Raw genomic sequence first — 72,089 nt, 5'->3', positions numbered from 1 at the left:
ACAACACACAACTGGATTGGATTAATAAGGAACCCATACGATGGAGCCACCAGTACCTCAAGACCTGTTTTCCCCCCAAACAGATGATAGCCGGAGTGGAATTACCCGCGGAGTACAAAACTTCCCTCCCAACGGTCTACTGGGACCTGGCGGACATTTTCGATAAGGCGCGTTCTGAGGTGCTACCCCCACATAGAGACTTTGACTGTCCTATTGACCTTCTTCCCGGTGCCACCCTACCCAAGAGCCGTTCCTACCCTCTCTCCATACCCGAGACCCAAGCTATGGCCGAGTATATCCAGGATAACTTGAAGAAGGGATTCATCCGGAATTCGTCATCTCCAGCGGGAGCCGGATTCTTCTTTGTCAAGAAAAACGATGGCTCCCTGCTCCCTTGTATTGATTACATAGGTCTCAACAAAATTACGATCAAGAATCGTTATCCCCTACCACTCATATTCGAGCTCTTCGACCGTCAACAGGGGGCAACAATTTTTTCCAAACTTGATCTCCGCGGAGCCTATAATCTTATCTGCATCCGCCAGGGCGATGAGTGGAAAACCGCCTTCAACACCCGGGACGGGCATTATGAATACCTAGTCATGCCTTTCGGCCTGTGCAATGCTCCGGCGGTCTTCCAGGAGTTTGTCATTGAGATCTTCCGCGATCTCCTCAACAGCTTCATCATCGTGTATCTTGATGATATCCTCATTTTTTCTAAGTCCCTCCCTGACCACATTCAGCACACCAAATTAGTCCTGTCCCACCTTCGAGAGAACCATCTCTACGCTAAGCTGGAGAAATGTTCTTTTCATCTTTCTTCCATTCCCTTTCTAGGATACATCATTTCTAGCACAGGCTTCTCTATGGATCCAACCAAACTCAAAGCGGTCTTAGAATGGCCACAACCCACATCCCTGAAAGCCATACAGCGGTTCTTGGGATTTGCGAACTACTATCGTAAATTCATCAAGAATTTTTCATCTACCGTGGCTCCCATCACTGCTCTTACCAAGAAGGGAGCTAACACAGCAGCTTGGTCTCCTGCAGCTCTCCAAGCTTTCAACTCCCTCAAAAAGTATTTCGCTTCCGCTCCTATTTTGCGTCATCCTGACCCCAGGCTTCCCTTTACCCTGGAGGTAGATGCATCCGATGTCGGTGCTGGCGCCATCCTCTCTCAGAGACAGTCCCCACAGGCCAAACTTCACCCCTGCGGGTTCTTTTAAAAAAAAAATTCTTCAGCAGAACGGAACTATGACGTCGGAAACAGAGAACTCCTGGCTATTAAACTCGCCCTTCAGGAATGGAGACATCTTCTGGAGGGAACGGAGACCCCCATTTCAATCCTCACTGATCATAAAAATCTACTTTATATTGAGAGTGCACGTCGGCTTGGGGCACGTCAGGCTCGATGGTCCCTTTTCTTTTCGAGATTCAATTACCTCATATCTTACATTCCCGGCTCTAAAAACAAAAGGTGGATGCACTCTCACGACAATTCCTGTTCGAGGACAACTCCGAGGTTACCTCCGAAACAATCTTACCCTGCAAATATATAATCTCGGCCAACTCCTTCGATATCCTGGATCAGGTCATGGCAGCACAGTCTAACCTCCCGAGAAGCCTTAAGGTGCCGGTCGGCCGTCTGTATGCAGCTCCATGCTTCCTGAAGAAGATTCTTGAGTGGGGTCATTCCTCTAGGTCAGCCGGTCACCCAGGCATCAGCAGAACTTCTGACCTTATTGGTCGTACCTTTTGGTGGCCGACCATGTTGCAGGACATTTCAGAGTACGTAAGAATCTGTCCAATCTGCGCCCAGGTTAAGACCATTCGTAAAAAGCCGTACGGTCTTCTACAATACCTCCGATGCTTCATCGCGGACAGCCAGGACAATTGGGTAGATTTGCTTCCATTAGCAGAGTTCTCCCATAATTCTTTAAAGAACAGCTCCACGCTGAAATCCCCTTTTTTCATTAATTATGGTTTCCACCCGGGTCAGCTTCCCGTCACCCCAGTTCCTTCCGGAGTCCCAGCGGCGGATGACCGAATCAAGGACCTACAAGAATCCTGGAAAAAGATCCAAGAGGCTCTGGGAAAGGCAACCCACAGACAAAAGGCACAGGCGGATCTTCACCGCCGACAGGCACCAGTCTTCAAGTCAGGAGATAAGATCTGGCTCTCCTCCAAGAACATTAGATTGAAGACTCCTAGCCACAAACTGGCCCCCAGGTACTTGGGCCCATTTTCAGTGGTGGAACAGATTATCCTGTGGCATATCGTCTGGAACTTCCTCCATCCATGAGAATACCCTCCGTGTTCCACGTGTCGCTGCTAAAACCTGTGTCCCAGAGCTCACGGTTCCACAAGACACCAGTTGGCCCTAAGCCAGTCATAGTTCAGGGGCAGGAGGAGTTTGAATTTCAGTCTATTCTGGATTCCAGGAAAACGAGGGGTTCGGTGCAGTACCTGGTTCACTGGAAGGGCTTTGGTCCGGAGGAAAGATCTTGGGTACCCTACCACCAAATACATGCTCCCAGACTGCTGAGACTCTTCCATTCTAAATTTCCCCAGAAGCCATATTGGCGTCGTCCTGAGGCCGCTCCTCAAGGGGGGGGGGGGTACTGTAAGGTCCCGGGGAACACCTCTCTCGAAGAGCGTTCCCCCCGCGACTCTACTTACCCGGCACGCTCCGGCTCCACTGCCTCACCGCCACGAGCAGGATCCTCCTTCCTCCTCCCTGATCCCCGCGGTTGTTACAGGACGCGCGCATGCGCGCGCACGACCACAGACTTGTACGCCCTCCCACAGGAGGATCTCCCGCCCCCCAGCTCAGGCCGCACATACCTCTCCCGCGCGGCGCACACGCCTGATGCGCGCACACCGCCCACAAGCCTCGCGTCAAGCTATCAGCTAGGGCATTCTTCTTTCACCAATCCCTGCCTTCCTTGGGGCCGCTCCTCTGTCACTCCCCCTCTTCCTATTGGTCCTTCTTCCTATTTATACCCTGCTCAGCCATTCCTTCTTTGGGTGAGCATACTTTGTGTGACCTGTGTTACCCACGGTCGTGCCTGCCTTAGTTCTTGTGTCTTTATCTTCCCTAGTGATCTCCTGTGTACCGAACGGCTTGGCTGTGGACCCGCTCTGGACTTTGACCCTTGGCTTGCCCTCTGACCTCCCGCACTCTCCAACCCTCCACCTCGGCTTATGGATTCCGACCTACCTCCCGGCTCTGGACCCCAGGCTCTCGGTACCGACTATTCTTCTGGAACCTCCCAATACATCCGGCGAGTATCTGAATTTTCACCTTTTACTCCCGTGCAGTTCCGGACGCCTACATCCACTTTCCAGGCGTGTCCCCGCAGCTGTGGGTGCAGGTGTCCGTTGTCCGTGGTGAGCACAGCGTAACACCCATCTTGGTGACTCGGCGGTTGCTGCGGTTCTACGGTTCCTGCACGTCTGGTGGTGCCGGGTAACATGTTAACCTAAGTGCACGATATGCCTACTTTTGTCTTCACTGATGTACGCAGATATCATACCTTTTAATATATATTAATTGATTTGAACTTACTTCACCATTTGCGTCTGCGCTTGTTTTCTTTTGTTTCAGTTCTAGGAGTGATTTTTCACTTCTATATCCACAGCTGCAGACCTTATACCTTCCAAGGTTGTGTTATATTTATATCACTTAGGTGTATATGGATTATATTCCCTTATTGCAATAGAGGGTTTCTTTGCGCACTTAAAATCTGTTTTTTGATAATTCATAACATAACTGGGGCTCTGATGGGAGACTCTTGCCTTAGCTAGGTACAGGGCGCCTGTTTCACGTCCGCTCCATGTCCAGAAACTTCACGGTACCTTCCTCCGGGAAGATACTATGCTATAGCCGCTAACTGCGAGCAAGGCAAAAGCTGGAACTTCGCCACAAACTCAAAACTTGGTCTCAGCTAGGCAGGCTTCTCCGGCAACTCCATGCCGAGTGCTTTGCTATTCAGAGCAAAGCACTTTTAAAAAACCTGCCAGAGCCTCACCGACACAAGCCTGAGATCGTTTGGTTCTCTGATTGGCCAGTCACCTTACATAGACCCAGCTGTTCTATGTTCACCTGAAACAGGGGCTGGTGACCAATCAGAGAATGGATCATAGCTGTATCAGCCAATCAGAGCTGGGGGCTCGACCGGCTGTACGCATCAGAGGAGGGGGTGTGTTAGGATGCTCGCAAGCATCCTAATTCGAACTGGCCAATGGGAATCATGCCTAGCAGCAATGGATTCCCAATGCTAGCCCCATTCTGCCCACTGGGTAGGCTCCACCAAGTCTGGGTAAACAAAGAGTCTCCTCCGCGGGGAGACCTTGTTTCCAGATCCGGTACTCCGTCCTTCCCCGCTCACCAAACGTTCTAACACCTCTTAACTTCCCTTCTCCTCTTTGATCCCCGATCTCTATGCAAACATCCCTGCTACTATTCAGATTACCAGGACTGTCTGTATAGAGATGAACACACATTTTAAAATTTAACATTTTTACTGTAATCTGGGTTTGGGACTGCAACTGTTACAATAAACATTGCGGGCTGGGAATATAATATTCTAAGGGGAAGATATAAGGGCAACAATATGCAGACGTCCTTGTACATATGTTGTAATCATATTTCCACCCAAATATCCACCCTTAAACTCCCGCTCCCGAAATCCCAGGTTTCTTGCAGTACAGGAAAGGTTTATGGTGCTTCTAAGCTACCGGTGACCCATGGTTTAAAGGGATAATCAGTCAGGCTTCACCTTTATTATGAAGACTGGCTACCCCTACTATCCCAGTGTGTGTGTATCTATATCTATTCTATTTGAAGTCCTGATGAATTGATGGTTCTCACACAGGTAGTGCAACGGGTTGTGCTGGGGGTAATCTGTCCTGAGGGGTGGTTATGGGGACGTTGTATTTTGCATTCTCCCAATGCATTTATTATACGTATATACAGTACCGCGGTGCTTGGGAAGAGGGACTTCTGACATTCACAGGTACAAATAGTCTGGGCCCTGGTTGCTAAGCACATCCCTGGCCTGCACCAAGATGTTGAGCCCGGTTAGCCAGTGGGATTCTCAATTGTACTGTCGTGGTTTAAAGTCAGTTGCTCAGTAATCATTCATCATCATCACTTGACTAAATCAATCAAACCCTTCATTACTTTTGCTGTCAGTATCATTCACATCCCATAACCAATTTCCAACTGGAACTCCACAATACTACTGATGTATTTCATGTCCACTTACAGTTACCAGCTGATAGCTTCCTGGAATAGAAAAATCAGTAACCTTTGCAGAGTACAGTATGTTAAAAATGCGTTGTCATTTTCTTCCTCACTGATACTCGGTTTCAATTCAGTTGCTAAATGACTGTATCTGTAAAACCGCAGTTTTATTGCTCTTAAGCTATTCATTTATTTTATTTTCATTATCTACTGTATGTCTTGAGCTCCGGAATCAAAATTGTAGTTATTATATGTAATCAAATTGACACATAAGCTAATGACAGATAAAACTAAATTATGTGTAGATACACTTACGGGTCTATGGACATTAAATGCTAAAGTGCCAAACAATTGTAACAGATGTTTTTATAGGAAAGACTCTAAGGAGTCTATGGGGCATATGTATCAAGGCAAAAGAGGAGCAATTTGGGGGCAAACACCTTGCTCCACATGTTTCAGAAACGCTTTACATTTCAGTGGAATTTTCCCCCCTGATATATAAAGTACTAGCTGATATACCCGGCGTTGGCCGTGATGTAATGTTCTGTCTCCCCCATCCTCCCACTCAACTCCCTTCCCCCCTCTTCACAGCTGTTCAGAGCTGCGCCCCCCTCCCGCCACTGATCACAGCTCCGATTCCCCCCCCCCCATTCAATGCTTTGTCCCCCCCCTGTTCACAGCTCCGTGCCCCCCCCGTGTGTTTGGCAGCTGAGCTGACTGAGGGGGGAAGTGTGTGTCAGTCAGTCAGTGAGTGTGTGTCAGTCAGTCAGTGAGTGTGTGTCAGTCAGTCAGTGAGTGTGTGTCAGTCAGTGAGTGTGTGTCAGTCAGTGAGTGTGTGTCAGTCAGTGTGTGTCAGTCAGTCAATCAGTGTGTGTCAGTCAGTGAGTGTGTGTAAGTCAGTCAGTGAGTGTGTGTCAGTCAGTGAGTGTGTGTGTCAGTCAGTCAGTGAGTGTGTGTGTCAGTCAGTGAGTGTGTGTGTCAGTCAGTTAGTCAGTGTGTGTCAGTCAGTCAGTCAGTGTGTTTCAGTCAGTATGAATTTATGTGTGGGCTTCCCCCCCTTCTCTTCTGACTCCCTCCCCACCCCCCTTTTCCTGACTCCCTCTCCCCCCCTCTCTCCTGACTTCCTCCCCCCCCCCTGCTGACTGGCGGTGGCGCGCTAGTGTCGGCGGCGAGTGGACAGGTGAGGCGCTGCTGGGGGGGGGGTGGTGTTCTCAGAGGCGGCTGCAGTGGTGTTGTCCTTCCCCCTCCCCCCCGCATCTGTGTCAGCAGCGGGTGGGGAGGAGGTGAGGCGCTGCTGAGAGTGGGTGGGGCGTGGTGGGGCAGAGGCGGGTGTCGTCATCGGTTTGGTTCTCCCTCCCCCGCGCGGAGCTGTGTCGGTGGCGGGTGGGGAGGTGAGGCGCTGCTGAGAGAGGATGGGGGGTGGTGGGGCAGAGGCGGGTGTCCTCGGCGGCAGTGGTTCCCCCTCCCCGCACGGAGCTGTGTCGGAGGCGACACTACTTGCATGCTGCTGCTGGCCGGGGCTCGGGTGAGCCTGGTGGATTCCCAGGGGGGATGTCAGCTCGGGGGGTGATGGGGGGGAGCCAGCGGGTAGGTGAGCTGGGTGAAGAGGAGTGTGTGTGTGTGTGTGTGTCAGTTGGGTGAGGCCGAGGGGGAAGGTGAGCTGTGGGTGAGGAGAAGAAGAGAGTGGCAGTTGGGTGACGTCATAGAGCCACCAATCTGATTGACCAGAGGCTGAGGACCAATCAGATTCACCACATCTAGCACCAACCTCACAAAATTCAATTTTACATATATAGATGGTGATATTTTTTGCTTCTGAAGCCCACTACTTTTGTCTCGATAAAAAAATCCTGTAACCCCTCTTATTTCTAGGCCCCAGACTGTTGCTGAGGTGGGGACCTGAGTCCTTTATTTCTAAATCATATACCAGACGTGGCTTGAGGTCAGACAACGGGAAACAACTACAATGCGTTTGTGATATAATCGATTTTATATAGTCAATATAGATACTTGGAAACCTAGTGAACCTTAACAAAGGATCACTACATTCATATTGGAGCATATTAACATAACATTACCGATAAACCTTGTGCGGGTGTATGTCAGTGTCAGTGAGGATACGATCACCTAATCCTGGGTATATAGATCTACGTGATGGTTCCAAACACTGGTGGAGCTCTTTAATGCAACAAAGTGTAACAGGCCTGCACTTCTCAAAATACTTCGGTACCACTTTTAATTGCAATCATGCGGCTTCCCGATGCTAATCGGCTGGGCCTCCATGCACGATATACTGCTTTCCCTCCAGTCAATGTCCACTCTCTTTTGGCGGGACACAGACTGGCCCTGGGTCACACATACAGTACTCGATCAAACCTGGAGGCATTCAGGCTCATGTAGATCTAACTGCACAGGCCCTGCGAACCCCTCTTAAAGGTTCCTCTCTTCTAAATCCTGCCTCTTCCACAGCCGTAGTTATTGCTTATGTCCATCATAAGTCACATGTCCAGGCACACTGGAGAGGAACCTGATGGGGACAGTGAGAGTGTGTTGCTTGGATCACACAGGGGTTACATCCCTATTTATTAAGGCAAAAGTGGTGATTTACAGCTGGGAGCATTTGGATCTACAGGATGTGGGTTACATACAAAAGTCTCCCAGCTGCAAAGCCAGGACAAAAATGGAGCCCAAAAAAACCGCCCCACAAATTTATCAAAGCAAAAAAATCCATTGGTTTGTCTGGGATTTTTTCTTTGATAAATCTGAAGCAGTTTATTTGCTCCAGATTAGCCATAGTTACATCTTGGAAACTTTTCTCCCCCCTCCCCCCCCCCCGAGGGTTATTTATCATAGTCTACTTCAGGGGTGCGCAAACTGGGTGGTGTACCCCCCAGGGGGCGGGAGATTTTTCTGGGGGGGCGTGGGCAGTTGCAGAGGCCCCGCGCTCTTCCCCAGGGCGTTTAAATTAAATGCCGGGGTATCGCGTGAGGCCCCTGCAACACTCCACTTACCGGGATTCAGCCGGCTGTGTGACGCGTCGCCATGGCATGACGTCAAATAACCCCACAGCGTCATTGGACTCAAATACAAGGTGAGGGGGGGAGGGGGTGGGGGGCACGAGAGCTGAGGCAAGGAAGACAGGGGGTGCAGCAGTAAAAGTTTGGGCTCCCCTGGTCTATTGAATCAAAACTGGGGTAAAATCAGTACAAAAGTACTACTCTTAAAACTCATTGATTTCAAATGCAGTGTTTTTACTAAATAAATGTGGCACTTGCCCCCCTCTTCAAGCTAGGAAAGGGGGTAGTTAGTAAAAACAACAGCACAGCGCTTCAAAAAACCTTCATGCTGTGTGTAAATGAAACAGTTGCACAATGTTGCAATAATGCCTTCGTCTTAAGGCTGGCAAATGTCAGTATACACAGTAGGTGGAAACATATGAATCCCAGTGAGTCCCATGTGTATTGATGAGCCTTTGAGACATTTGCTTGTTTTGATGATATGTCCGTGTGTGACTGATTTATGTGGTGAAACCACTAAGTCGTTAAAAACATGCAGTCATCATCTTCAATGGGTTTATATCATCTCTTCTAGAATAAACATTAGTATACCAGTGAGAAAGGGATGGGGTACTCACGGGAGATCCTTGTTTGTATAGCTGCTGTCGACGTGCTCTAGCCAGTGTTCGGTCCAGGGTTGAAGAAAAGAAAAATGGTGGTGCACAGTTGGAGATAATACACAGAGGGCTGGTAAGTAGGCTCTATGAAAAGTTTATTGGCACATGTACAGTAATACAAGGTAAAACACACTCTTATGCATTTCGCACCGGATGGCGCTTTATCAAAGAGTAGAGGACTCCTGAAGTGACAGGAGGAGGAGGTGGAACCATTCCTGAGTATACCCAATCGTGGGTAAGACCTGGTGCCCTCCTCCTGGCTGTACTTAGGAGGGATTTCTGCCCAAATTCAAGACTGCCTCTCCCCTCTTGAGAGTGTCTGAGCATTGGGCCTTCTTTGTTCCTCTTCCCCTTGGGGGAGAGTGAGTGTGGACCTTTCCTCTGGCTCTGCTAGAGGGGAAGGGAAGAGCAGGGACAGCTGCGGGGGCCCATGACCCGTAGTGGATCCCACAGCTGAATAGATCACCAGAGACTGCATAGGGCAGAGGCCTGCTGTAACTGCGTTGTACTGAACAGAATAAAGACATTCCTGTTTCATATACCTCCTGTCTGGTGTGTGATCTTACTGGGGAAGGAAAGGGAGTATGTCTACCATAGGAGATCGCCTCCATACTTCTGGAGCCTGTGGCAGATGGAGGCGCTGCACTGCTAGAAAATCTGGGGCAATCTCCCAGTAATGCTGCAACATTTCTGTGACATTTCTGCAAACAGACTAATGGCCCATCAGATTAACACAGCGGGGGTCCATGGCAGTCTCATTCAGTTTGAATGGGACTGCCAGGGACCCCCGCTGTGTTAATCCGATGAGCCATTAGTCTGTCTGCAGAAATGTCACAGAAATGTTGCAGCATTACTGGGGTATTGTCCCAAATTTTCCCAGGCAAGTGTTCGAATACTCGTGGCTGCATCAGTATGTGCCATATATGCACCGTACCCGATTTCTACTGGAATCAGGTGATGTGGTGGATTATTGGTGGGAGGAAGGAGAGTTCTTACCCGAGGAGACAGAAGAAGCCATGAGACACAGGGAGTACGAAATTAGGATTGGGATAGTGCAGCCCAAAGGGGTAATCCTAATGTACTGCGAACCAACCGTACAGGAGCCTTTTATACTGGGTCCTACCAGGTCAGGCTGAAGGTCGCAGACTAACCAAAATCAGTCGAGCAGAAAGAAATGTAGTGCAGCGCTACAGGCAATCCCAGAGATTAGAGTACCTGTATGTACCAGAGCCTATCATGCGGGAAATCGATGAGAATTGCGAAAAGTGGTTTAATGACGTGATTAGGGCCTACATTCCTGCTCATACAGGAGTACATTCTATCATGTAGAACAAAGGGCTGCCTACCTAGTGGGAGAGTGGAAGGTTGGGAGATCCATCTACATGGACCGCGTAAAATACGTATCCAAACGACACCCTAGGAGGGTGTTTTCTGTAACTGTGCCTGACAGTACTGGGGCACTAGTCAGCAAACCAGGCCTTGAGCATTACTTTTGAGTAATAGGTTCTCCATGTTGGGAGGGACCTGGGTTAAAATAATGGAATGCTGAGAGTAATAATTTAGGTACTGTGTATGCAGCTAGTATGTATTATTTATCTGTTATGACTGTCACACTACTGTTACCTATTAAAGTCTCCTGTTCTGTTTAGGATATGCATTTGAAGGATGGTACCTACAAATTTCGGTCCCAGTGAGGACATGGGAGTTTCCACCAGAGGGAGAGTGTAGTCAGGACTGGTTCTTGGCTACCAGTCTGCCCTCACTGGCAGTAAGCCCTGGTAAGAACAGGCCTGCCAGTACTTATCATGGGTTTTCCCCACTCCCTGCAGTACCCTTGAGTGACAGGGGGAGGAGGTGGGACTATACCTGAGTATACTCAATCGTGGGTCAGACCTGGTGCCCTCCTCCTACTGTAACTGCTTCTCTGCTTCAGGATCCTCCTTATGGACCCTGAGTTCACTTCAGTGCATGTTTGGTTCCATTTCGGGGTGCTATTTGCATGCGGCCACACCGGCTGGTCATACTCTGCATACTCTGGCCCCCCAAAGGCTTGAGGCCCTTAGGGCTAATTGTCACCCCCTGATGGGGTGAGGTAGAACCACCTCGCTCACTATGGAGTAGGCTACATCCTGGAATCTCGCAAACTCAATTTGGGAAGGAACATCTTATATACCTGGGGGGCGGAGAGGTTAGTGACCCTGCCCCAAAACTGGGCAGGTCTGAGGGCGGAACAGGCAGCACCCCACGGTGCTGACACCTATAACCACCCCCCCCAGGCATGATGCCTTCAACGGTCACTAGCCTGCACCTGGCTCTGGCTACATTCGGATACAATTAGTAGTGTGCTGCGGGACTCTCATGCTGACTCACGAGGAAGGATTTAACCCTAACACTGCCTGCACTTACCAGGACTTATGTGCCAGGGCCGGGAAACCCTTAGCCAGGGGCAATAGGCTACATGTATAAACTGTACTGAGTGTAAAAATGGGTTTGTGCACAATGTAAAGCATAAGAGAGAGTGGTCGGGGGAGACGATTAGGCTGAAAAGCGGAGCACAGCCAGAGTGGCACAAGCCTAGGAGGGGGATATCCTACCGCCTAGGGGAAGCCATTGCAGAGACCACGCTGGTAGACGCTGCTTTCATTGGCCCATTTTTATTTCCCTCCAAAGGCCTTTAACTCTCTCCGCCCCGCCCCAGCCCTTATTGGCCAATGCAGACGAGCATCCATGCTGTGATTGGTCGCGGGCCCTTCTGCTATGATTTCCTACGACAGAGGGAAATCTATGTAAGGGGACCCGATCAGCGCTCCAGGGATGATTCTGATCCTGATCCTAATGTGGAGGTTAACTAAGCGGTGTGCTCCCAGGCTGAAAATTAAACTAGGAGCCAAACGGAGCGGGAGATTCAAAAGGGCTTTTGTGCTACGCGACTGTGTCTTGCTGGAGAAGTGGAGAGCAGGACTTTAAAGCGGCAGATTTGAGAGGGCTCTGACGAGAATTGCACCAGAGAGGTCTGGAATGTCCCTACCCCTGCGGAGTGTGGAGCAAACCCAGGGTAAGGCTTCAATGTGGTGCTCAGCACCTAGCAGCTAAGATTCCCTCCGTATGCCCCTCTTTCAGGGAATTTAGCTCTGATTGTGTTTTTGTGTTGTGCTTGCTGGCTCCGGCTGGAAAAAAAATTCTTTATTGAACTGCTTTGTCGTGTCTGGTGCCTTGATGCCGGAGTTAAGTTCTGGGCTTCCGTGACAGACTCTTTTTTTTTTTACTTTCTTAAATTGGATTCCATTTCATAATTTTACAATTTAAAAAATAATAATGTTTATTAAAAAAAAAAAAAACGTTTCCATGTGTGAAACATTTTCTCTTTGAAGAGTGAAGAGACAACGCAGGTCTCAGACCACAATACACGAATGCAAACCACAGTGATTCAAAACAATGGTTCAATTTCATAAGTCATGTTTCTCAGAAAGCATTTATACCTCATCTCTTCTACAGCCGACATCATATCGGTGATAAGTCGTACAAACAGGACTAGGGCAAGAATGAGTCTCTTCTCTGTGTTACTTATTCATTTTGTCTTAATCATTCATGGAAGTAAGTACAAATGACATTTGAATTGTTTGGTGCCATTTAGCTTTATTTTGTACATAACATTATTTTTTTATGACAATGCTTCAATGTAAATTTGAATTAAAACATAAAGAGCATGATTGATAAAATATTGCATGTTGAATGGACATCTATCATTGATGGAGGGGCTTGGATATATTATTGATGGAGGGGCTTGGATATATTATTGATGGAGGGGCTTGGATATATTATTGATGGAGGGGCTTGGATATATTATTGATGGAGGGGCTTGGATATATTATTGATGGAGGCGCTTGGATATATTATTGATGGAGGGGCTTGGATATATTATTGATGGAGGGGCTTGGATATATTATTGATGGAGGGGCTTGGATATATTATTGATGGAGGGGCTTGGATATATTATTGATGGAGGGGCTTGGATATATTATTGATGGAGGGGCTTGGATATATTATTGATGGAGGCGCTTGGATATATTATTGATGGAGGGGCTTGGATATATTATTGATGGAGGGGCTTGGATATATTATTGATGGCGGGGCTTGGATATATTATTGATGGAGGGGCTTGGATATATTATTGATAGAGGGGCTTGGATATATTATTGATGGAGGGGCTTGGATATATCATTGATGGAGGGGCTTGGATATATTATTGATGGCGGGGCTTGGATATATTATTGATGGAGGGGCTTGGATATATTATTGATAGAGGGGCTTGGATATATTATTGATGGAGGGGCTTGGATATATTATTGATGGAGGGGCTTGGATATATTATTGATGGAGGGGCTTGGATATATTATTGATGGAGGCGCTTGGATATATTATTGATGGAGGGGCTTGGATATATTATTGATGGAGGCGCTTGGATATATTATTGATGGAGGGGCTTGGATATATTATTGATGGAGGGGCTTGGATATATTATTGATGGAGGGGCTTGGATATATTATTGATGGAGGGGCTTGGATATATTATTGATGGAGGCGCTTGGATATATTATTGATGGAGGGGCTTGGATATATTATTGATGGAGGGGCTTGGATATATTATTGATGGAGGGGCTTGGATATATTATTGATGGAGGGGCTTGGATATATTATTGATGGAGGGGCTTGGATATATTATTGATGGAGGGGCTTGGATATATTATTGATGGAGGCGCTTGGATATATTATTGATGGAGGGGCTTGGATATATTATTGATGGAGGGGCTTGGATATATTATTGATGGCGGGGCTTGGATATATTATTGATGGAGGGGCTTGGATATATTATTGATAGAGGGGCTTGGATATATTATTGATGGAGGGGCTTGGATATATCATTGATGGAGGGGCTTGGATATATTATTGATGGCGGGGCTTGGATATATTATTGATGGAGGGGCTTGGATATATTATTGATAGAGGGGCTTGGATATATTATTGATGGAGGGGCTTGGATATATTATTGATGGAGGGGCTTGGATATATTATTGATGGAGGGGCTTGGATATATTATTGATGGAGGGGCTTGGATATATTATTGATGGAGGGGCTTGGATATATTATTGATGGAGGGGCTTGGATATATTATTGATGGAGGGGCTTGGATATATTATTGATGGAGGGGCTTGGATATATTATTGATGGAGTGGCTTGGATATATTATTGATGGAGGGGCTTGGATATATTATTGATGGAGGGGCTTGTATATATTATTGATGGAGGGGCTTGGATATATTATTGATGGAGGGGCTTGAATATATTATTGATGGAGGGGCTTGGATATATTATTGATGGAGGGGCTTGGATATATTATTGATGGAGGGGCTTGGATATATTATTGATGGAGGGGCTTGGATATATTATTGATGGAGGGGCTTGGATATATTATTGATAGAGGGGCTTGGATATATTATTGATGGAGGGGCTTGGATATATTATTGATGGAGGGGCTTGGATATATTATTGATGGAGGGGCTTGGATATATTATTGATGGAGGGGCTTGGATATATTATTGATGGAGGGGCTTGTATATATTATTGATGGAGGGGCTTGGATATATTATTGATGGAGGGGCTTGGATATATTATTGATGGAGGGGCTTGGATATATTATTGATGGAGGGGCTTGGATATATTATTGATGGAGGGGCTTGGATATATTATTGATAGAGGGGCTTGGATATATTATTGATGGAGGGGCTTGGATATATTATTGATGGAGGGGCTTGGATATATTATTGATGGAGGGGCTTGGATATATTATTGATGGAGGCGCTTGGATATATTATTGATGGAGGGGCTTGGATGTTTAAAGAAATGTTTTGATTGTAGTCGTCAAATGTGTTTCAATCTCTAGATGTCGCTGTGGAAATTATTGGAGGGAAAGATGCTGTTCCTCATTCGAGACCATACATGGCCCTATTAGATCAACATACATCCATATGTGGAGGAGCATTGATTAAAGAAAACTGGGTGTTAACAGCAGCTCATTGTAAAGTGTAAGTACCTTTTTTTTGTCATACTGTACATTTACAGTAGAGTTTTCAAATATAATTATTTATAGACCAGTGTCTACCCTTATTTACCAAAGATGTTCTTTAGTACTAAGGAACAAAATTCATTAGATTTACCACAAAAAAAAAATCTTTCGGAGAAACCTTTAAACCGTGTGTGCTTTCCACTAGTGTCAAATTGAAGCAAAAGTTGACTAGTCCTCCTCAGTATATTGAAATATCTACTGTACGAGGAGATTGTACTGTACAAATGAATGGAAAGGGAGTCTTGCATTGCCTATGGCATTATCTGCATTGTTTTTTGTGCTTCAACTTCTCATGAACAGCATATTTTAGATTATTGTTTTATTATTTACTTATAGTACTCAGAAAATCAGAGTGAACGTAGAAGCATAAACTCTATCCTAAATTAACATGAGGGCAAAATGGGAATGCTGCAAATCATTTCACAATATTACAAAGTATTAATAGATACAACAATTGAATTTGGGTCATTTTGCCATATACTGTAGTATATCTCAACCTGCTAATACAGTTTGAATAACCACAAAAATAAGGGAAACAGAATAATGATGGAGCATGTAGCAGTTTAGTTCTATATACAGTACAGTATGCCTTTTTGTTTTCTTAAATGAGGTCCCAGTAAAGTTAGATCAGTTTATATATTAACACTGGGTAGCCCGTGTTAATAATGTGACATCTTCCCATTACATGTTTTTAAATGTTCTGGATTTTTTTTTTACTCCTTGCTTGGTCTTTACCCACTGAAACCCCCTCTTTTTTTTTTTTAGAGCAGAACAAACGTTTTAAAAAATTTAGTGATTTCTTAACAACAGGTATAATATCCTATATCTAATCTTTACTTAACCCATTCAGTCATTAGTTTTCTTTAATGTGTCATTTTTTTCCATTTGGGGATTATGTTATATCAGTGTACACATAAAGACGCTTTTTACCAAGTTGATTACATTTTTGTCAAATAATTATAGAAATGACACCCAGAATTGTGTTAGTTGTGACTTAATGGCCAAAAACATTTCCACAATTGTGTAAGTTATGACACAACAGGCAAAAACACATTTCCAAACAAACTGTTTTATTACATTACATAATTCTCCATTAGTACAAATGAATATTTTTTAAACAATTTCTGTCGAGAGAGAGAAACAGAGAGACAGACAGAGAGACAGACAGAGAGACAGACAGACAGAGAGACAGACAGACAGAGAGACAGACAGACAGAGAGACAGACCGACAGACAGACAGAGACAGAGAGACAGACAGAGAGACAGACAGACAGAGAGAGACAGAGACAGACAGACAGAGAGACAGAGAGACAGAGAGACAGAGAGACAGAATACCGACACAGTACACAGCGCTTCCAATGTTACTAATACAGAACTGGATAAGCGCAAGATAAGTGCAGGCAGTAAATATATAGATAGCAGTCAAACAATATATGTGTGCCTTGAAAATGCCTAATAATAGATAGTGGGTATCAAGCTGGGATTGCCACCAATCACCAGGATGCCAATTTGTAGAGATAATATACACAACCCACACTTTATAAGGGCAGGGGTCAGGACTGACTGCTAAGGGTTAAACACAATCAAATATCATGAACACGATATGCACTATCACAGAACTTAATGTTATACACAGACCTATTGAGGAGTATGAACTAGTGTCAATACAAAGGACATATTAACATTAGGAATAGTCATCATACTGTAGTATACAGATCTAGCAGCCAGGACCACTTCAATAAGAGTCCTAGGTTACGATACAGCCAAAAAGGGCTACAATGCATTCTGAGCCTGATCAACAGTCCAGAGGGAAATATTTCCAATGTGAAAGCAGCGTTCATAGAAAACATGCCAGACTGAGTTCGTCATTTAATCTAAAGCGCGCTCTAGTTTTAAGATGAAAAATCCAGCGAGCTTTCCTTTGTAGTAACAACATATCATGGTCTCCACCTCTATTAGAGCGTAACACTATGTCAATTGGCATGAACTGAAATTATGACATCTGATGTCCAAATTCCACGAAATATCTGGCCACTGGTTATTGCTTAAGATCAGGATGCAACAATGTACCATGTAAGGTTAATTTGATGGATGACCTGTGTTGAGCTATCCACTCTTTTAGTTTCCTTTTTGTCTTATCAATGTATATTAGATCACAGGGACATCACAAAAGGTACGCCACAAAACAACAATCACAGGCCAGTCTTTGTTTGATTTCAATCCTGGCTCTAGTGTGTGGGTGGTTAATGATGAACCTACAATGTGATATTTACAATTCACACATCCAGGGCACTTGAAAGCCCCTTTCTTAGATGTTAACCAATTTCCACCTGTATATACATTCACTGAGTCAAGGTCCGTTTTCACCAGGTAATCTCAGAGGTTCTTTCCTCTTATATAACAAAATGTAAGCTTGAATGGGACACTGGTACCAATAGTAGGGTCCGAGCTAATAATGTGCCAGTGTCTCGGAATAATCTTTTTAAAGTCACAGGAGACACTGGATTAAGTACTACTGACAAAGGCATTGTCTAGTTCATCATTGGGGTTAGTAGCCATCTTAAGCAGATCTCCAAGTGGCTGCATGAGGGCTTTGTATATAGCACCATCCACTTCACTTTTAGGGTAATCCCTTTCAAGGAATCTATTTTCAATAGCAGTTGAGGCTGGTTCAAGAACTTGAAGGTCACTAGTAATCCTTGCCACCCTGATCAATTGGGAGTGGGGCAGACTTTTTTTTAAAGGCGTTGGGTGAAAACTGGTAGCTAAGAGGAGTGTGTTCCTAATATTCTTTTCAGAGACACGGAACAACTGGCATTTGAGTCGGACAATCCCCCTGACATATACATTATAACGACTTGCTTAAACTAAAAAGAAAAAGAGTTTACCTGTATTTGCACGGTTTGGCTCCTTCTAGATACCACAAAAAGAAACTAGTTTTTAATTAAAATGTAAATAGAATTTACATTGTTAAGAAGTTTTGTTTTTTGTAGTGACCAGAAAACGGAGGTTATCCTTGGTGCTCATCAATGGCAAAAGGCAGAAAAAGAACAACAGAAATGTAATATTAGCAGAATAGTTCAACACCCAGACTTTAACTATATGAAAAAGACCAACGACATCAAACTTGTAAAGGTAAAGATGCATTCGTAAATTAAGTATTGCAAAATGGTAATGTTTACTTAAAGATTGGAGTACTATGCAGTTAACATCAAATAGCATTGGATTTTTCTCTATTACACCATACTGTACCAATAGATGCACGCTCCAGAGGAGAGACCAATACAGTGAGTAGCGCCATGGATTATCCTCCTGTTCTCTTGCTTATATCCACATGAAGAGGATTTTTCGCTAAAGTGTAGGGGCAGTGTGTTCCAGGACATATGAGGAGAACCAGTCAGTTACTGCCATAAAGGCGGTCACTGGCTGCATTATCCCCTGTTACAGATATACATATACCCCAACATAAGAGCTGTGAACATTTAAGGACTTCTTTTTATCTCATTAGTACTCTCACACTTTTAGGTCTCTCCTAATAAACTCATTACAGCTTTATTTACATGCTGTTTTCTGCCCAACTACTGGGAAGAAGTGGTTAAGAACTTTGTTCTATTTTCTCTCTCACACTGAAAGGGTCCTATGTTTTCTTTTCCAATTTTGTTGTTGTTATTATGGTAATTAAATAACTTTTTAGGGTTGATCTTACTTTCTATTGCAATCATTTTCATTTTTTGCTAATTTGATTGCCCTTTTGCAACTTTTGTTACATTCCTTATAATTCTGGTAAAATGTCTTCGTGAACTCAAGGGCATTCCCCAAAAAGGGGACTGTAACAGCATGATACAGCATGATACAGCATGATACAGCATGACACAGCATGACACAGCATGACACAGCATGATACAGCATGATACAGCATGACACAGCATGATACAGCATGACACAGCATGACACCGCATGACACAGCATGACACAGCATGACACCGCATGATACCGCATGATACAGTGCCTGTGCCAAGCCGTATATTGTATGTATCGAAATTAAAATGGAGCATATATCTGGGACGAAAAACGCACAGTATGTACAGCATCAAAGAAAATATAATAATTTCAAATCTATGGGGCTTTTTATTTTACATCTGGGGCAATGCTAGTGCCCCATAATTGTCCTTAAGCCTTAACGCTTTAATTCTTTAACACTTCATCATCAAGCTCATAATGAATATGCAATAATATTTTACTTAGATGCCAAGTGTAAGTGGGTCACGGTAATAATACAGTAGACCGTTCACATTATTTAAATATACCACTAAGTGCAATTAAACACACTATGCTGCTATAGAGATAGCTGAAGATTTTTCTTTTCTGTCGGTACAGTAAATATGTTTTCCCGTTTTGCAGCTGGGTAGCCTTGCAAAGTTAAACAAATTTGTGAAACTTCTTCCACTACCAACCTCTGATAAAGATATTCGAGCTGGCAGAATGTGCAGCACTGCAGGGTGGGGAGTCACCGCACCAGACAGCGAGACGGACTCACAGGTTCTCCGGGAAGCAAATCTCACCATTGTAGACAGAAACACCTGCAAAGAAATATATGCAATGAAAACCCAAGTGAAAGCGCAAATAACCAACAGCATGCTATGCGCGGGGTCAAGACCAAACCGCAAGGACGATGCATGTCAGGTAAGAGTTACAAGGACCTTTAAAAGAACTGCTGCATGTATTTACAGATATGTTTCACTTATTTATTAAAAAAGAAAACTACTGTTACACGTAATAATGAGTATTATGGGCGCTACAATGCCAACCACTATAAAGGAAAGGGGACTGTGAGTCATTATTTCTGTTGATTGAAGAGTTGGAAAATAATATAGCAAAGCAATGGGGAAAGCCAGCAAAATGCTAGATTGCATTGGGAGAGGCATTAACAGCAAAAAGAGAGATGTACAGTACAGTAGTGTATACACTTTATAGATCATTAGTAAGACCTCTCTCTGAGTACTGTGACATAAATAAACTGGAGACTGTGCAAAAAGAGCTACTAAAATGGTGCATGATTTCCATCTTAAAACCGGATAGGAAATATTAAACATGTACAGTTTAGAGGAGACTAGGAATATGATTGAAATGTTCAAATATAATAAATGTTTCAATAAGGTAAAGGTAGAAAGCATATTTCAGGCGAAAAGTAGGTTTACAACCAGTGGCAGACTTATGTTTCTGCCACCTGCAGTCTGGGGGGCGGCCCTCCTCCTCGGCATACGATGTCGCATTGTCATGGTAACTGATGTGACCCGGCATGTGACCCCACGTTGTTATGACGGCAGGAGAAGGCCTGCTATGGAAAAGTTAAGACACACACACTCACACAAACAAAAAATGTCCACTCTAGGCTATTGCCAAATCAGCCAAAAGGGAAATCCGCCACTGGCTAGAGCAAGAGGTCATACTATTATACCAAGCCTTAAGAGGGGTAGGCTTATTAGGCCCGTAATATAGTGTGCGGTAGTGCACGCGCGGCGCTTATAATTTGCTGTGTCCTGGCGTGCTATACTTCAGTTGCGCGCACGCACGGCAGTGAGCGGTGGCGCGGCAGATCACAGCAAATACGCGACATTTATATTTTCGTGCTGCTGCTGCGCCACGTGACTCTGACAAGTCAATCACAGCGTGGCTGGGATAGGTCCGGAGAGGAGGGGAGGGTGTTCCCGGGGGCAGGAGGTGCAGGTCAAGTTTTATACATTTATACATTTCAGCAGCATCAATAAAATCTGCCAGGGTAGAGCTGCTGCAAACCACTCAGCATGACAGATCTACTTTACATTGAATAAAACAGATTGCCACATCTTGCAGCTGACACAAACATTAACCCCGTTGCTGCGGCAGCAGCCGTGAATGTGCTGTAAATGCCTTGTAGACATGCAGAGAAAACTGTGCAGGTTGTGTTTGTGTGTGAAGCCGGGTGTGACATCATTGCCACGCCCACCTGTCACTCACAGAGCAGTACAGACCGTACACACAAAAAATGTGCTTCACATGCACGCGCATTAGCACACGCGTGAACGCGCCAACTATAAACTACTTGTTTTATAGTTGGCACGGACGTGCGCGAATGCTCGTGCGCGTGAAGCGCACTTTTTGTATAGACTTCAGTGCTCTGAGCGATAGACGGGCGTGGCTATGACGCACACGGGTAGGCGTGGCCATGACGTCACACCCTGATTGGAGACACTGGAGGGAGAAATAGCGGCGAAACCGGTAACCATCTCATAAAGACGTATTCATGCAAAATGCTGGCTATTATGTCCAATACTGAATAAACTAGCAGCATCTCTTGGCTGGGAATACTGACCAAATGTTACTGAAAATATCACCGCTCTGACAACAAAAACGAAATTGTGAAAAGGACGTTTTTTCCAGAAATATTTATATAGACGTTATCTAGCAGTACTGCTTTCAATGTTGCTTGTGTGTGGCACATTTTTCTACACCCAAACAGAATGAGGTACTTCAAATAAAGTGAAAAAACACAGCGCACAATGCTCATCGTGAAGAGTGAAACATTAATGTATATTAATAGTAATTCAAGGTTCTGCGTACAGTACATCAGATAAAAAGCAAACAGGCATGACATGTATCATGAGTTACCGCACACTGGAAACACAGATCAGGAAGTTAATATCAGGATCACTTCTCATCAGTGGCAGGATGGTCCAGTCCTCACAGTCATGAAAAAAGACAGTCTCATAACACAGCACGTATAGTCCTCCGTGCAGGTAAAGGTAGAGCCAAGCAGTTCGGTGCAGACTGCCAAACTATATATTACAGCACAAAAAATTGCAGGGATGGGAAGGAGGGGAGGGGAAGGGGACAGAGGAGAGCTCCCGCATCAGCAGAGGTATAATGAATAATATAGAGCAAGTAAATAAGGCCATATACTGGTGCAAAAGGGGATGAGGATAAATGTAAACAGACAAACAAAAGATTCCCCCTTGAATGCACTCAGATAGATCAGTAGATGTGATATATGCATTAAAAAACCTTTAATCACATATAAATTTATAAAATAATGTTGTAAAGAGGGACATGGTAAAAACAGTCCATTAGGGATTGGCCCTGGACTGTTTTTACCATGTCCGTCTTTACAACATTATTTTATAAGTTTATATGTGATTAAAGGTTTTTTAATGCATTAATCATATCACATCTACTGATCTATCTGACTGCATTCAAGGGGGAATCTTTTGTTTGTCTGTTTATATTTTACAGCACTTAGATGTCAAGTCCCACAGTGGTATTCAGCACACAAACCACTTCTTACTCAGCGTGCAGCCCCGCAGGAGAACCAGGCCACGTGACACGGGAGAGTCCGCCAATGATGACGTCACTCGGGCTGGTAGGAACACGGAGTCTCACAAAGGCATACAGCACACACGTAACCTTCTGCTCCTTGCACATCCCCGCAGGAGGACCAGGATACGTGACACGTGGATGGAAGGGAAGTAAACATAATTATGCCCCTTTACAAAGCATTAGTAAGACCACATCTTGAATATGGAGTACAATTTTGGGCACTAATCCTAAGAAAAGACATTATGGAACAAGAGAGAGTGCAGAGAAGAACCACCAAATTAATAAAGGGGATGAACAATCTAACTTATGAGGAGAGGCTAGCTAAATTAGATTTATTTACATTAGAAAAGAGGCATCTAAGACGGAATCTGATAACTATATACAAATATATTCGGGGACAATACAAGGAGCTTTCAAAAGAACTATTCATCCCACGGGCAGCACAAAGGACTCGGGCCATCCTTTAAGGTTGGTGGAAAGGAGATTTCACCAGCAACAAAGGAAAGGGTTCTTTACAGTAAGGGCAGTTAAAATGTGGAATTCATTACCCATGGAGACTGTGATGGCAGATACAATAGATTTGTTCAAAAAAAGGTTGACATCTTTTTAGAAAGGAAAGGTATACAGGGATATACCAAATAAGTATACATGGGAAGGATGTTGATCCAGGGATTAATTCGATTTCCAATTTTTGGAGTCAGGAAGTAATTTATTTTCCCCCTTATGAGATATCATTGGATGATATGACTCTTGGGTTTTTTGTTTGCCTTCCTCTGGATCAATAAGTAAGTATAGATAAAGGATAAAGTATTTGTTGTCTAAATTTAGCATAGATTGAACTTGATGGACGTACGTCTTCTTTCAACCTCATCTACTATGTAACTATGTAACTATGTAATCTTGAATTACTATTAATATACATTAATGTTTCACTCTTCACGATGAGTGTTGTGCGCAGTGTTTTTTCCCTTTTCTCCAGTGCGTAGGAGTGCTGAGCCACCCCCCTTGACGGCTGCAGACGCTCCTTATGTTGTGTGGGTTGAGGTTGTATTTATCTCTATACTCACCTTATTACACTTATATGTGTGAGGGCATTCTAGTATATTGAGTGCTCCTTTTCACTTGTGTGAATTAATTTTAGTAGCACACTATTTTTTCATTCATCTTATTCACTTCAAATAAAGTCACTGCAAAGTCTTGGCCTGGAGTGCTTACTTTTAAAATATGAAAAGCTTTTCTGCAAAAGACAAAAAATTCACACACACACACATACCCTGATTGGGCAATAGAGTGTGACGTCAAGCGGCAGCAGCATAAAAGGACTCTATTCAGAGTCTTCCCCCCGATCTGCCGGCTCAACGCTCACTGTCGTGCGCACACCCCGCCGAACTATATAAAGTCAGGCTTTAACACAGCCAATAATAAGTGCTGTGCGGGCATATTAGGAGGTATGTGAAGAAGTACAGTACTACTTCATGGAAAGGGCGTTGGATTCCTGGAATAGGCTTACAACAGAGAAAAATGGAGCATAATACACCAAGGTAAAAATATGCTTGAATAGATATAAGATTACTTATGTATGAAATCACAAATAAAGGGTTTTTGTAAGTTCTGATTTCACGTCCCAAGTTTTTACCATCTACTAGGGATGTACCAAGTACCCGGAAATTACACGGTACCTGGCATACCCGGCAATATTTTAAGTACCCGGAAATTACCCGGACCCAGCACCAGCGGGCTGCAACCCGGTACCGTGTAATTTACATTCTCCTCTGCTCCCTCGATCCTGCTTTTAGAGAACGGCAGGATCAGAGCAGCAGAAAACTTACCTGTAGCTGGCAGCAGAGGATGAGGAGGATCACGGCAACATCCTGGTGGCGGTGGGAGCACAGCAGACATCCTTCAGACAGTGGCATCATTCTTCAGCTGGTGGGAGCAGCAGAAGACGTCCTTCAATGCTAGTGCCGGTGAGAGCAGAGGAACATGTGACCTGAGCAGGAACGTTACTATTGAACAGCCGGAGAGGAGTGCGTCTTCTGACTTACGGTGCAGCTCCTCTCCTGCTGTCCAATAGTAACGTCCTGCTCCGGTCACATGCTCCTCTGCTCCCACCGGCACCGTCTAACAGATTAGACGATACCTGTCAGTGATCCTTAGAATTAAATGATCTTTGTATGAAAAACTACAGCTGCGTTTATAGTACTGGCTACAGCGACGGCGATGCTCTCCGTGACATCACACATCGTCGTCACTGTAGCAAAAGTTGCACACTGGTTTGCGATGTCGCTGGCGGCAAGGGGCTATGTGATTGGCTGCTGCCTGTCACGTTGTGCGGCTTTCTCTGTAAATCTCAAATTCTTTTGACTACAGTGATTTTGGTAGCGGTGACGTCGCCCTCGCGCCCACAAAGGCCGGTCGGTACTGACTATATTGAGTTGCTTTGCGGCTGCAAGCCGTTGCTGTCGCTGTAGCTAGTACTATAAATGCATAAGGGGAAGGAGAGGCTCAGTGAGTAAAGACACTAACTCCGGAAACAGCTAAGTTTGAATCAGGGGAACCTGGTTCAATTCCCGGTGTTAGCTCCTTGTGATCTTGGGAAAGTCACCTTATCTCCCTGTGCCTCAGGCACAAAAACATACGTTTTAAGCAAATGGGAAGGGACTGTGTCTGTAAATATTCCTATGCGCTGCGTATTGCGTACTGTAATTGTGAAGCACTTTGAGTGCCATTGGGAGAAAAGTACTATATGAAACAACGTTATTATAATGATCTCTTTGGCCTGGATAAATGTTTCTCTAAGCTAAATTTGTTCATTGTGGAAAACTACTTTTAAAGATGAATAATATTCTTTGTCAGCAATGATTTCTTGCAGAAAACAGAGATATACTCTTAGCACTGCTATTCATTTAAAAGATTTTCATCTCCTGGTAGCCAGAAAAGCCATTATGATCAAATGGTTGGATTCACAAGCACCTAACATAGAACTTATAAAATCCCTCTTGGTCAAACTGATCACAATAGACAGAATATCTACCGAACAAGTAAGAGATAATCAGTATGACAAATTTGATCGAAAATGGGAGATGATTATAAACTCTCTTCCCCAGCTAGAACAGAATAAATTCAGATGACACCCGAGATAAGATGGTAAACTAAACCGGACGGAAAACCGGATAAAGGAAATAGAAAATAAAGAGAACCTCCTGCATCACAACATAGCATAACAACATGACAGAACAGAGCAAAAACGAAGAGCCTAGTCTAAACACATCAGATAACTAAAAGAAAGAATGGGAGTCACGAGCAAGCTATGGTACAAGGTTTTGAGTTAAATGGTCGAGATATTAGATCAAGACCAGTTATAAGTTCGAAAAAATAAAATAAAAATGGGTATTGCAAATATGTATTGAATTATGTAACTGTAACGGGTATTCCACCCCACCCAATCGCATATAGTGTGGGTGCGGAGAACATACAGTGTTACCAGTTGTGGTGCGTTACCTGTTTGGCTCAGAGGAGGGCTGAGCCTCCGCCACGGGGAACCCGGGACAATTATATTAGGAATAGGAGTAACCTTGTACTCAGTGCAGCGCCTCCACCTGCGATGGTTCCTAGCAGAGCAGGAATTGTTCCTCGCAGGACATCTTACAATAACCACACACACGGTATGTGTGATAACCAAATATCTTTACTTATAACAACCTACAACACTTATACAGTCACACCGAATAACGGGTGTCCCTCTCTATAGGCGACACTAACTACGGCGTCGCACAGGATGCTAAATCAACACCAGGTGATCCCACCCCGTGTCCATAGGATCCCCACCCAATGTCCCGCACTCTTGCAGAGAGAGGATATGGGTGACTGCGCAGTCACTATTAAGCTAAGGCCCGTTGGTGCACTTGTGGATTTAATAGTACCTGCCCGAGCACTCCCGTGATCGGATCTCCAACAGGCTTCGCAAAGGATCTGACGCTCCTACACGATATCCAGGATCCACCGCATGATGATCTGTCGGGGGCGATCCCACCCTGAAGATAGTCCAGCTCGCTTTAATGACAGAGACTTGAGCCCACGTCTCTCAGCAGGAAGCGCAGTGTCCGCAGTTTCCCTAACTAACAACTAGCTAATGGGGCAGGGTCCCTAACCTAGGGCCTGTCCCTACAACACTCAGCTACGGTGACTCAGGGCTATCTGGGCCTAGGGGACTGCTGGCCTAGTGCAGGGAGTCACTGACTCCTACACCCTACCACTTTCCCCCAGCTGCTCCGGTCACCAACTAACTGCGTAGTCCCTAACCCACACAATGTATCTCTGGCTCCTGCACAGTCATTCTCCAGCCCTATTGGCTCCCTGGGGTCATGTGGCTCTGCCCCTATGCACCCTGGGGGCTGACAGTCCTGCAATGCTCATGCGCGACCTCTCTGTGTCCTCCCACGCTATGAGAGTTCCTGCACATGCGCAACAGTGCTAGCAATGGCAGTGCCCTGTTCCGCGAGCCGCCAGGACCCACACGACGCGACCGCGGCCCTAGCAACCCAGCCACATCAATGCAGAGACGCGCTATGCTCGCGCCCGTACCGACAGGGGACCTGGCTACATAATATTATACAATAACCTATGTACATGTAAATACATTATGCTACAGTACAATGTAGTATTTTGAAATTTATCTTTAAACACCCTAATAAAAAGATACTTAAAAAAAAAAAAGATTTTCATGAATGTCCTTACATCAATACAACTTATGAAAATAAACTATGGTATTCTTAACGGATAAAAAGAACACTGTCATAATATCCTGATCTTACAAAAAATGACATATGTGCCACGTCTAGTAGACAATTTAGAAGGAGGCATGAATGTAACACAATATTTCTTTTACTGCAGGGGGATTCCGGTGGACCATTAATTTGTGGCAAAAGATACAGCGGAATTGTGTCATTTGGTGACGGATGTGGCGAGGCACCTGGAGTTTATACGCGACTAACGAAGATGTACCTTAAATGGATAAAGAAAACAATTGGTTGTATTTAAAGCAGTGATCCATGCTGCTTTCCCCCCCCCCCCCCTTTCTTTTAATATTATTTGAAACAGAGCGATCTTCTGAAGCTGATTTGTTCTACTATAGGAACCTTCCAGTTCCAGTGATATGAAGAGGTCATTTCCCTGAACAAAAATACTTGCCCAGAAAATAAAATATGGCAACCGAGACCATTATCACTTTGCCGTCCAATCTGTCACCTTATTGGAGAAAGAATCACAGTTTTGAATTAAATCACTTTTCTACTGTCAAATTATAATACCTAACGAACAATAATATTCCTAAAGCTAAATGTAGTGTGGTTGAGTTTTGGGGACCCCTGGTTAAGATAATGTAAAAAATAAATATTAATTGAATACATAGGGCATATGAATTAAGTGCCGGTACACAATATCACACCATTCCAGCATTAACTATCATTGAGTTAATGGGAGTTAACCCCTGGAACGGGTGCGATAAGGGGTAGTGGCACTCGATACATGAACCCCATAAAGGTCTATTGTCACTAAACTTTAACAATCAATGTTCAGTACTATTGATCTATCTTCCATTCCAAGTTATTATATTTTTGTGTTTAAATAAGCTCAAATTTATCTCGACAAGTAGGGAAAGGTATTTTCTGCTCCTGTTGTTTCCCCCCCGCTTATTTTCATTTGGATCGTGACGTACTGTAGGGAAAAGTGCCACTATTTATTTTTAAATAAATAAATATTTATCACTGACCAGTGCTCCGTTTTGCTTTTTCTAATCCTATACAATTTATATATTTGTATTTCTTGTCATATGTTAATGTTTGTGTAGCAGTATTTCTCCCACCCTCTGGGAGATTTCCCCTGCTACCAGGTGTGAAAGTTCTGCTAAGTACCTGTTGGCTCACAGAAGGCCTGAGATTCCGCTGATGTTGTTGGGGAAACAGGACAGGCACTAGAGGTGACAGCTGGTTCTTTCTCACTCTGGTGTCAGACCCTCCATCTGCCGCAGGCTCCAGAAGTTCTGGAAGCAGCCCCAGCGGAAGAACTATCTCCCCTTCCCCCAGACAGACTGCACGTCCAGGTAGAAGTATATTTTCACAAACAGGAACTCTTTATTCACTGCAGCATACGACATACAGCATACACTGGATACACCACACACACCAGGCCTCCAGCCTCCGGATGGTTCCTGGACTCGCACCCCCAGCCATGGACAGTCCTAGCTCTTCTCTGACTCCCTATTAGAGTCAGAGGTATCAGTCCCATTCCCCTAGGGGAGGGGATAAAAGGTGGCCAGAGCCCTGTGCACACTCTTCTAGGATGTCTCTCTCAAGGTAGAGACAGATTGCAACAATTTGGTAATGCAGCCACTTAAGTATCGAGGGGGAAGGTCCAAGGTCTGAGCCCTTATTGGGCAGAACACAGGTCTTAACCCGCCTCTTCCACTGTCACTCAAGGGAGCTGCTTGCTGGTGGGAAAACCTTGGATTGGGCCTAACACTGCCCGCAGTGACACCAGAATTTACATGTCTGGCCGGGTAGATTAGTAGCCAAGTCAGGCATGGCTACACTTGTTTAGTCATTTAATATACCTCGGAGGAAACAGAGGAAATGGAGGATCCGAAGAGCAAAAAGAAAGGAAGGAGATCTAATCGTAGATAATGTCTGCGATTTACCCTCCCTAACATTAGAAAATGATTCAATTAAATTATAATCAAAGGGCTTGCTTTTTTCCCCCTCAAATGCTCCGTGCCCATTTGAATTGTTTATTGATTTAGAAACGTTTATGCAGAAATTAACCCTCACTAGGCACTTTATTAAAAATGATTGACAAAGAAGAGGGTGGGCGCTCTTACAGTAATCACAATACTAACTAAGTGCAAAACAGTGCAACAAGTGAATAAATAGGGATTAAAGTTTGTGAATAAAGTGACACTTAGTGTGCAAAGGTGTGACCACAAAAGTGTACAAATAAATGCAGATCAAAAACCCTTCGTGGATGGTCCTTGGAGTCCACTTGGTAGAATTTGTTTCTCAAAAAGTAGGGGAGTGCAGGTAGTTCCCCACTGTGATGCAGTGGTCTGTCGTTGTCTCGCTCGATGTGGTAATGTCTGGAAATATTGCTACTGACGTTACAACATCGAGTGAGACAACGACAGACCAGTGCATCACAGTGTAAAGAGCAACATTCATCTATTGCCACAGTTTTAGATTTGCCTTATATTATTTGGAATCATGTGAGTTTCCATTCGTGACACCTACTTCCTGCCTCCACCAATTTATTTAAATTGTATTGCACTATATTGTGTTTTTTATGTTTTTTATATGCTACACTGATACCTGCGCTCCCGTACTTTTTGAGAAACTTTATTAAAAAGAGAGAAAATTTAATTTTCCCTATCTAAACAAATTGTGCTATAAGTGCAGGTGATAGTCTGTGAAAAAACTATGTTGTACTATACTGTATAATGATTAGATGGTGCACTAAGTGTGAACCTATACGAAATGAGCAGTGTGGACCAGTGACCAAAAATGTGATAGAAAATGAAAAATCCCCACTATATATCTATATATAATAAAGTTGATTCTTGTGAGTCTGGTGCTAGATGCGGTGAATATGATTGGTCCTCAGCCTCTGGCCAATCAGATTGTTGACTCTATGACGTCACCCAACTGCCACTCTCTTCCCCTTCGGCCTCACCCAACTGACACACACACACACACACACACACACACACACACACACACACACACACACACACACACACACACACTCTGTCCTCTCCACACCCCCCCCCATCAACCCCCCATGACACTCACCCTCATGGCCCTCCTGCCCCCAGCCGGCAACTTCAGGCTCCTCCCCCCTCGCTCCCAACCAGCTCCCGGATGGAGGGGAAGCGCGGCGCGGCCCTCCTGCCCCAGCCGCCAACTTCTGGCTCCTCCATCCTCGCTCCCAACCTTCTCCCGGACGGAGGGGCTCTTCTTTTTCTTTTCGTTGTTATATTACTTCTAGTTCCTAGCACCGTTAGTGGTTATTATATTACTAATTTAAGTACTCATTATTTGCTTAGTCTGTTGCAGGCAGTTTGTCTTGTTGTAATATATAATATATAATATATAATATATATATATATATATATATATATATATATATATATATATATATATTTTGGTATTTTGTACCCCTTGTACATTTTGTATGTTTGTATTTTATAGATTATATATATATATATATATATATATATATATATATATATATATATATATATATATATATATATATATATATTATATATATATATATATATATAATCTATAAAATACAAACATACAAAATATATAATATATAATATATATATATATAGATATAGATATATAGATATACAGTTAGGTCCGGAAATAATTGGACACTGACACAATTTTCATCATTTTGGCTCTGTACGCCACCACAATGGATTTGAAATGAAACAACCGAGATGCAATAAAAGTGCAGACTTTCAGCTCTAATTCAAGGAGTTGAACAAAAATATCGTATGAAACGTTTAGGAATTGCAACCATTTTCATACACAGTCCCCTTATTTCAGGGGCTCAAATGTAATTGGACAAATTAACACAATCATAAATAAAATGTTAATTTTTAATACTTTGTCGAGAATCCTTTGCAGGCAATGACTGCTTGATGTCTGGAACGCATGAACATCACCAAACGCTGGGTTTCCTCCTTTGTGATGCTTTGCCAGGCCTTTTACGGCAGCTGTCCTCAGTTGTTGTTTGTTCATGGGTCTTTCTGCCTTAAGTTTTGTCTTCAGCAAGTGAAATGCATGCTCGATCGGGTTGAGATCAGGTGATTGACTCGGCCATTGCAGAATATTCCATTTCTTTGCTTTAAAAAACTCCTGGTTGCTTTCACAGTATGTTTTGGTTCATTGTCCATCTGTAAAGTGAAATGCTGTCCAATCAACTTCGCTGAATTTGGCTGAATCTGAGCAGACAATATATCCCTTTACACTTCAGAATTCATCCAGCTGCTTCTGTCTTCTGTCACATCATCAATAAACACTAGTGACCCATTGCCATTATAAGCCATGCATGCCAATGCCATCACACTGCCTCCACCGTGTTTTACAGATGATGTGGTATGCTTTGGATCATGAGCCGTTCCAAGCCTTCTCCATACATTTTTCTTCCCATCATTCTGGTACAGGTTGATCTTAGTTTCATCTGTCCAAAGAATGCTGTTCCAGAACTGGGCTGGCTTTTTTAGATATTGTTTGGCAAAGTCTAATCTGGCCTTTCTATTCTTGAGGCTTATGAATGGTTTGCACTTTGTGGTGAACCCTCTGTATTTGCTCTTGTGAAGTCTTCTCTTTATGGTAGACTTGGATAATGATATGCCTACCTCCTGGAGAGTGTTCTTCACTTGACTGGATGTTGTGAAGGGGTTTTTCTTTACCATGGAAAGGATCCTACGATCATCCACCACTGTTGTCTTCCATGGACGTCCAGGCCTTTTTGTGTTGCAGAGCTCACCAGTGCGTTCTTTTGTTCTCAGAATATACAAAACTGTTGATTTGTCCACTCCTAATGTTCCTGCTATCTCTCTGATGGATTTTTGTTTTATTGCAGCCTACGGATGCCCGGTTTCACTTGCATTGAGAGCTCCTTTGACCGCATGTTGTGGGTTCACAGCAGCAGCTTCCAAATGCAAAAGCCAGACCTGGAATCAACTCCAGACCTTTTACCTGCTTAATTGATTATGAAATAACGAAGGAATAGCCCACACCTGTCCATGAAACAGCTTTTGAGTCAATTGTCCAGTTACTTTTGGTCCCTTGAAAAAGAGGGGGCTACATATTAAAGAGATGTAATTCCTAAACCCGTTCTCCAATTTGAATGCAAATACCCTCAAATTAAAGCTGATAGACTGCACTTTAAGCCCATGTTCATTAGTTGACTGTAATTTTAATTTATTTTGGTACACAGCCAAAATAACAAAACTTGTATCAATTATTTCCGGACCTAACTGTAGATATATATATATATATATATATATATATATATATATATATATATATATATATATCACAAGAAAAAATAAAATAATTAGCCGTTCAATTTAGAAAGTCCAAAACAGTTCATCATAAACAAAATAGATGTTTGTAAGGTACCCAGCAGTGCAAATATGACACAGTCTATAGTTATGGTAGATGTTCAATTAGCCAGTATTACAGTGTTTAATAATCCAGTACATGTAGTTTGCATCTTCGCAAAGTGGAATCACTAGGTACTGTATGCTGCAAATTCGCTAGACGATAACCCAAATCCCAAACAGGAATCTAAAACAGAGGGAAAGCGCAAGCTCCCATGGTGTAATTACATTTATCCAAATGGATAAAAAAGGAGGACGCTGCAAAAGACACAGTCAAACTACTGTATGCTATTGTTACTTGCTGTTCATATGTACAGGTGCAGCCACAAGTATTCTAACACTTGCCTTGGAAAATCTGGGGTAATCTCCAGGTAATGCTGCAACATTTCTGTGACATTTCTGCAGACAGACTAATGGCCCATCGGATTAACACAGGGGGGGGGGTCCTTGGCAGCCCCATTAAAACTGACCAGGGATCCCTGCTGTGTTTCTCCGATGGGCCATTAGTCTTTCTGCAGAAATATCAGAGAAATGTTGCAGCATTACTGGGAGAATGCCCCAGATTTTTTAAAGCAGTGTTAGAATACTCGTGGCTGCACCTGTAGGTGCCCATTTGGCATCTGCATAATTTTTTATCCATTTTACTCAATTTGATTACATGATGGGAGCTTGCGCTTTCTCTCTGTTTTAGACTTTATTAAAAAGGATGGGAATAGAATTGATGATAATGAATCAGATTTTGATGAGAAGGTAAGGAATATCTAGCTACTCTAAATGAACTCCTGATGATATTCCCACACTTGATAAAGCGAATATGGAATGTTTATTAGAGTTTATAGAATCAGACCAGGAACTTTAAGCATAGCAAACTTTGTTAAAAAGTCCACCTTCTATCCAGCATACTCCAACGGGTCAGCTATTGAAACTTTCTCCAAAATGATCATTCAGGAACTTGATACATTTTGTAAGACGAAATCTAAATGTAGAAAGAATCTAATCTCCGAATGAAAGGCAGGCTCTCAAATCACTCATAGAAAATTACTCCACTGTAATTAGACAAGTAGATGGCAGGGGTGACATAGCCCTTCAGTATAAAAAATGCATATCTTGCTGAGGCCCTTAGACTCTTGGGAGATAGCAACACTTATATTGACCTGAAAACCAATCCAACCAATCGATTAATTTCAGAATTCAATACCCTACTTAGAGAGCCAAAATATATAGGCATATTGAACCAATCTGAATATACATTTCTTTTAACGCAGAATCCAGTTTTAGCAGTATTCTATCATCTGTCTAAAATACACAAGAACAAAGAGCAACCTCCTGGGAGACCAATCATATTGGGGATAGGTCTAAAACATCCGATATATATCTCAATATATCGATCACTATTTACAATGTTTGATAGAGGTGTTGCTATCATATCTGAAAGACACCATACACCTTCTGCAGATCATTCAGGCTTTTAAATGGGAGATTTTTTTTTAATGAGATTCATACTTAATAAATTATGCACAAGAGAGGTATTTTGCATTTATGAGTTACAGTCACTTGCTACAAAAGATTTTAGTATAGACATTGATCTGGCAGCTTTTTTAAATAAATCGGATCTTTTTTGTGTGCAACTATTTACTTTATGAGCAGCTTCAGGTTACAGCAAAAAGAATGAGGGGGGGGAGATATAACATGAAAATATACATTCTGCACAGTAATAGTCGACAAAGTCTTAAAAAAGACACTTACCCCCCCCCAAAAGTCACTCGCCCCCTCCAAACCAAATTCCTCCCCTCACTTCCCTCCCCCCCCGCTTGCGAGTCTTATCTGCGGCGGTTTGCGCTGACTAAAGGTCAATGTCTTCCCCCCAAAAGTACTATTAGCAGGGCTCGACAAATGCACTCGCCCCACTCTCCTGAGGCGAGTGCATTTTGCCCGCTGTGGCAACGTGACTGCGTGACGTCACGTAGCATCCCATTGTCATGGCAACGCGGCATCATTTGACACCACACAGCAATTTTATCAGGAGCTGCAAGAGAAACAGTCAAAGTTGCTGTGGAGAAGCAGGAGAATGGCGGGAGATGCCACAAGTAAGCACTCGACAGCGGGGAAATGCATTCACTCCAGGTGAGTGGGCGAGTGCATTTGTCGAGCCCTGGTATTAGTACTTCGGGAGTGGTTGGGGGAAGACATTGACCATTAGTGTTATTATGGAACATTACAATACTTGCTCTTATCTGAAACCAGCAAACCGACAAAGCCCACTATTGTGTAACATTTGTGGGATAAATAAAAATCCATTAGACCACACAAGACAGGGGGAAAAGGAGGGGAAAGCGGGCATACCTGGACCCCTAATGGTTCATGTAAATTGTCTCCTTCCTATGTGTGTACCTTGTCTAAATTAAATCTATTTCCATGTTATGTTATTCATGCCACCCACACCTTATTTAATTTATGCATGGTTTCTCTTAGGTAGGCTGTTATTCTTTCCATGGCAATATATGCTATTCTCTATACCTGGGGTGCGCAAACTTCTTGAGCTGCGCCCCCCTGCCCAGGAGACGCAGCATTTGTGTCCCCCCTCCCAAAGACTCGGCATCAAATGATGTTGTGGGTCATGTGATGTCACGTAACCCGTGGTGTCATGTGACGCGCGTTGCCATGGCGACGCATCGCCGAAGACCTGCAGAGAGCAGGTACGTGAGTTACAGAGACCTCACGCCTCCCCCTGACATTTAATTTAAATTCTGTGGGGAAGAGCACGGGGCCTCTGTAACCGCCTGTTCCTGCCCCCGTGGGGGGTGCACACCCCAGTTTGCGCACCGCTGCACTTTACATTATAGCCTCAAGATTTGGTACTGCCTGTTTTTTCCAGTAGTCTGCTATACAGCATCTAGTGGCCATGGTGATATGAGAAACTAGTTTGCACGATATTTTGTGTATTCCTCTAGCGGATCTCCCTAGCATTGTTAACCAGGGGCCTAATGGCCGATGCAGATCTAGTATAGAGTTCGCCAAGGTTAAGGCCTGCCCCCAAACCTCCTTAATCTTAGGGCATTACCGCCATATGTGAGAAAGGGAACCTTGGTGCCCCCAACTTTGAATGTAGCTTGAGGAGTTAGTACTCTTTATAGCATGCATCCTCACTGGTGTTCAATACCATCTTAGTAACGGTTTGTATGCATTTTCTTTCATGACTGTGCAAGTTGAGCTGGAGATGGTCACCTCACAGATGTCTTTTAAATATGTAAGCATAGCCGGGGAGGTGACTGAGTGTTGAGTCCTCACAAAATTTTTGATTTATAGGCCTCTAAAGGCTTCAGGTTGGGGTAAAGCTTTTGCATCATGAAGATCTGTTAAACCCCTGAGTCTGGTTGCTACAAGCATATCTTTGATCCTCACTATTTTCACGTATTTCCATTCTTCGAATGATGCGGGTTCTATGTCCAACTGAATTTGCAGTTCTGAAGCACAGAGGGACCATACCTGAACTCCCGTGCGAAAGTTGGAATTAAAATTTAAGTTGATCCCACAGATTGAGCGAGTGTCTAATTATGAGTTACACCAGGGCCTCTTTGGATGATCATTTGTGCTGAGCCAAAGGGATGAATTTGTTTGAGGGCACGAAATTATTATTCTCTACATGTACCCAGCCTCTGGTGTTACTCTGCAAATTCCAGAGCATCAGTTAAGCTAACTGGGAGGCTTGTAGGTATTTAATAAAGTTGTGGGCAGCAAGGCCTCCAATTGCAGTCGGCCTCTGGAGAATCGTTTCTTTGGCTGTGGGCCTCGTACCTCCTCATATAAACATAGATATGCCTGCATGTCCTTCAGATCATGGTTAGGACTGGGATTGGGAGGCTGTGGAACAAGTACATCAGTTTTGGGTTGGGATTATTTTTACTGAGATTATTCTACCTATCCAAGCGATTCTGTACTTCAAGGATTCTAGGGATTTTTAAAAAAATCCTCATAAATTTTGGGTAGTTGATCTTATATAGAGTCCCAAATGATCACTGGTGATTCCCAGATAATGGAGGGATTCTTTGCACCAAGAAAACCTAAAGTTGATGGATAGCAATGTTTGATTAAGATGTCAGAGAGATTGATGTTAAGGGTCATATATTTGGCTTGGTTAATTTTAAAACCAGAGATCGCTCCAAATTGCTCAAGAGTCTGAAATAGATTAGAGATTAGAGAGGTAAAAGGTTTAGAGATTATAAACAGACAATCGTCCGCAAAAAGTGAAATGTTATAGTCCCTATTAACTAATGTAATGTCCAATATATTTAGGTTCAATATTATGGTGACCACAAGCAGCTCAAATGAAAGGGAAAATAAGAGGGGAGAACGGGGGCATCTCTGTCTATTCCCATTGGCTATAAACACTCCAAAAATGCCCTACAGCAGGGATTCTGCAACCTGCTTTCCTGAGCCACATACGGCTCTATCAGCCACTAGAGATGCCTCAGCTAGGCCAGCTGGCACCTCTACTCTCTGCCATGCAAAGAGCTTCCAGGTACCTCCTTTAAAGGCTGGTTCCTTATGTCATTATGTGATTATGGAGGCTGAGTGTGGACCTGTGGGCAACATGGTAACCAGCCCAGCAGCAGAGTCTGTGCTGCCTCATGCTGATCCTTGCAGACTGTGAGGGAGAAGCAGAACCCATCAGATGTCCTGCTGCATGTACCCTCAGTGGCATATATAAATGAAACTGTTTGTGGAAGTGGGGAATTGTGGAAGTGAGGAAATGTGTGCGTTTTTGTGTGTATGCAAGAGGAGAATTGTGTGTGTGTATATATGTAAGTGGGGAATTGTGTGTGTGTGAGTGGGGAATTGTGTGTGTAAGTGGGGAACTGTGAGTGTGGGAGAGGGGTGATTGAGTGTGGGAATGGAGGAATCATTTAGTGCGTGGGTGGAGGGGAGAAAGAAATTATTGAGTTGGGGACAAAGTGAGAGGGAAGGGGGGTTGAGCAAGATAGTGGATTGAGTGATAAAGATGGGATTGAGTGATCTAGATGAGATTGAGTGAGAGAGATGGGATTAAGTGAGAGAGATGGGGGGATTGAATAAGAGGGTGAGAGGGGTGAGAGGAGGAAGGGGGCAGAGTGAGAGAGGAAGGGAGAGAGAGAAGGGAGTGTAAATGAATACACAAGACCAAGCATATTTTGATATCCATATGTTCAACAGATCCACTTCCTTCTGCCAGCACGATTAATTTAACTCTCCTCCCTGATTATTCAATTTACAGATGCAGCGGCCGTTATTTGAACATTTCACGGGGCCGTTTTCGTGTGCGCTGCTGTACTCCACGCGGCATTCATGCCGCCAATCACACCAGGCACACGTGTTTATTGCGGTTGCTTTGTTTGAATTTCATGGATTCTGTTTCATATCCATGGCAGAAATGAATTGTAATGTGTACCAGAACACCAGAACACTAAAACGCTATTTTCTGCACTCGCGTCTTAAGGCGGTACGGTTGGAAGAAATCATGCGCCCTGACATGGGTATTCCGAGGTATACAACGCGTAATGTTTGAATAACATTTGCTGACTATTTTAAGGAAAAGGTGGAATCCATACGTCAGAACATCCCCTCTGTTTCTTCTTCCCATCCTACACCTCTTCCTAACTCTCCTCCTGCCTTCCTTGACTCTTTTTCCACTGTCTCAGAGGAGGATGTGTCGCTGTTGATCGCCACTTCTCCCTCTACCACTTGCCCTCTTGACCCCATTCCCTCCCATCTCCTAAAACCTCTTGCTCCTACTATAATCCCTACGCTCACACACATTTTTAACTCCTCCCTCTGCTCTGGAACCTTTCCATCCTCCTTCAAACATGCAACAGTCATACCATTACTCAAAAACAGCAAGCTTGACCCTACCTGTCTTTCTAACTATCGACCTGTCTCCCTCCTGCCTTTTGCCTCTAAACTCCTTGAGCGTCTTGAATTCTCTCGCTTGCTCCATTTTCTCAACACCTATTCTCTCCTAGACCCTCTACAATCTGGCTTCCGCACTGCTCACTCCACGGAAACAGCCCTCACTAAAATAACTGACGACCTCCATGCTGCCAAAGACAGAGGTCATTACACTCTGCTCATATTACTCGACCTCTCTGCAGCATTTGACACCGTGGACCACCCTCTTCTCCTTCACATTCTCCATACTCTTGGTATTCGGAACAAAGCTCTATCCTGGATCTCATCCTACCTCTCCCATCGTACTTTCAGTGTCTCTTCTGCTAACACCTCCTCCTCCTCTATTGATCTCTCTGTGGGGGTACCCCAGGGCTCTGTCCTGGGACCTCTTCTCTTTTCTCTGTACACACTCTCTCTAGGTGACCTAATAACATCTTTTGGGTTTAAATATCACCTCTATGCTGACGACACACAAATATACTTTTCAACACCTGACCTTACACCTGCTATACAGACCAAAGTTTCTGAATGTCTCTCTGCTATATCATCCTGGATGGCCCTCCGTCGCCTTAAACTCAACATGGCTAAAACAGAGCTCCTCATACTACCTCCCAAACCTGGCCCTACTACCTAATTCCACATTACTGTTGGAACTACGATCATCCACCCAGTAGCCCAAGCACGCTGCCTAGGGGTCACACTCGACTCTTCTCTCACATTCGCCCCTCACATTCAAAACATTTCTAAAACTTGTCGCTTTTTCCTCCGCAATATAACAAAGATACGCCCTTTCCTCTGTTGCTCGACTGCTAAAACTCTGACTCAGGCCCTCATTCTCTCCCGTCTTGATTACTGTAACCTCCTGCTGTCCGGCCTTCCTGCCTCTCACCTGTCTCCCCTACAATCTATCCTAAATGCTGCTGCCAGAATCACTCTACTCTTTCCTAGATCTGTCTCAGCATCTCCCCTCCTGAAATCCCTCTCCTGGCTTCCAATCAAATCCCGCATCTCACACTCCATTCTTCTCCTCACTTTTAAAGCTTTACACTCTTCTGCCCCTCCTTACATCTCAGCCCTAATTTCTCGCTATGCACCATCCCGACTCTTGCGTTCTGCTCAAGGATGTCTTCTTTCTACCCCCTTTTTATCTAAAGCCCTCTCCCGCCTTAAACCTTTTTCACTGACTGCCCCACACCTCTGGAATGCCCTTCCCCTCAGTACCCGACTAGCACCCTCTCTATCCACCTTTAAGACCCACCTTAAGACACACTTGCTTAAAGAAGCATACGAATAGCACTGTGAACATACTGAACACACGATACATAAAGCTTGGCCCCCTGCAGACGCACTTACCAGAACTCCCTCCTCCTGTCTCTGTACGTTCTCCCTACCTACCAATTAGATTGTAAGCTCCTCTGGGCAGGGACTCCTCTTCCTTAATGTTATGTTTGTCTAAAGCACTTATTCCCATGATCTGTTATTTATATTATCTGTTATTTATTCGATTACCACATGTATTACTACTGTGAAGCGCTATGTATATTAATGGCGCTATATAAATAAAGACATACAATACAATACAATAACGGCCGCTGCATCTGTACTTACATTCAAACGCCTAGAAGCCCAATAAACGTGTCTCCCTTACCCTGGATGTTTTATAAGTTTGATTTCTTTTTTTTGCCATCACCTTCTTTCTCCATTTCTCACCCTAACTTCCCTGCCCTCCTGAACCAATCAACAAGCTTGCCTCTTACTAAAGCTGCTTTGCAAAGGGCCGAATTAGGGACAAGGCCTGTAATAATGATGAAGAGAGAATGTAGAGTAAAAGGGAGAATGATTGAAGAGATGACAGAAGATATGTAAAAGGGACACAGCAGGAAAAGGGTACACCAGAGAGTCTAGAGTGGGTGACGATGAAACAGCTTAGAGGAAGAGAAGAGAGTGAAAGAAAGTAAGCAATGTGCATATTACTTGTAAAATTGCTGCTGTCTTCAAACATCCGTTACCACATTGATACGAGGAAGAACCATAAAGAGGAGTAGAAGCGCAGTAGATTAGATACCAAGTAGAATCAGGGAATGAAAAATAAGACTAATTGTTTAAGATGAGAAGATTGCATATTAATAGGTTCCAAATATATTTCAGCTATTTCTTTGCAATGTTTTGCAGATTACTTTGAATAAGAGAAGTAAAAAAATGGCAGTGTATCGCTATTTTTTTCTACCTACTGTATCTTCACAACGATTGCTTGCAGGCAGTAGCACGCTTTACCGGGAAGGAATCTACAGTGCATCAAGGAAGACACAAGATACTCAGGTATCATGAGTTCAGAGTGTCATATTTTCTTCTACATATGAGTCTCTATGGGGCCTGTGTGAGATAGCCGGTGGGACATTCAGGGCTGGTACAGCTAAGGGTTGGGATCGGAGGACAGTGGGCTCTCCGACTGTCGCATTGTCAGGATCGGGCTCAGGCCCTGCCTCCGTGAGGCATCCCGTCAAGTCAGGGGTGACGTGCGTCAGCTCCAACCTACACGCAGCGGTCCCAGGCTCCACCCCCGTAATGCATCCCGTGATGACACGGGCGATGTACGTCGCATGCTACCTACACGCAGGCACCGCACAGACACAGGCAAACACGGGGTTAACACTCCAGCTGCTCCACACCTGTAGTGCATTCTGCCCCGGTCTATCAGCGGACAGCATACGTCTAACTACTAATTATCCTGCAGCTGTGGGCAGCCCTGCATTCGTTACCTTGCCCCTGTGTGTGCCTTCCCATTGGCAGTCTGTCCTTTAAATGCTCAGCCAGCCCTCCTACAAACTGGCTGAGCATAAACTTAGGTTTGCGTTTCGTGTGCTAGCCTCAAGCAACCTACTTGCCTTGTCTTTTTTTGCTTCCCGTTTTTGACCACAGCTCGTACCTGGACAGTGGCAGTGGCCGTCTCTGACCCCTTGACCTCAGCTCGCTTCTGACTTCCACCCTGTCTCCTCCTTGACCACAGCTGTGGATAACGAGGATTCTACTTTCTCCAATTCCTCACCACAACGAGTATATACAACCATCCAGACCTCTCCTACACTGAACCAGCCACACGACATTACTCTGCACTCCGGAGGCAGTTAAGCAGTTGTAGGTCGGTAGCTACTAACATCCCCACCTCAGCCTCGCTGTCCTGTCCAGTTTGTGGTGAGCACCCATTACACACATATCCTCTTCCCTCCCTTAACTCTGGTTGGATATTATTTCTCGATTCCCATATATATGGGCTTGACTCCAACATTTTCAAGCATTTATATCTACATGATTCCCGTGGACACACGGATTCTGTTACAGCATATATAAATATACATTACCTATAGTACCTTTGAAAGTGTTTGAAGCCCTAGATCCTCGACATGGCCCCAGACACCATTGTTACTTCGAAAAAGATAATCTGTCAAGGGTTGATCTACGGCTGGAGTGGATCCCAGTGGCAGGAACAGCAGGGAGTGTGGTCTGGTCACAAGCAGAGGTCGAAGGCAGGTGGCAGATGGCTTTGTCAAGGTCAAAAGCACAGGTTGGAGGCAGGCGGCAGATAACATGGTCGAGGTCACAAGCAGAGGTCGGAGGCAGGCTAAGGCAGCGTGGTTGAGGTCACAAGCAGAGGTCAGAAGCAGGCAGCAGATAGCATGGTTGAGGTCACAAGCAGAGGTCGGCAGCGAGGAGACAGAAACAGGACAACAGCAATAGCAGCAGCAAACACAGGAACCTAGCACAAGCAGGAGGAACCAGTATAAACAGGCATTGACAGACAGGAAGGGGAAGTTTATATAGAGAGGTAGAGCACAGGTGCAGAGGTGTCAGGTTTCACGGTCTGGAATGTCCTTGAGAAAGTTAGCAGAGCAGCAGCAGTCCCGGTGGAGCAGCATGGGTACTGCAGGCTAGAACATGACATATGTTTAATCATTTGTACAATTATACTGCTTTGCTGTACTAAATGTCTTCCGATCTAAATAATCTCTTGCTGCTTTAGATGCTTTTCCTTGATATAGTAGTTAGTTGCTGGAGCAGAAGGAATCATGGCTTGGGCTCTTTAACGTGCTTACTCATTCTCAGTTTTGCTTTATTGTGCAGTACCTTCAGTTTCAGGGAAGTTAACCACCATGTAATCTATTTTAAAACAACTATGCTACAATAGGAAGTTATTAAACATGTGAACAAATCAGCTGGTTTGCAGGCTTGAGCCCCTCTAATAAAATAAAAAAAACACCCCCTCTCCACTTGAATTGACCACTATCCACTTTTCTTGCCTCAACCAGTGTGAGGTCTGAGACATTGAAATAAAATTTGCCTATTTCCCAAGCATATCTCACAGGTATTTAAGGTGTGCTCTTTTTGAGGTGTCTCTCCATGTGTTATTTGGAGGGAGGTTTTGGGGAATATATACAGTATAGTATATAGTGCTTGGGACTCCACTAAAATAGTTCTCTCTTGCTGGATTTCACAAAATCTGAGTGGAATGTGATTGTCACGGGAGACCAGGTTTATTAACACCTTTTAATACCGGGATCATTGATTGAGCAAAGCAAGGAGGTAAAATAAATTGTAATTTATTTCAGGAAAAGACATACACACAATGTAACACAATTTACAGGGTTAACACATGGGGCTAACAAATAAATCTATCCCCTAAACGAAATTCACAAAAATGACCTCTGTACGAGCCCTTTCCAATGACCGGTAAATACTCACAAAAGTCCTGGAACTGATTTTGGCATGCGATGCCAGACACAACCGCTACATTCTTTAGAAGTGGGACTTAGAAGAACTCTTGAGTCAAAATCTTTGAAGCCGGCTCGCGTCTATTCAGTACAGAGCATCTTTGAATTTGCCACCGTTGGTTTGGCGCTTGGAATGTGTGCTTATCATTGGCTGCAAGTCCCCTTATTGGTTTCAGTGTCCCATTCACAAATCTCTACAGCCTATCAGAGTGTGGGAATTCTCCTGCCAGCCAATCACCGATTTGCCAGTATTATAAAGCCGGGTGGGCACTTTTCTCATTCTGCAAAGGGGCATGCGCTAACCTGGCACCTCTGCCTCTTTGCATACTGAGCCAACCCACTGTCCAGGCTCCACAGAGTCTGGGTTCTGGCAAATGGTGGCCAGATAGCCCTGTGTTAGCCCAGGATGCGGATACTGAAGCGGAACTGCAGTACCCCTCCTGTTATAACAGCTTGGCATCCCTGAGGCTTTCAAGTCAGATTCCGCACAGACCCATAGGCACCAAGCTTGGTAGCCACCTGGTCTCTTGTTATCCATGACTTGGAAACCCCACAGTTCATTCACAGGTTATCAGTACATATACCTATTAAATATAACTCTTTAATAAAATATACTGGGTCCTGTCTTCTGTGTGATACAAATATATAAGTCCCTATTCTGGTGTCAGGGATGGAGTGAGTGTATATATTGCCTACACTCACTAGCCTCATACTTGGCACACATTAGAAATGACAAACTTTTACACACAAGAAATCACTCTCAGCTCTATCACTTAGCTGGAGTTCCCCCTGAACCCCTATACCAGGTTGAGGGTACCTGTGCATGTATCTGGGCACCCTCCCTTATACTAGGGACCCCTCTTTATACTAGGAACCCTGTGTATGATTGCAGGTATACATTAACCCAGGGGAGCGCAAACTTTTTGTGCTGCGCCCCCCTGTCTCTCTGCCCCCGGCTCTCGCGCCCCCCTGCCTACCTTTATCCGCGTCAGATGACGCTGCGTGGGCGTGTGACGTCAGGTCACATGGTGCCGCGGCGTCTATTGACGCCGCGTTGCCATGGCGACGCAACACAGACTGCTGAATCCCGGTAAGTAAACAGTTGCAGAGGCCTCACGCGATCCCCCGGCATTTAATTTAAATGCTTGGGGGAAGAGCGCGGGGCCTCTGCAACTGCCCGCGCCCCCCCAGCACAATCTACCGCCCCCCCTGGGGGTCGCGCCCCCCACTTTGCGCACCGCTGCATTAACCCATTCATGCACATTTACCTTGTCTGGAAGATGCTGCAGCAGGAATCTTGGCAGTGAGTCTTAATTGCGTTTTCAGAGTCAAAGTTTGCCCGTAGCAATGTGCTTGGGTGCATCCAAGAATCTCACTCGATTCCCGGATCCAACTACTGGGGTATCCCATAACTCCGGAACCCCGATACATAGCCACATTCTGTAAAGACTTTGTCCGACAAAACCAACCCTGAAACTTACAGCCTAGAAATCGCCCGGATCCCAGGAAAGGCAAAACACACATAAATCTTTAATGTCGCATAATTTGCACACAGTCACAGTAATGCATTTAGGACATCTGGTCCAAGAGCTGACACTCTAGGACCCCAACACATGGATCAGGGGTAACCAAGTGGCCTTAACCTTGATTAGTAAGCCTGGTTAACCCCTTCACCATCACAGTGCTGTATCCACCTGAATTTTGTTTAGTGTCCAATCTGCCTTGGGAAATCCGTGTGTGGCTTTGATTTTGACACGTTCGCTCATCTCTAAGTACGAGTCTCAGAAAACCACACAGATGATACATTAACAAAAACTAGATTAACTTCAGAATTGATTTAAAGTAGAACACCTGACAGGCTTAACTGCACATCTACATTTTTTTGAGCAGCTGAAAAATAGGTTGGGGCGAGTTTTAGAGCTGATGCTGAGACATCTGCTAAATGCAGAAAAATTAATTTGTGGCGAGGTAGTCCCCACCAGTAGTATTAAAGATTGAATGAGAATGTGACAAAATCACAAAGTCACCCACAGAAAGTACATTTGTGGTGCACACCACACTAATATTTTTTATTATTTTATTCAGTGATCATATAATGTGAGGAAACCATTGGTGAAAAAAGTGACAAGATAAAATTAAAAATCCCACGTGGTGCTACATGATTCGTCACAAACTCACTGCAACAATATACTTCAAAGCTGTAGACAATACAAACAGCTACTAATTAGTGAAGTCTAACCAGACAGTGTAATAATCCTGAAATGCTGAAACCAGTATATGTGCCAAATTGCACAAGTCATATGGCAAACAATCTCATAGCCATGTATATCGTGGTCTCAGAGGGCAATAAACAGACCGCAACACAATAGAAAATGCACAGGAGTGAATCAATGGGAAGTCCCTATGTTGCTAACCTAGCATATGAACGCCGTTACAAAGTAACAGCACAGCTCTAACATCGCTGGCAAATTGTACTCAAGAAAACCTGTCTCTAGTGATATAAATAACACATGTAACACTCGAGTTGCAACAAGAACACTCAAACAAGTAGCCATATGATACTTAGCTACAGTGTTGTCAGTCTCAGCCCTCAGGAACGGCACACAGGCTATACGAGTCTCAGCAGTGACTGAATCAGAAGCACCATGTGACGTGACGTACCCACCTGTAGACTTAACTGTTTTTAGTATTCTCACCAGCGGTGTTTTTGAAGGTGCCAGAACACTAAGCAATTATTATTTTATTTTTATCTTTACTACCATAAATAATTCAAAGGCAAATAATGCATTTCTCACTCCCTGTTAGCATTCCATACCCATTTATACTCATTTAGAAACACTATATTGAGTACTGTATATTGTTCTGTAGATCTCTAACAAATGGAGTTGCCCTATAAAAAAATCTTTGATTCCCACCAGTGTCTGTGAAATCTGATTTTAACAGTCTGCCCTTTGATTAATCCCCCATCGAAAGAAGACCACATATAATCTGAGACAGAATCAGGCGGGTACACTAGTAATAACAGCATATACGTACAGTTTCCTGGAATAGAACCATTAGCGAGACCTTTGCAAAGGAGGCTGAAAAGTCGTTTCATTTTTTTCTCACTGGTACCTGATACGTTATGTGGTTGCTTTGTAATGTTCACAGGACCGCTTCAAAAAGGAAATAAGACCACCAAACCCTTTTTTTCCCTTCTTCAGTTGTTGTATGACTATCAGTAAACCTGCCCTAAACCTACAATATTTATTTCATTATCTACTAAATAACGTCAGTGCGCAAAATTGTCATGGGTATATATGAAAATAGAAATAAAGATGAAAAAATGCAATACAGTAGTGTGATTTTCCAGAGAATTACAAAAATAGATTAAGTTCACTCACATTATGTAAGTAGGTTTCAAGCGTGTGGTAGCTCCTGGGAGCAAAGTGACTTGTCTTCAATTACTGGTAGTGGTAGATCTCGGTGGTAAAATTCTCCTGCAATGAAAAAACACACAGAAAACATAGTGTACTGTATATACTATTTATATACAAAAAAGGTGGAGAAAGAGTAAAAACGCAATCACAGTATTGCCAAAGACAAAGTGCATGTAGACCCCAGCAGGGTCTCAAAGGAAAAGCTCAGTTTGCCCTGGGACATGCGCTTTGCCTTTGGCAATATTGGGAGTGCATTTTTACTCTTTGCCCACCTTCTTTTTGTATATATAAATACACCTGGGATATAAGATAACAGGAATCATTAAAATATACTTTGAATACCCTATTAGCATATCTTTCCGGTATCTCAGGTCTGATCCTTTTGGTGCACCGGTGTTTGGCCCTCCATGTATTATTTGAAAATTAATTTGAGAGGATATATAGATGTAGTATGGTCCCCTCCGTTCCCCCGCTCTCTTGTTCCCCCCCTCCTTACTCTTACATGTGGGGATGTTGCTGGCAGAATGACGGAGTCGCCGGTGGCTCCCGTCGCAGGGCGCCGCCATGTTGTGCGTGCGCGCGCGAGCACACGCGTGAAGATTCGCGCATGTGCAGAAGCACCGGTTTGCAGATAGGGGTCTTTGCTGGTTCGGGCATTCGAAGACACCCCGTGGTGGCCATTAGAGTCGCGCATGCGCAGTGTCCTATGCACACGTGGTCCTAATGTTAATTGAGCAGCAGAGAGACTACAACTCCCATGATGCTTAGGGAGAACCTGCCAGGTGATGCACGTTAGCCAATGGAGTGGCTGGATTGCTTCTGAAGGGAGGAAAGACTACTGCCTGTTGGGACAGGAAACGAGGAGTCAAGACCTGGACCCTGAAGGTGCAGATTGTGTCCACAGAGCATTGCTCCAGAGACTAGGCAAGAGGTAATTCCCCAGGGCCCAGTTAGTTCCCTGAGCCACTGTAGAAGTGTTCTATGTGCTTGATATAGGGAACAGCCTTAAGATAGGGATTCTTTCCATATAGCAATAGAGAGAGAGAGATATGCTGCAGACGTTGCCTGAATGCCAGTGCAGCTTGATAGCTGAAAGGAGATCTGGACTCAATAGCAGAGACTGCTCTCAAAGGATCATCCAGATGGGGTTCCCTCCCCAGAGGAGTCAGACGGTGGAATCATTCATGCAAGGAGCAGCGCGCCGCACAGCAGGACCACGTTGCAGAGTTGCTGAGTGTTGCTGATTATCCTCAGGGCCGCCAACAGGGGGGGACAAAGGGCACTGGCGTCCCGGGCCCCATGGGTCAGGGGGGCCCGGCTGCCCAGGCCCCCTGCGTGGCCGGGCGCCAGTTATTTAAATAAATAAAAAAAAGTTTAAAAAAATGGCGGCGATTCCCCACGGTCCCAGGGCAAACAGGGCCCGCTCCCCCCCACCCGCTCCCAACGTGGGACAGAGGGGGAAGTACCTGCTCCTCCTGCCCCCCGCTCCCAACGTGGGATGGAGGGGGAAGTACCTGCTCCTCCTGCTGCCTGCTCCTCCCCCCCCGCTCCCAACGTGGGATGGAGGGGGAAGTACCTGCAGCCTGCTTCCCCCCCCGTGACCAGCTTCCCGCGTGCCCCCCGAGCCCACCTCCCATGCCTTCCCCACCCAGCCCACCTCCCACAGAAGGGGGAAACGTCTGGTGGCAAGCTGCACCCACCTGGTCAAGGTAAGTAACCCCTCCCAGTCATTGTCCCCGACTGTCACTGTCACCCACTGTCACTGTCACCCACCCAGTCACTGACACCCAGTCACTGTCACCCACCCAGTCACTGTCACCCACCCAGTCACTGACTCCCACCCACCCAGTCACTGTCACCCAGTCACTCTCTCCCACCCAGTCACTGTCTCCCACCCACCCAGTCACTCTCTCCCACCCACTCAGTCACTGTCTCCCATCCACCCAGTCACTGTCGCCCACCCACCCACCCAGTCACTGTCTCCCACCCACCCACCCAGTCACTGTCTCCCACCCACCCACCCAGTCACTGTCTCCCACCCAGTCACTGTCACCCACCCTCCCACCATCATTCAGCCACCCACCGTCATTCAGCCACCCACCGTCATTCACCCACCCACCATCATTCACCCACCCACCATCATTCACCCACCCACCGTTATTAAAACACCCACCCACCGTCAATCACCCACCCACCGTCATTCACCCACCCACCTTCATTCACCCACCCACCGTCATTCACCCACCCACCGTCATTCACCCATCCACTCCCCCACCCAGACTGGCAGTCACATGTCTTTTGTTGAAAATATAAAAATAAACAGGTTGCATTGTAATGTTTTTTTCTGTATCACAATAAGAAAACAGTTAAGTAAAAGGTGTGTGCTAAAAAATATGTGTTCGTGCTAGTTGCGCTATGGTTTTCGGGGGGGGGGTTTGCGCTATGGGTTCGGGGGGGGGGGATTTTGCGCTATGGGTTGTGGGGGGATTTTGCGCTATGGATTTGGATTGGGGGGGATTTTGCGCTATGGTTTCGGGGGGGGGGGGATTTTGCGCTATGGGTTCGGGGGGGGATTTTGCGCTATGGGTTCGGGGGGTGGGGATTTTGCGCTATGGGTTCGGGGGAGGGCTGCTCCTTTCATTTGTCCCAGGCCCATGATTTCTGTTGTCGGCCCTGATTATCCTGGTCAGGACTATGACCAGGAAGGTATTATAAGTGCGCCACCGGGCCCCAACACAGGGAAGCGTTAACCCTCACACGTACACTATTGTTTGTGGACACTCAGGGGTTAAGTGCCCAAGCACATTATTACTGAAAGGACAAAGGGTGATGCAATGATTTACATGTGGGATGATGTATTGTGGTCTATGTAAAGAGGATATATATATACAAATGTAAATACAACTGTATGCTCATCTGCATTTAATATACATGCCTGGGGGATGATCACGGAACCTCTGCAACCGCCTGGGCCTCCCCAGACAAATCTCCCGCGCCCCCCAGTTTGCACACCACTGCCTTAGAGTAATATATGTGATGCAATATTCTGCCATAAGACTTCTTCCAGCACTGGCAGACACCTTACTGCACTTTGACTTGAATGGGCCAGAAGGGGTCCTATGGCAAAAAACGGCTCAGTAACTATGGCCCTAAATGTATCTAAGCAAATGCAATTCCCATCAGCAATGAGTAACATTTCCTCTGGAACAAGGGACATACAGCTTCATAGTGCATCATGTCATCTCTGTTACTAGATCTGGTAAACCGCTCATTTTGCGGAATAAATGTAATAGGTTTCCATTTGACCAATTTTCACTTTGAAAAACGGAACTGTTCACCCTACAGAAAAAATGTCAGTGAGTGACACATTGATTTATTATTTATAAAGTGTGGAGAAACAAAGCAGGTCTTTTCTAGCCACATTAAATGAATGGCAAACCACATCAAAGATTACCGTAGCAGATACTGCAACAGTTCTCAGAAAGAAAAAAAACACACCTATTCTTCCATGTATATATATATTGGTGTTAAGTTCAACACACAGCACTAGTGCAGAAATCACCAAGAATGAGGCTGTGTTTCTCCTTATTTGTTCCAGTAGTGCTTCTTCTCTTGATGATTCATGAAAGTAAGTGCTTGTTTTCATACATTTGTACACATATTACTGGCATCTATTTATAATGCAACTTAGCTACATCTTTTTGCACACAATTTTTTTTTTTTACCATCACGTTCCCATGTAAGAGTTGAAAAGAAAACATTACCAATGTTAATAAATAATGAAAACTGAATTAACATCTTTAAATGCTGTTGACATTTGGATGCTACATAAAAAATGTCGATGTTATTTTTCTAACGTGTTCCCCCTATTGCTATGTGCAGATGTCCCTATGGAAATTATTGGAGGAAATGAAGCTGTCCCTCATTCCAGACCATACTTGGCACTAATAAAAGGTCCACAAATGTGTGGAGGGGCTTTGATTAAAAAAAACTGGGTGTTAACTGCAGCTCATTGTGAAATGTAAGTACCTTTGCTGCCAAATATTTACAGTGGAGTCTTGTAATATATAAATACAGAATATAGAGAACTTTCAGGTGAACAGTAATTATTTGTGGTGACGTACAGTACAGTACCAAGTACTGTAATTCATCAAAAATCTGCTCCAGCTTTGCACTAAGGAAGAAAGAGCATCCAGCAAATTTACCAAATATAGTACAGAAATGTGTGTGTATATATACAGTGTGTGTGTATACACATATATTTATATATATATATATATATATATATATGTACAGTATATAAATATATACAAAACAAAGAAGTGCATGCTCCATAATAAAATTCCATTTAATTAATACAATGCTATAATATCAATTAAGGTGATATATTTATATTATGATGGAGTGTTTTTCCAGAACTTTGCTCTCTTTAATATTTATTAAATGGAACTTTATTATGGAGCATGAACTTCTGTATTTGGTATGTATGTATGTATGCATGTATGCATGTATGTGGGTGTGGGTGTATATATATATATACATATACAGTACACACACACACATATATATATATACATATATATATATATATATATATATATCAAACGACAGGGGGTGCCCAGTGCTACATCCAAATGACAAAACATACATGGTAATAATTGCAAGAAATAATGCTTCAGTACTAATAATAATGCCAATACTAATAATAATAAAATATGGTTTTTTAGTTAGATATTTTGGCCAAAACATCATAAGCCTGCACACCAAATTGTCAAGGTAAACCATAATAAGTGCAAGTCCTACACTACACTGCATTTGTTCCCTATACCTCTGTATGAGGGGGAAGAACCATAATAGATTCCTTACCTGCAGCAATATGAAATCCACCATTAAAAAGGGGGAGGTGACGTGAGCTCTGGGGGAGGTGCCACAACCTCCATACAACTGAAGTCAGAAATTAATTAACACACAAACCCAGCAAGCTCAAACGCCCACACCCACCTAATTTTGACTATATGTAATGCCACATAGAGTGCCACTGGGCTGTGGCACATGAATATAGCAAATGACAGGGGGTGCCTAGTGCTACATCCAAATGACAAAACATACATGGTAATAATTGCAAGAGAGAGAGAGGGAGAGGGAGAGGGAGAGGGAGAGGGAGAATAAAATGATCACTTGTGAGCACATTCACATGTCTTAGGCAGGTCTGAAACCCTGCCTTTCACCATTATCCCCAGCATACAGTGCTTCCCTTGCAGCAAGGGATTCTGGGAAATGACTCTTATATGCTCCAGTGGTTACCTCCTCCTTACCATCAATTGCCTCCTCGCTAAAAAGTTCCTCCATATATGTCACTTGCATATTGCTGCTAACCATATCGTTTTATTTTTTGTCAATATTGCTTTTTAATCACACTAGTTTTGCATTGTCCTTGAGACTATTCTGGTTATTAATAAATTCCAGTTTATATTATTCATTGTACGGAACTGGCGCTTCTTTCTTTTTTGGTTTGTAGTTTATTATGGTCAGGCTTGACCATTTAGAAGCATTGCCTTTTCTGTACTGTACTACTACTACTGTACTAGGAACCGACTGTTCCTATGCTAACATCAATATTTCATCTACATATTTAATATTAATTGCACTTCACCTTTTAAACATTTATAACTTTTTGCACATCACGGTTATTTCTATCACAAACTAGCGCTACTATTTGTTTTTATATATATATATATATATATATATATATATATATATATATATATATATATATATATATATATATATATGAGTTCTTCAGTATCAGGTGATACCTTTTTTATTTGGACTAACAATGTATGTCATAAGACAAGCTTTCGAGAGTTTCCTCCCTTCCTCAGGTCAGCAATACTGATATACAAAGGTTTCTGTGACTTAGACATGGATTGGGAAAAAAAAAAAAGGAAGAATAAATAACAAAGAGATGTATCTGAGGTGGGGTGGGTGAGGCACTGGGAGGGTGTTAAAACAGAGATAAGGAAGGTGAGAATTGGGGATAGGGGGCTGTACAGTACATCACAGCAGCACAGAGGGGGAAGAGAATGCTGGGGGGGGAGGTATAGGATGGCACAATGGCAGGGAGGACCATTACAACAAATTATGATAGTTTATGAGAAACCCCATGTCTGCATTAAGTCCACTTGTTTTGGTGTCAAAGAGTCTTATCATTCTGAGCTCAAATGTTTTCCATTCTTGGGTGTGTTTGAACATTCAATTGAGAATTTTGATTTTTAGATAATTTATGGAATGATCTGGTAGTGAGAAATCATGTCCCACTGGTGAGCAGTATCTTCCTTCTTCGTGGTGTAGTATAGAGTGTCTGTGTATATTCATTCTGCCTTGAAGTTTTGGGCTGGTTTCCCCAATGTAGCATCCTTGGTCACATTTGTTGCATTGAATCATATAAATCACGTTCCTGGATGTGCAGCTCTATGATCCTTTAACATTGAGTGTTTCATTGTTGTGACTGGCTGTGGGATCGTAGCATATATGTTTGCTGAGTTTGCAACATGTGTTGTTGCACGGTTTGGTGCCATTATCAGTGTCTTTAAGTTTGTTGTGAAGTTAACTGCATCTGTCTGTACAGTAGGTTTCTTGTATATAGATGTGTATACAGTAGTTTGTCATCTTTCCGTGTGACTGTTGTGTCTAGAAAGTTTACTAGGTTTGCAGAATAATCCATTTTGAGTTTAATTGATGGATGGAATGAGTTCAGGGTCTAGTGGAATTGTTGTAGGTTTCCTTCACCCTCTGTCCATATTATAAACAGGTCATCAATGTATCTGTAGTATTTGTAGGGTTTGTGGGGGCATGTAGTTAGGAATCTTTGTTCAAGATTTGCCATGAAAAGATTGGCATATTGCGGTGCCATCTTGGTACTTATTGCAGTACCCATTAGTTGTAGGTACATTTCCTTGTTGAAGCTGAAGCAGTTGTAAGGAATTGCAAGCATGCCTCAATAGCATCCTTGTGGGGGATGTTGCTGTAAAGGGATTCTACATTCATGATAACTAGCAGTGTGTTGAATGGTAGTTGGTTGATGTTGTTAAGGTTATTAAGAAAATCTGTGGTATCTTGTATGAAGCTGTTGGTGCTTGTGACTAAAGGTTTGAGGATATTCTCCACTAAGCCTGATATTTGTTCCGTGAGTGTATCCATACCTGTTATAATAGGTCTGCCGGGGTTTCCTGGTTTGTGGATTTTGGGCAGCATGTAGAAGATCCCAACTCCTGGGTTGTCAGGTATTAACATATACAGACTTACGTTGTGGATAGTCCCCGGCTCTCCCTCAACTGCAGGCCTCTCCCTCACTCTGTCCTACGGTGAGCTTCCGAGGTCAGCACACACATGAAGCTGGGCCAAGATTACTTCTGTCCCGGCTGTGCCCTCCGTGAGTGGCTATATATATATATATACAGTGTTCGACAAACCTATACATTTGCACGCCCCGGGCGAGTGGATTTAACATCGTGGCGAGCTCCTATTGGCCCAAGCAGCACACGTGTGGTACTAGGTGGCGAGTACATTTTTTTGTTAGGCGAGTAGATTTTTTTGGTGATTTGTCGACCACTGTATATATATATATATATATATATATATATATATATATATATAATGCGCGCGCGCACACACACACGCACCCAAACCCACCCACCAAGGAGTACATTCTCCATAATAAATACAATTCCTGATTTAGAGATTGTTTGATAATGCAGATTGACAATTAAAATGCATTAAGTAATAGGTTGGCTTCTTCAGAGGTGCAGTCATCCTGAAAGAGACCCTATCCGCTTAAATGGATTGGTACATAGAAAAGATGTAATGCCACATGTACAATCTATATAAACGAGATTCCACAGATTTAGCCTAATAAGCTTAAAATGCATAACATCTAGATAGTACCAAGAATATTCATCTACTAATAATTGTGCTTGCTTGTTGGACCGTAGTTAAATAACTATGTAATTCCTAGAGTAGCGGAGGTGGCACCCATTCTATTCTAACCCAGTAGAGCGAGGTAGCCAATGTTCTGTTCCTCTTTTATTTAAACTCAGCTGGCCTGAGTAACTCATAGCTCAATACATAATATTACTTTGTCCTTGAAGTGCTTTCAAGGTTACAGTCAACAAAATAGATATCCCTTGCACTGTAGGTATGCTCTTAGTAAACAGTGTGCTATCAGCTGGTTTAGCGCACACTGCTAGAGCTAGGTCTAGAAAAGCAGTGGTTGTGGGTCCTAGTCCTATTGGGTCTGGCACTGTTCCAATGATTAGGTTGGTGCTTTATGCTTGTCAACTCTATAAAGTTGGTGTGAAAATCTATTTCGGAAATGTGTAATGGGACTCGTTTAAATATACTTTGAATAGCCAAATTAGCAAAAACAATTTGCCCATCTCTACTAAACAGTATGCTATTTTTCTTTCCACGTTTGATTACTGGCTGTGATTTGTTATTAATTTTATGTGTTTTCTCATTTTACTGGTCATTATCACGTTAAGTTTATACTGTAGGTTCTTGTGCAGAGTTCTTTATAGATGTAATAAAGGGTGTGTACACATGGAGATAAGATCTGGGATTTGAGACGGTTCTGCACATGCTGTTATATTATATAGTAATATATTATTACTATATATTAGTATTGTTATTATATTATATATCATATTACTTGCCTTCAATGGTATTATTGTATTAAATGTATTATTATTATTATTATAAAGTAATCAATAAAAATCTCTTATTGGTCCACAAAAAGGAATCACAATGAATCTATAATTCCCCAGAACCGATACGTGTAATAGGAGTTTGCGATACATCACATCACTTTATGATACCGTACATAATATGACTCCATCGCAACTAACCCAAACTGTGAATCTTAACTAATCTTTGACTTTTCACATTTAAGAAGATTTGTTTCTTTTTCAGAAATTACAAAACAAAGGTAATCCTTGGTGCTCATAAGCGTGAGCAGGAAGAAAAAGAGCAGCAGAAATTTAACATTAGCAGAATTATTCCACACCCATGCTTTGACTTTGAGACAAAGAACAATGACATTCAGCTTTTACAGGTAAGAATTCCTCTTTTAATAGCATTATTAATCAATGTTGCAAAAAGCAAGCAGCCATTTCCTGTCCTAAACTGATAATTCTAGCTTAAATATTTCAATTCTATGCAGTCAACAGCATTTTTCAAGCAACGAAATACCATCAAGTAATGAAATAGCAAGAAAATGAAAATGCAAAGCAGGTAAAAAGCAGTAATTGTAAAGCATATGCTTGAAGTAACAAAGTATACATCAACAATGTGAGGTATCATGTTCAAAGGGGGCTTTAAAAAATGATTTTACTGTACTGTAAAATGCCAACACAACCCTTATTTTACCTTACATAGTAACAAATAATGGAATTCAATTTATTTTATTTACAATTTTGTATTTATAGAAACTCCTACCTGCACCGATGCATTTCCAGGAAACACCACCGTTTTAGTGTAGATGCTTTTACTATCATCGTTTGGAATTATATAGGGTTGCATTTGTGGAAGAGTACAGGACTCAAGTCCTATTAATATTAATATAGTAAAAATTTTATATACCAGTGGTTCCCAACTTTTTTTACATTGTGCATCCCCTGCTAGAAAATATTTTTTCTGCGAACCCCTAATTAATAACACTTATTGACTACTCGTCAGGCTATTGCTGATAAACCTGTTTGCCCGATTCCAGGCAGTATGGTGTCCTGGACTTGTGAGGGGAGAACACACACTTAAATAAGGCCTCAAACTAGGGTTGCCAGGTGGCATCTCCAAAAATATTAGACAGAAAGGTGAAAGGTGCAAAGCGACAGAGAAACGTCGGTGAGAAGGGAGTGCTCTCCCCAGATTTTTATTTTTTACAAAATAGAATATGAAATGGTGAAAATAAAAAATGTATACCTTGACATAATTTTCTTTTCCCAGAATAAGTTGATAGCTCGGGGATACGTATGGGTAGCTGTTTTGAGTAGGCCAGAAATAAGCTTCTACAGGTGCACTATAAAAGGCTCCTCCTCTCACTTGTAGTCAGTCTTAGGCCAGGTCTCCAATGGCTACTGCAGCGTCCGTTGTGCCAGACGCTGCAGGGACAAGATACACCCCCACAATGGGGTCGGGCCCGCTGCGAAGGGGGGCTGCCATGCTGTGCCGACAAATTCCTGCTCTCAAGAAAATTGAGAGCAGAAGTTGCTACGGAGCGCTAGGCCACGCCCTCCAGCGGTTCAGCCAATGAGGGCGAACCTGCAGGGTGACGTCATGGTCCCGCACCCATCACTTCCCCGTCACGCATTCCCCCCCCCTGTCTTTTCCCCTGCAGCTCTCTGCAGACCGGGGGACTCGGCTGCACGCGCCGCCTGCCTCGCAGGCGCACATGCATCGCAGGCAGCGGGGCCACAGCCTTAGGATTTTCCCAAGCAAAACCTCCCTTGCTATCTCCTATTAATAGTGACGGGAAAATAGTCACCGCCATGAACTTATTCTGGGAAAAGAAAATTACGGTAAAGGATACATTTTCTATTTTTCCGTTCAATGTTCATGGTGGTTATACGTATGGGACATACCCAAGCAGTCAAGTTGAGGGTCAGAAAAATGAACATGATAATCTGAATCTAAAGACAAAAAACCACGGAAGCACAGATACATTTTATGCCAATTTATTGTATCACCGCTTGTAACACCCTGCGCCCAAAGCTTGCGTCAGCTGAGGATTGTAAGTCAAGTCTATAATGCTTTATAAATGTGTGAAGTGATGACCACACTGCAGCTTTACACAATTCTGGGGGCGATTCTTGTGCTCCGAGAACCCATAATGTAGCCATTGCTTTAGTTGAGTGAGCTTTTAATCCTTCAGGAACTTCTTTCCCTGTATGTCTTTATGCGTCCGGATACAGGTGATGATCAGATGAGCAATGGTAGCCTTTGATGCCTTTGATGCTGCCTGCCCCTTTCTGGTACCCAGGGGAAGTACGAATAGACTATCTGACTTCCTAAAGTCCTGCATCTGCTCCAGATAGTGTTATACACATTTCTATACATCCAGCTTGTGCAGCTGGTCCTTCTTTGGATTTTTTGGTTGAGGAACAAAGATGGCAGGATAATCTCCTGATTGAGATGAAATGCAGATACTACCTTAGGTAGGAAATGGGTGACGGGCTTCAGGACAATTTTGTCCTAATGTATAATTAGGAACGGCTCTTTACAGGATAATGCAACTCTCCCACTCTTCTTGCCAATGTAATAGTGACAAGGATACTGTCTTTTGCATTGCACGGTTAGTAACAAATGATCTAATGGTTCAAATGGAGCTTCCACCTGTCCCAGCAACAGATCCCATGTACTGTAGGTCTTACATTCCGAATTTGAGGTCACAGTCTTTTTACTGATTATAAAAATCTCATAATGAGCCTCTCACTGGCCACATCTCTTTCCAATAGTGCTGTTAAAACCGACACCTGGACTTTGAGGGAGCTGAGACCTAGTCATTTCTCAAAACCTGTCTGAAGGAATTCAACTAGCACATCTGAAGGGGATTAATGCAGTTCTGCTCTTTTTCCTTGAATCTCAGTAATCCCAACCAGATCTGGTAATTTACCTGGATATTGACTCCTTTCTGGCATGGATCATTGTGTCTCAATTGCCTTCTCTGAAAGGCCCTTTAGCTTCAGCAACTGCTGCTCAATATCCAGTCTGCTAGCACAAACCTCTGTGGATTTGGTGCTTTATTGGCCCTTGTTCCAGCATGTTGTGTACCTGTGGAAGTTCCCATGGTCTGTGTATTGCCATGTGCTCTGCCTGAGCATACCATGCTCATCTTGGCCAGTTGGCTAAAATGACTTTTAGAGATGGGCAAATTTTGTTTTGCGAATTTGGATCTGACTCAGATCGGGCGATTCCTTTGATCCGCAGATTTCACTATTACCTCTAGTTCCAGATAATTGCTGTGGTATGTCTTGTATTGAGCTGACAAACTCCCTTGTGCTTCCCTGACACCTAGGTGAGTGACCCCAGCCTGACATACTTACATCTTTTGTAATAACCAGAGGAGTGGTGAATGATAGTGAAACTCCTGTTTTCAGGTTTCTTTGTTGATCCCACCATCTTAGTTTCTCTCTAATAATAATAATAGTTTGTTCTTGTATAGCGCTGTTAGTTTTACATAGTGCTTTACATAGACATTTTGCAGACACAGTCCCTGCCCTGTAGAGCTTACAATCTATGTTTTTTTTGGTGCCTGAGGCACAGGGAGATAAAGTGACTTGCCCAAGGTCACAAGGAGCCGACACCAGAAATTGAACCAGGATCCCCTGCTTCAAACTCAGTGCCAGAGTCAGTGTATTCCAGCAACATAGGAAGTTGCGCTGTAAAGGTCATATTGAATCTTGCCCATTTTACCACTGCGAGGATAGCAATCATCTGACCTAATAGACACATAAAATCTCTGGCCGTTACCTTTCTTTTATTTTTAAAACTGTTTTACTTTATCTGTGAGATCTTTGACCTTTTCCTGTGGTACCCCTTCTTCTGTTTGAAACAACATCCCCAGGAATGTTTTTTTTTTTTACTATACTGGAGTTAGTTGGCTCCTCTCCAGATTTATTAGACAGCTGTGAGTCTCTTGCCACTGTAAGACTGCTTTGATATGTCTCTGAGGTAGATCTTTGTCCCTGGCTCTCTTACAGGGAGAAGGAGCAGCTCAGTGAGGAAAGACACTGACTCTGGCACTGAATTTGAAGCAGGGGAACCTGGTTCAATTCCTGTTTTTCAGCTCCTTGTGACCACAAGCCACTTTATCTCCTTGTGCCTCAGGCACCAAAAAACATAGATTGTAAGCTGGGCAGGGACTGTGTCTGCAAAATGTCTCTGCAAAGCGCTATGTAAAACTAGCAGCGCTATACAAGAACAATTAATTATTAAGTATTGGAAATGATCTTTTCCTACAGCAAATCTCAGGATTTGTTGATGTTTTCTTGCCACGGGAATGTATCTTTAAGATATATAGAGGCTAACCAGTCATCCTTCTGAATCGCATGAATGACTGATCTTAAGGACTCCATCTTGAATCTTGTTATTTTTAGGAATGTATTGACCTTTTATTAGATCCAAGACAGCTCTATATGCTCCAGAGGTATTTTTTATCAGAAAAAGTTTTGAGTGCACACCTCTACTTCCTTCGCCAGGTGAAACCTTTACAATAACCTTGTGTTGTAAATTCTTCAATGCTTTAATGCTTCTCTTGCCTCTCTGCTTCTTGATACCTTTGGCATATACATGAACTCCAGGTGGTATCCTGTGGTAAGAAGTTGAAGGACCCAACTGTCCATTATCGTCTAAGCCCACACAGTCCTAAATGCCGCCAGTCTTCCTCCTACTGGTGTTTGTTAGGGTCACCTTATTTCAGAAGGCCTTTCCTCTTGACGTTCTTCTACTTCTGGAGCCCCGAAAAAGATTATTCTGACCTCCTAGATAATTGTAATATATGGATATATCTATGTGTGTGTGTATACACACACATATATATGTGCAAATTTAACACAAACTTCTGGCAAAAGTACATGATGGATATTTACTTTCTAAATCCTGTATATGGACAATTACTGTAGATGTCCACCAGCCGAAATAAGTAAATAGTTGTACAGTCGTGTACAATATCTGTAATGCCCAATGTATCCTGCTGCAGCAGGTGCGCACAGCTGCTATCCTGATTTCCAAGTGCTGAAATACTCTCACAAGAATACCCCACTTGACACAACTTCAGGTCCCTGTGGAGGTTCTGGATTATAGAGGAGCTGGTGTGAATTCTTCAATAAACAGTGAGATCATATCTCAAGCATCTGTCTAGGCACTCGTATACCCCTCGGGCCTACTGTAACACATTACAAATCACACTCCAGTCCTGGTTAGGAGGTGTACAATTTATTTTACGTTTATTGATCATTAAAATAAGTTGCTTGTAGTTAAGCATTCAAACCTACTACTGTACATTTCATTACAAATATACAAGTACTTACAAAAAACCTTAAAAATATACACTTCACAGGGAACATGGCAGCCCTAAGGGCCTGGTCTGAGATGTTCCTTCCTGCACTCTGGATTCATACCAGGAGTGACCGTCTACAGGCAACATTTAAGGTGTATGCAGTCCTCTTACATGAAGATGTAGAACCAACAATTTAAAAAAAACAAATCTAGTACAAATATGAAGCTTATAAAGCAGCTCATCTAAAACAATCCCATTGATATATTTTTGGGGAAAGTACCATGCCCATGCACTTTGCAAACAGAGATGGATGCACCATCCTGATTTAGTACAAGCAATAAAATAAAATATTTTGTACTGTACTTGTATACTTTGTTTTTATGCTCATGATCAGTATGTAATAGTACACTATGTAGCTGATTTCAGTAATACATGCTCAACTCAATGGAAATGAAACACTTAATGTAATTTGATATATGTTTTCCCATTTTGCAGCTGGGTAGCCTTGCAAATTTAAACAAATTTGTGTCACTTCTTCCACTACCAACCTCTGATAAAGATATTCGAGCTGGCAGAATGTGCAGCACTGCAGGGTGGGGAGTCACTAAACCTGACAGCAAGAAGGCATCACCGGTTCTCCGAGAAGCAAATCTCACCATTGTAGACAGAAACACCTGCAAAACAATATATACGAAAACCAAAGTGAAAGCGCAAATAACCAAGAGCATGCTATGCGCAGGGTCAAGACCAAAACGCAAGGACGATGCATGTCAGGTGAGAGTTATTATATTCCTTAATGCAATGGGAAGGAACAGTTTTGTTAATAGTGAGGAAATGCATACTGTAGCAATCAGTGTCCTACCTTTATTTTGTCTTCCTTGTATGTTTTCATTAAATCACAAATAATATTGCAAACATGCAGTAGTTCTGGAAAACTTTCCCTGATTTTTTTTCAAATGCATGTTTGTTGTAAGCTATTTTACCAGTTACAGTGTGTTTCTTAAGCTGAACGAGCCTACTTCAAGAAATGCAAGTTCAAGATGTGTGAGTAAGTTGGGCTGTTTAAAGGGGAATGTCTCTTTGTGTGATGGAGTTCATGTTTGTAAAATATAGGTATGCATCTTCCTCTGTATGGTTTAGCACTCTGAGCATGACAATGTGAAGGTACAGTAAATAGATTCATATACATATATGTGTGTATTATTATAAAATGTGTAGGTGAGTATCTCAGTGCATTTGTGGTAGTGCATATATGTGAATATATCTGTGGTTTAGCAGAATATGAGCGAGTGACAATGAGAAGGTTTGTGTGTTACAGTGCAGTTATGCAAGTGAGTGGGAGTAAACCTGTGTAGTGCATTCTGCATGTGAGCGTTACTAAATTCATCTCCGTGAGCTGTAGCTCTATGACAAGCTTAATGTGATTCATTTAGCACAGGCAGTCCCAGGTTATCCAAAGGAATCCGTTCTGGAAGTTGCGTTGGATAGTGAAACCGTTGCAAAGTGAGTCCCATGTTAATCAGTGGTGATGAGCGTTGGACAACGCATTCCGGCGTCGAAAAACGGCCCTTATGGTTGCAAATTAAAGCGTTGGATATGCCATTCGTTAAAGTGAAATGTTGAATAACGAGGACTACCTGTACTTTTCAGTAGATTTGTATTAACCCTTTGAGCCTTTGAGTGCCCTTTAGAAGTAGCTACAACATCATGGGGTCTGGAACTCCAGGGTCACATGATAGTAACTACGTCATAATGATCCTGCACATTTTTATAGGAGATTGCGTTCTGCGCACCGAATGTGATCTATCACTAAGTGGAACAGGAGGAGGAGTCCTCCCGTTATGTTCTGTCAGTAGTGATGGAGCGATCATGTGAATGCAAGTGCCGGAGTGGCCGTGGCACGCTGGCACTCAAAGGGTCAAGCTCTCTGATTTGACGTGTATATGGTGGGTTATGAAAAGAATAGCAAACCTGATTTTCATAAAATTGGTTCTGACATTTTTAGTTATTTCAAATATGTGTCTTAACATCAATACTATAAGGCATTCTGATCTTTGCTCCACTCCAACGAGCAGGAAGGGCAATGAGCATAAGGACAAGTAGAGGATTTGAGGAGAAATGACTTGACATGACACACATACCATATTATGTACCACTCCAAATATTGTTAGCATTTCATATGTTCAATGTGTAACTGGGGCTGCTCATCAGTTCCTACATGGCTGAACAGAGGTGATAAATAATCATAATACAATGAATAAACAGTTGTTACCGATTGTTAGTAAGTGTTGGATTGGTTGCAATCAATAAGGGAGGAGCTGTGACCCTTCAGCACGCCTGAAATCAATTTTATCTGTCTTGCCAAGCAGCGAGCAACGGGCACGAGCGCACGCCGCGTGAGCGTGGCCGTTCATATTTACATTCACTAATGTAAACGCACCAAGCGTGCTCAGCGGCAGCGTGGACGCAGCCTAATACAGGAAATGCTGAGATATGGCTACTACGGTGTTCTTTTGTATCAGTCATTCTGCTCCATTGTTTAATAATTTTTTTATTCATGGCTACAATAATAATGCATATTGATCATTTGGGATTTGGTAAAAAAAACAATGTTGCCAAGCAAAGTTCCTCCTTGAAAATAACTTAGATGGATAATTACATTATTTGTCAGCAATGGCGTTTCTCAGATCACAGGAAATCTCAGCAGTACTGACAATTTAAAGCCTATTCAGCAATAACCTTACAATACAAGTTATAGAAATGAACTAATATAAGGTATGAAAAACCTTGCCTTGGAATTCTAATCTTGCCAGTGACTACACATTTGCTTTATCGAGTAGACAATGTGGTATTTGCATAGACATGAACGTAACACAATATCTTTCATTATAGGGAGATTCTGGTGGACCATTGATTTGTAATGGTATGTACAGCGGAATTGTGTCATTCGGGGACAAATGCGCCAAAGCCAAGACACCCGGCGTGTACACACGACTAACGATGGCATACCTCAAATGGATAAGGGATACAACTGGTGGTTCATAAACCATCATCCATGCTGATCAACCCAGATCTAGATTTTCTGTTCACCTGCCTTGACCCCTGTTTCAAGTATTTTCCTGCTATTTTTGGTACCTGCGAAATTGAGGCACGGAAATCAAGATCCCATGGATGAATTAAAATGACCTCCAGAGATTACCATAAGAAGCACAAACATCAACCAAAAAGAGAAATATCAATAAGTATTTTTTTTTAAAAAAATGCTTAAAAAGGCATAAAAAAAACTTGAAATAATTGTGCTTCATAACATGAATTTAGCTCTAAATTGTTATAGGAATGTGATGCTGCTTTAAGTAGCGGAAAATATATAATGGTAAGGGTTTGATTTGTATTGTCTTCAAAACCAACATACTGTAGTGCCGACGAGTATTCTAAAACAAATCAGGGGCAATTGCCAACAAGACCCTGGTGCATGCTGGGTACATGCTGCAACATTTCAGTGACATTTCTGCAGACACACTAATGGCCCATCGGATTAACAGCGGGGGTCCCTGGCAGTCCCATTCAAACTGAATGGGACTGCCAGGAACCCCTGCTGTGTTAATCCGATGGGCCATTAGTCTCTGCAGAAATGTCACTGAAATCTTGCAGCATGTACCCAGCATGAACCTGGGTCTTGTTGGTGATAGCCCCAGATTTTCCAAGGCAAGTGTAAGGCAAGTTTTAGAATACTCGTCAGCGCACCTGTAATGGGCCACATTTACTAAGCAGCGGTATTCCTTAAGCAAATAAAACTTTTTTATGAAATAGCACTACTTAGTAAACATGTGTCAATATTTTTAAAATGAGACCTGAAGTGTTAGTCAGTCCCCTACAGTACATTGGGTTATGTATATGAAGCTGTTTTCTGTTTAATGCTGCTGGGTAATAAAGCCTACATTTATTATCCCCTAAAAACGTCTCCAGTGTTTTACCCTTTACGCCCATTTCCTACAGCCACCAAATGAAAAAAACAATTGAAAACACTCCCAATAATGAAATAAAAAAAAGGGGTGCGAAAGGGTGGCAAATGAGCAATGACATCATGTGAATGACATCATCCAGACCCCCTGTGAGGAGAAATATAGCCCTAAACATGGGGAACACACTAACAATAAAGGACATTATCTACTGTCATATCACATGAGAGATATAATCAATAATCACAATCATTGCACTCAATCAATAATTGAATACATTGTGAAACATTTAGCGCTGCGTGGGGCTCAAAAAAGATGGCAGATCACAGACGGACCGCCCACCAAAATTCTCAACAATCCCAGCGAGTACCTGTCGCAAAACTCCTAGGGACAGTCTCTCTGTGTCATGTAGGAGGAAAATCACAGGCCTGGCAGAAGTCCTGAAGCATGTAGAAGCAGTTGCAGGTGACTGTAAGACTTGGCAGCAGTCCAAGAGTCTCTAAAATGGTAGCAGAGCCTTTGGCATCAATCCAAAAGTCCCCGAAGTTGTAGCAGAACGCTACTAACATTTAGCTCAGCGGTTTTCAACCTTTTTTGGTTAAGGAATCCTAGAATTAGATTGTGAAATTCTTGGGAGCCCCAACCCTTTCCCCATGTCTCTCTTACCACCACCTCTGTACATCTCTCTTTCTATTCCCCCGGTCTCTCTTCCCTCCTCTCACTCCCCCTCTCTCTGTTCCCCCTTTACACTCCTCTCTTCCCCCCTTACATTCCCTCTTTATCTTCCCCGTCTCTATCTTCCCCTTTATGCTCTCTACCCCCCTACCACTTTTTTCCCCCTTACATTCCCTCCCCCTCTTCTCCTTTCACACTACTGTACCTCCCACTTTCTTACCCTACACACTCTGTCCCCTTCTCTTCCTCTCTCTTTTTTCCTCCCTTACACATTCCCCCTCTTTCTTCTGGACTTACACTCTCCCCCTCCCTCTTCCCCATTACATTCCTCCCCCTCTCCCACTCCCCCCTTGCACTCTTCTCACCTTACACTCTTCCCCCCTCTCTCTTCCCCCTCACTTACACCCACAACCAAACATCTCTCTAGGAGGCCTGCGGTGCTGCACCGGATTAAGGGAGATCCTTTCATCAGGTGCAGTGATCACAATATACTTGGACAGTGTTAAATATATATATATATATATATATATATATATATATATATATATATATATATATATATATATATATATATATATATATGTATATATACTCTTCCAGTGTTCGAGTGTGTCCTCAACCCGTGATCTTTGAGCCAAATTCTTTACTGCAGTGACATCATATTTTGTTGTATACTGAATAAAGGAATACAGTACCTTATTTCAAGCAATTAATTTGTTTCTTTATTTTGTAACCTTATTTAGGAAAATCAAAGTATAAAACTCTCCAACATATATATATCGGCTGCCGAATGGTGTTTTGTGGCTGCTGTAGTACTTTGCAGTAACTATAGGCGGTGCTAGTATGTATTTAAACTAAATTCAATGTACTGTATTCCGATGCTGTTACTACTGTACATTAATGCATGTTTTGTACTTTTCTGTGTAATATAACCCACCCATTATTCCCATACACTCGCTATGCTATAAGCCTCGATAAGCCACTTATAAAGCACTTATCGGCCAAAATGCCTATTGCTGTTCAGTATTCCTTGATAAGTGGGCGATAAAGGCATGAATCGCCAAATTTTTCAGCCGTCATAAAAAAAATCAGCAGGTGACCGGCGATAAGCCATTAATCGGCAGGTTTTGAAACTCGTGCAATTCTAGTAGTCGTGATTAGCTTATCGAGGCGAATCGCGGCTCTAGAATGGCGAGTTTCTCCCAACATCCTCACACCAGGAAACGTTGGCGTGAGGCTGGTGAGAAGCTGCTGAGAGCCGATGAGACAGGATTGATGCCGGGAGTCTCCGGAGCTAATGCCCATTAATATCAGCACCGGAGTCTCCTTGCATGAATCCCATGCAATAAAAATGAATTTACAGGCTAACCGCGAAGGCAATGAAGGGGTTAACCTGTCCCGCTACCCACCCACCAAGGGCCAAATACCCCCTTCACCCACTCCCGCTACCACAATAAACATTAAAAACACAACAACACTAATACTCACTTCCTCTACCCCCACATGATTGATACCAGAGGCTATGAGTTGCGGGGGGTCCTCAGGTGGTCCCCGTGGGTCTCTGGGGCCCTCGGGTGGTCCCTGCAGGTGTCTGGGGTCTCTTGGGTGGTCCCTGTGGGGGTCCTCAGATGGTCCTCGCAGGTGTTTGGGGGCCCTCAGGTGTTGTCCGGGGGCCCCCGCTGGCCTGCAGTACCAATCCTCATCAGCATACTATACTTCAGATCCATGTCCTCTGTTGCAGAAAGAATATAAGAAAAATACATATCCTATGCATTTAAATGTCTCTCGTCACGTGAGCGTGGGAATAAACTGCATAGGAGATACCGGCACCCCATAATGGGGCCTGTATCTCGGGAAGCAGGGGGTCCCCGGACCTGAAAACAACTCGATTCTGCTCCGGAGACCCCCTGCTCATCTACATTAGTATTAAAATTAATATTAAAACACATCGATCTCTCTCGAGATTTGGGAGGGAGGGGCGACTCTCTCTGTGCGGCTCTCTATGTGCAGCTCTCTCTGCAGCTAAAACAAATCAAAGGGATTAAAAAACAATTTCTAAGGCTTTGGAGCTCCACCAATCCATTGTCAGACAGATAGTCTACCAGTGGAGAAAGTTCAAGACCACAGTGACTCAAACCAGGAGCAGTCATCCAACCAAAATCTCTCCAAGAGCAAACCACCAGGAAGTCACAAAAAAAACCCAGAACAACATCTAAGGATCTGCAGGCCACTCTCGCCTTGGCTAATGTGAGTTTTCATGACTCAGCTATCAGAAAAAGACTGAACCAGAATGGATTAGAAGTTCACCAAAGAGCACATAGATGATCCACAATACTTCTGGAACAATGTTCTCTGGTCAGATAAGTCAAAGTTAGAACTTTTTGGCCTGAATGAGAAACGTTATGTTTCGCGAAAAACAAAATACTGCATTCGAACAGAAGAACCTCATCACAACCATCAAGCATAGTGGTGGAGTGTGAGGGTTTGGGGCTGCTTTGCTGCCTCAGGACCTGGGTGGGTTGTCATCATTGGCACAACCATGAATTCTGCATTGTATCAGAAGATTCAAGAGGAGAATGTCTGTCCATCCGTCCATGAGCTGCAGCTGTACCCAAGGTAGGTCATGCAGCAAGACAATGATCCTAAACATACAAGCAGATCTAACAAAATAATTTCTGCAGAAGAAGAAATTCCACGTTTTAGAATGGCTTGTTCGGATCCTCTGACGAGGAGCAAGCGACCCCGACATCGGCGGTGATGCGCCTACTGGCGGACCACTACAGCGGTGCTGCAAAAGAACCAGCACTTACCTGTGTCGCTGCGGAGCGGAGTTTCGAGGGGCCGAGGTCACCGGTGCAGAGAAAACCGGAGCGACGAAGTCCCACGGCCGTGGTGACTTCCAACGCGGGCAGCGGAGAAGACCCCATCCTGAGCCGACGGAGCGGTGAGACACACCCTTACCCTCCACAGGCGCCAGTGGTGGCAACGGCGAAGGAAGGCCTAGCCCAGGCCCGAGCAGAGAGCAGAACCTTCACTTCCGGTGGCGGATGTCATTGTGGAAGAAGAGTTTCCGGTGGAGAGCCCAACCCAAGATGGCGGCGGTGAGTCCCGCGAGATAGATGACGTCACATCCGGCGGACAACCCCCGGCCATAGTTAAGACACCTGCCCCTGTCACTTCCTCATGTGGGTCCCAGTCTAGACAAGGGTTGTCTGGGGAGTCACGAGCCACTTCCGAGGAAGGGACTGGGGAGAGCCTTGACTGGGGTGACTGCTTTACATCCGATGAGGGCTCGGGGAGGGGAATGCATAGGAGGAAAGAGTCGTCTTGCACCAGTGGGAGCTACAGTATGGATGTAAAATACAGGCCTAAACGCCTAGGGTCGAATTCTAGATCTACGGGTACTTCAGGGATATCGTCTGGGGGGGAGCCAGAAGATAGTGAGGGTAAAGTGGCGGTACCAGAGAGTGTCAGAGAGACCAGGTGGTGGGCGCCCAAGTTTGAGGGGTATGAGGCCTGGTTGGACCGTACGATGTTCATACTGAGAAGGGAAGGAATAGTGGATTACTGGTGGGGTGCAGGGGAATACACAGAGGAGGAACGGTTAAAGGAAACTTGGCTTGCGGTGGCACGACATACACTCAGGGGTAGTGGAGGGTCGGCCATATTTAGGGACCCAGTAGAAGCAGACGAGACGTTATCATGGGTGCTGCCAGGCAGGGCAGGCAACAAGAAGTTGATCCATACCAGTAGGGCTGAACGGGCCATTGTCACAAAGTACAAAAAGTCCCATGGGTTGGAGTACCCTTATGTGCCAGAACCCTTGATGCAGGAGATCGAGGATGGGAGAGATGCATGGCTAAGGGAAACCATCGAGGAGTATATCATGAGTAGGTCTGGGGGGTACGCTGGGTACAAGACAGAGGAGCGCATCACACAGTTGATGAGGGTGTGGAGTGTTGGGCGCAACATCTATATGCACCGGATGGAGTATAGGCCAGAAAGTGGGCCGTCTAGAGAATACAGTGTAACAGTTAAAGATATAACCGGTAGGGAGGTGCAGAAGCCAGACCCTAGGCACTACTATTAGTGTAGGTAGATGTGGATTCTCCTTAGGAGCAGTGTAGTTCGCAGGTCAGCAGGCACTGTTTGTGATTATGTTATCATGTAATATGATAAGAACTGTATAATGTATTTTATATATATGCTGTTGGTTATGTGTTGCAGTGCTGCCTGGAGGAAGGTTCTGCAAATTTAGCCGGGAGTTGGGGTTCACCAGGGGGAGAATGTAGCCATTTATAAAAATGGTATACAGTTCTTTCTCATGCTGGCAGTAAACCTGGCAAGTATGCAGGATTGCCAGCATCAATCATGGAGGTTTGCCCTCACACCCTGGTGAGGTGTCATATGTATACAAGGGGAGTGGTAACATGCTCTGTGTCCACCATTAGTGACACAAGAGGTGTGGCTGTTTTCTGAGTCTATATAAGACACAGCACTGCCTAAAGCTAGGGGTTCTGTAGTGGTTGGAGAGCGTTAATCAAGGGATCAGTTATGATCCAGTTCTGGAGGTCTGCAGCAGTTAAGGCTGTCAGATACAATTAATAAGTTATCTACACTGGGATCAGGGACCTGACACAGGTGGTGATCTCCCTGAGGGGAGAGGTGACCCAACTCCATTGGGAGGGACGGAACTTCTGAAAGGATGTACTACAAAGAAATGAGCGGCTAGGACGACCACTGTGAGGGGCAGTCTGCATGATGATGTCAATAAAGATGCCCAGTTTCACAAGACCCTTGCTGTGTATGTGTGGAGTCATTACACAGAAGGAGGCACCACAGAGGAGGTCCTCATCAGACACATCCCTCTGCGGCCGCAGAGATCCTGATGAGGTGGAGGCGCTGCATCGGATGTGAGTAAGACTCTGATCACACTACCTCAGATGCCTGTCATGCTGATATCCCCATACCAACCCAGCGGGAGACTCAGGAGTCCTGTAAACCGGCAGGTACACCACACGACATACAGAGATGTAATGGGGCCAGTAGACCACTGGGGCCAATGTGAGATTGGGTGGTCTAAGAAAAATGTTACAGTTACATTCTTTTTCACACATGGATATTGAATGTTGAATAATTTGGGGATTAATAAATGTTGACAATGTATCATGTTTTTGTGTCATTTGTTTGAGCAGGTTAACTTTATCTATTATTAGGGCGTAGAGTAAGATCAAATAACATTTTAGGTTTGAAATATGTGAAACCTTTTCTCACCACTGTAACTGCTATTTGACAAGCAAGCACTATTATAATTTGTAGATGAATATTCTTGGTACTATCTGAATGTTATACATTTTCATTTTATAAGACTACATCTATGCAATCTCGTTTATATAGATTGTGCAGGATGCATGAAATCCCTTCTACTGTATGTACTTATCTGTAAGAAATACAACTCTGTATTTCAAGTTCTTTTTGGGGAAGTGTGGCATAGAAATGCAAACATGTGAATATATAAAAATTAATAGTATTAATATAACAAATAAAACTGCTGTTATAATATATGTGTGTAAGAATAAGATGACAACGTACATTACATGTCAGTTGATACTTTATTTATTAAATAATGTTATATATTACAGATTCCATACAGATATATATCAACTTCATCCTCCTGCACATATCTTGTGTTCTTGAGGAGTTCCTTCACTTCATCATTCAGGCCATCCCCCTGGAGCTGCTTTCTGGAACATCTTCTTCGGTTGGAAATGCTGACTGCTGGTCTCACAGGTCTCTGGGCTTTTAATACCAATTTGGGGTTCTTACTTTCTGAATGATTGATTAGGAAGATCTTAATCAATTTATTTGAAACATAGTTTCTCACATTTCTGAGGGTGGATGTCTCATTGAGGTGTTACATTTTGTAATCACTGACTTGTTTGAGTTTCACATGGTATCTTGTCATCTGTTCACACAATGGGCTGACTAATATATACATGTGTATATACACACCTACATACACATCTAGATCAAACAGTTTATAATACAGTATTAAACCACTGTTTTTTTTACAGACTTCAATTCTTACATATCTATTTAAGCAAAGAGAGTCTCTTTCATGATGACTGCACCTCTGTAGAAGTCGACGTTTGATTGAATGCATTTTGATTTTTCAATCTGCATTATAAAACAAGCTCTAAATCAGGAGTTTTTTGTTCTGCAAATATCACTATACAGGATTCGTTCATTCCTTATAATATTGCTTAAATTACCAATAAGTAATACAGATGCAGCGGCCATTATCCGATCATTTCTCGGACCAGTTTTAGTCAAGTCTGCTATATTCCACGCGGCATTCACTCGTTAATCTTCCGTTTAGGCTGGTAATCACACCTGTTTACCGTAGTTGATTTCCTTAATTACCTGGATTCTGATTTGATTGGTTGCAGTTCTGCGCGTATCCGCCAGATGGCAAAAGTGTATTTGCATAGACTATAAAGTGGGTAGTGAGTAGTCAATGTGCAGGTGCTTAAAAAACAGATAAAATAGTGTCCATTACAGTGATCCATTGTTAATTGACCTTGTTCACTGAAGACATTATCAAATTTAGGCTTTTCAGATTTAAAATCTCAAAACAGAATGTTGTGGACATTATTCTACATTGCTATGCCTGCGCAATTGCTGAATGTACATACACTGAAAATCATGTCAAGTCCTTATACTAGACTGG

General features: G+C 43.5%; 2 protein-coding genes across 3 annotated transcripts; both read left to right on the top strand.

Annotated features, from left to right (window-relative positions):
- The first annotated feature begins 12,401 nt into the window (after positions 1-12,401).
- On the top strand, positions 12,402-28,106 carry LOC142469096 (granzyme A-like). Its single transcript, XM_075576002.1, has 5 exons — positions 12,402-12,515; positions 14,862-15,003; positions 18,038-18,179; positions 19,446-19,727; positions 27,291-28,106. The coding sequence occupies exons 1-5, from the start codon at positions 12,464-12,466 to the stop codon at positions 27,435-27,437; spliced, it is 765 nt and encodes a 254-aa protein (XP_075432117.1). The 5' UTR covers positions 12,402-12,463; the 3' UTR covers positions 27,438-28,106.
- Positions 28,107-50,019: 21,913 nt separating this feature from the next.
- On the top strand, positions 50,020-64,198 carry LOC142469088 (granzyme A-like). Of its 2 annotated transcripts, XM_075575991.1 has the most exons (5): positions 50,020-50,303; positions 50,558-50,696; positions 55,643-55,784; positions 61,221-61,499; positions 63,618-64,198. In XM_075575991.1, exons 1-5 carry the CDS (start codon positions 50,243-50,245, stop codon positions 63,768-63,770), a joined length of 774 nt encoding a protein of 257 aa, XP_075432106.1. In that variant the 5' UTR covers positions 50,020-50,242; the 3' UTR covers positions 63,771-64,198. The 2 variants fall into 2 exon arrangements, with proteins under 2 accessions (XP_075432106.1, XP_075432097.1); XM_075575982.1 differs by having other exon boundaries at positions 50,020-50,696.
- The last annotated feature ends 7,891 nt before the right edge of the window (positions 64,199-72,089 follow it).

The sequence above is a fragment of the Ascaphus truei genome, chromosome 1 (genome assembly GCF_040206685.1).
Source record: "Ascaphus truei isolate aAscTru1 chromosome 1, aAscTru1.hap1, whole genome shotgun sequence".
NCBI classification, from domain to species: Eukaryota; Metazoa; Chordata; class Amphibia; order Anura; family Ascaphidae; genus Ascaphus; species Ascaphus truei.
Note: the sequence above shows the minus strand (reverse complement) of the source record. Positions and strands in the feature narration are given on the sequence as shown.

Bases quoted from the DNA above. Each gene is read 5' to 3' on its own strand.
- LOC142469096 (XM_075576002.1), top strand. From the start codon at position 12,464: ATGAGTCTCTTCTCTGTGTTACTTATTCATTTTGTCTTAATCATTCAT. The intron at 18,180-19,445 runs GTAAAGATGCAT...CCCGTTTTGCAG, and splicing joins ACGACATCAAACTTGTAAAG to CTGGGTAGCCTTGCAAAGTT. The intron at 19,728-27,290 runs GTAAGAGTTACA...CTTTTACTGCAG, and splicing joins GCAAGGACGATGCATGTCAG to GGGGATTCCGGTGGACCATT.
- LOC142469088 (XM_075575982.1), top strand. From the start codon at position 50,455: ATGAAAACTGAATTAACATCTTTAAATGCTGTTGACATTTGGATGCTA. The intron at 50,697-55,642 runs GTAAGTACCTTT...TTTCTTTTTCAG, and splicing joins ACTGCAGCTCATTGTGAAAT to AAATTACAAAACAAAGGTAA. The intron at 55,785-61,220 runs GTAAGAATTCCT...CCCATTTTGCAG, and splicing joins ATGACATTCAGCTTTTACAG to CTGGGTAGCCTTGCAAATTT.